General features: G+C 36.4%; 2 protein-coding genes and 1 long non-coding RNA gene across 9 annotated transcripts; all 3 read left to right on the forward strand.

Moving 5' to 3' along the window:
• The first annotated feature begins 14188 nt into the window (after window positions 1-14188).
• Window positions 14189-21210, forward strand: LOC112754713 (probable ADP-ribosylation factor GTPase-activating protein AGD14). Of its 7 annotated transcripts, none has more exons than XM_072220976.1 (14): window positions 14189-14670; window positions 15209-15270; window positions 15627-15714; window positions 15803-15864; window positions 15980-16076; window positions 16541-16814; window positions 16896-16990; window positions 17614-18285; window positions 18407-18535; window positions 18637-18753; window positions 18824-18919; window positions 19518-19647; window positions 19773-19821; window positions 20701-21210. In XM_072220976.1, the coding sequence occupies exons 1-14, from the start codon at window positions 14575-14577 to the stop codon at window positions 20753-20755; spliced, it is 2022 nt and encodes a 673-aa protein (XP_072077077.1). In that variant the 5' UTR covers window positions 14189-14574; the 3' UTR covers window positions 20756-21210. The 7 variants fall into 7 exon arrangements, with proteins under 7 accessions (XP_072077077.1, XP_072077078.1, XP_025658240.1 ...); XM_072220977.1 differs by having other exon boundaries at window positions 18416-18535; XM_025802455.3 differs by having other exon boundaries at window positions 16541-16990.
• Window positions 21211-31614: 10404 nt separating this feature from the next.
• Window positions 31615-36639, forward strand: LOC112754714 (GDSL esterase/lipase At3g26430). Its single transcript, XM_025802460.2, has 5 exons — window positions 31615-32133; window positions 33447-33659; window positions 34253-34422; window positions 35356-35626; window positions 36148-36639. The coding sequence occupies exons 1-5, from the start codon at window positions 31842-31844 to the stop codon at window positions 36408-36410; spliced, it is 1209 nt and encodes a 402-aa protein (XP_025658245.1). The 5' UTR covers window positions 31615-31841; the 3' UTR covers window positions 36411-36639.
• A 5640-nt stretch (window positions 36640-42279) lies between these two features.
• On the forward strand, window positions 42280-45566 carry LOC112754716 (uncharacterized). Its single transcript, XR_003178677.3, has 3 exons — window positions 42280-42997; window positions 43084-43250; window positions 45370-45566. It is a non-coding gene; the product is annotated as an uncharacterized lncRNA (long non-coding RNA).
• The last annotated feature ends 26523 nt before the right edge of the window (window positions 45567-72089 follow it).

The following is a 72089-nucleotide window of genomic DNA, read 5'->3' on the forward strand; positions in this document are numbered from 1 at the left end:
TAAATTCAACAATTCATCCATTCAATATAGCAGAAATGCAGAATTTAATATAACAAAATTGAACTTAAATAGCAAAATTCAATATACCAAAATTTAAGATTTAGAGTCTCAAAATTAAACTTATATCAAATTTATTCAGAATTAAGATATTAAAAAAAAATAAAAAGCAGAATAAGAACTCAGAAGAAGAAGAACTGAAGAACTCTGCATCTGAGTTCTGAACTCTGCATTTGCCCTAAATTCCTCAATGAATAAACTTATATCAAATTTATTCAGAATTAACAAATTAAAAAAATATATATAAAGCAGAACAAGAACTCAGAAGAAGAAGAACCGAAGAACTCTACATCTGAGTTCTGAACTCTGCATTTGCCATAAATTCTTCAATGAATAAACTTATATCAAATTTATTTAGAATTAACAAATTAAAAAAATAAAATAAAAAGCAGAACAAAAGAACTCAGAAGAAGAAGAATTGAAGAACTCTGCATCTGAGTTCCGAACTCTGTATTTACCCTAAATTCCTCAATGAATAAAAAATTAATTAAAAAAACAAAAAACACAATAACTCAAGAATCCAAGAACCAAATTCATACAGTTAATTCACCAAATAAACAAAATTAATTGACAAACAAAAAGGTTAAAGTACTCACTGCGGGAGAGCACAGACGTCGACCAGATGCCCAATGACGACGTTGACAGGAGCCGCGACCAGAACCACAAGCCGACGACCAGAACTAACCGCAGAAGAGCAGAGAAGGCCAGAGCCAGACGACCTCTCTTCGGTGACGGTGACGACAACAAGCCGACGACCCGTGACGGTGAGGCGACGACCCGCGACGGTGAGGCTTCGACCCGCGACAGTAACGCTTGGCTCCAGCGTCTGTTTCGTTTGACGGTGGCGGTTGTCCTTCGTAGGCAGAAGCACGAAGAGATTAGGGTTGGGAGTGGGAGGTGACCAGGTCCGGGAGTCTTTTTCGAAGAGATTAGGGTTGGAAAGTGGCTGCAATGCATTAAGACTTCACTTCACTTCAGCCTTTTTTTTAAGCCAAACGACTCCGTTTCGTTACCTGGGGGAGAACTGGTGCCTGCTGAAACCCAACCAGTTCGTCCGGTTTGCCGATTAACTACCGATTCAGCCGGTTTTTTCGTCAATTTTTTGCAGGACGGTTTTACAAGTAAATCGGACCGACTAGGTGACCGATTTTCAGTTAACTCAATTGAACTAGCCGGTCTAGTTCGATTTTCGGAACATTGCTCATGACGCGAGATTTATTGAGTATTCCTTTTGCCACTGTATGTTCAAAATCTACCTTTAGCATTTGTTCTTATGTTTTGAATAGATATAGCAACCGTTTGCTGCGAGAGAATGTTGAAGGTGTGATTTGTACTAGAAATTGGTTGTGTGGATTTGCTAATTAATTTGTTTAAGTTTTTCATATTATTTATTGTACTTCTAATACATAAGTTCACTTTACTTTATAGAGGAAGATCGATCAAGAAGACGTAGATAGGCTTGAGTTGATGAAGATGATAAATTGAATTTGAAATGTCGTTTTATTTTTTCAGCATTGACAATGCTTTTCCAGTTATAAACTTGGACAATATTTTAACATTGTTATTTTGCTATTGCTAAGAATGAAATTAGTGATATTTTCCATACTTGGCAATTGAGACATAATTCATTTACTTAGCTGATAATAATGTTTCTTTTATAGAAAAAGAAATTTGTCACAAATTAGTTGATAATAATGTAATTTTATAGAATTATAAAGACTTATAAAATTATATTTTTTTAATGATAATTAAGCTTAGGAATTAATTTTCCTTAAAAAAACGAATAAAAAACAGAGCACTAGGACAGGCCGAGTTTGTTAGCCCTATTAGGTAGGAGCAGGCTGATGTTCTTAGACTACTTAATTAGGCAGGCTCAGGGGTCGAGTAGGGTGGACTAGCCCGTTTTCTACTCTTAGCACTAATTGTAGTGATAGCCTTATAAATCTCGTTTATTCACTTGCTAATCATTCTTGTTCCTAGTCAAAAAATAGGGTAAAAAACCCTAATAAGCCAAGGCAAGAAGTGTGTAACGTAAATACGCCAAATTGAAAATCGTTTCAGCAATAAGCCAAACGCTATCTTTATGTAATTCAAACCAGGGTGGTTCGAACTACAAACTTTAGTAAATCGAACCAGGATGGTTCGAATTAGTTGGAGAGGAACTTTGAATGTAATTTGAACCAATGTGGTTTGAACTCCAACCCCAAGTAATTCGAACTAACCTAGTTCGAACTATAGGCAAGTGTGCAACGTATGTAATTCGAACCAAGCTGGTTCGAATTACCCTTGGCGTGCTCCTTCATAAATCGAACCAAGCTGGTTCGAATTAGGGGTGATTCGGCTATATAAGGAGTTCGAATCACCCTCATTCGAACTATTATTCCTTCCCCCTACCCCACCAAATCTCAGAGAAAACGACCCAGATTCTCTCCGAGGAAGACCTGAACGGAATACTCTGCTGATGGGGGACGATCCGGCACGGTTATATCGCTTGGACGGAGTCGCTCATATAGCCGGGGTCATCAACGACGAGGTTAGTACGGAAATATTTTTTATTCTAGCGGTATTTGTGACTTAGTGGTTTTGCATGTGGGTTAGATGGTGGTTTATGTTAGTGGTTTATGTAGGTGGCTTATGTGAGGGGATTTTGTTGGTGGTTTATGTTAGTGGTTTAAGTTAGCGGTTTAAGTTAGTGGTTTATGTTAGTGGTTTAGGTTGGTGGTTTAGGGTAGTGATTTATGTTAGTGGTTTAAGTTAGTGGTTTCTGTTAGTGGTTTATGTTGGTGGTTGATGTTACCGGTTTTTGTGAGTGGTTTATGCAAGCAGTTTATGTGAGTGGTTTAGGGTATGTGGTTTTCGTTAGTGGTTTTATGTTGGTGATTTGTTTGACTTGTTTGATGGTAGTTGTTTTACGCTAGCTGTTTTATGTAAACCGGTTTAGTTAAGCTGTTTCTTGTTAGTGGATCTCGTTAAGTTGGTTTATGTTAGCGGTTTAGTTGTGCGGTCTTTGGGTTTGTTTTCCAGTTACTTATCTTTCATGTAATGTTATGCGGTTTTATTTAGCAGAATGGTTTGTTGATAATTTATCGTGTTGCTTACGGTTGTGGTTGGTTTTTAAGCTGGTTCTAACTATCCGGTTCATTTCATGCGCAGCCCCAGCGATGCATTAGGAGCATGCGGCGACAGCAGGGCATGCGACTTGATGACAGATACGTTCCGTACTTGCAGATGGCAGGTCTATACCATCTTGCAAGGTTGAACGACCGATGGTTCCGGCTAGACGAGGCCCTTGTCAGTGCATTCGTGGAGCGATGGCATCCCGAGACGCACACGTTTCATATGCCGTTCGGAGAGTGCACGATCACACTCCAGGACGTGGCATACCAGCTGGGTTTGCCAGTGGACGGCCGTTACGTGAGCGGGTGCCTGTCAAAGTTCCATATATACATCGAGGGTAGCCGTCCAGCCTGGGTCTAGTTCCAGGAGTTGCTCGGAGTTATACTTCCTCCTAGTTAGGTTCAGAAGTATGCAGTGAACTGCAGCTGGTTTCAGGAGACTTTTGGTGAGTGCCCTGAGGATGCAGATGAGGACACTGTGCGCCGATATGCCCGTGCGTACATCATGATGTTGTTGGGCACGCAGCTGTTTGCGGACAAGTCCGGGAACCGGATTCACATCAGATGGCTTCCGTACATAGCGACGCTGGAGGAGCTGGGTACCTACAGCTGGGGTTCTGCAGCACTGGCTTGGTTGTACCGGTGCATGTGCCGAGTGGCGAACAGACATGTCGTCAAGTTAGCGGGCCCGCTTCAGCTACTTCAGTCTTGGATCTTTTGGCGCTTTCCTCGGTTTAGGCCTGCAGGATATGAGACGTTCAGCTGGCCGTTGGCCTCGAGGTACTAGAAGCGGCCTTCTCTATTTCAATTTTACATACATAACTGCATATTCATTAATAGTCTATTGCATACTCTAAACACATATTTCAGTAGATGTAACACATGTGTATGGTGCAGATGGTCAGGTTACAACCCTTCCGGGAGTGAGAAGGGTCCTAGAGTGGCGATGTGGAGGCTCAGGATAGACCAGTTACAGGACAGGGAGGTGAGTATGCTAGTTAACAAGTGTCCTTTTATAATCAAACTTTTCGAGTTGGGTCCAATAGTTGCCCTGACAAGGGTGAGTTCCTTGTGTTGTGCAGTTTATATGGATGCCGTACAGTAGCCCCGACGTACTTCAGGTTGTGCATCCAAAGGTTTTGGAGCCTCGGCATATGGCATTGTGGCGCTCTGTGACCGTGCTGATCTACTTTGTTGTCATAGAGTGGCATCAGATAGATCGTATTCTTCCGCAGTTTGGAGGGGTACAGCCCCCTCCGCTTCCCGCCCTGAACATCGACTTTCTGATGTCCAAGGACGGGAGAGGCGGCGATCGATGGTTCCCGTCTTATTTGCAGAAGTGGCATCTCTACTAGGACTCTCGTCAGGAGAGTGTGTTGAGGTTCGATGTTGTTGCCGACCCTAGACCGTCGCATGAGTTCCTTAAGTGGTGGAGTCAGCATAGGAAGAGGTTCTTGTCTCCGGACACGCAGCTGGGGGATCCGAGAGCAGTTCCGGTTCCAGTTGAGGCCTCACAGCGGGGTCCGGGGCGAGTTCCTGACATGGATCGTCCTGAGGACGTGCCAGACAGGCATAGGGTTGAGAGGAGGATGGGTGTGGGGACACGGCGGAGCCAGCGTGAGTGGAGGTGGCCTGATCATGCTATGGACGATGATTACGACGCCGGTCCCGTTAGAGGCGGACGACGAGTCCAGGGAGGTAGGGCGAGGGGGCGTGCTGACCGTGGGGACGACGACGAGGATCAGCATGGGCACGTTGGCAGGGGTGGTTCAGGGGCTGTTGCAGCTGCGGGTACTAGTACACACGATGGCGGTCATGAGGGTGAGTGATATGGTACAGGGATGGGTGACGGGACTGACACGGGTGACGCTGGACTTGGATCGGGCCCTCTTGGACATTACTTCGTTGGTGTGCCAGCCGATGACCATCCTGAGTAGGGGGGTACACCTTGGGTTATCTCGGGATCACAGTGGTCAGACTTTATTGGGTCAGACACGCTTGTTGGAGACTTCGGGAGTCCACGCTTCCTAGAGGAGATCACCGCCATCATGCAGGGGGACGTCACTCCCCGCAGTGGTGGTCAGACCTCAGGCACACAGGCCCCGTTAGATGTTGATCTGAACGAGCCTCCATCCTCATCCGCTGGTCACCAGTTCTGTCTCGGAGGTACCCCTCCATCCGCCTTCACCGCTGCATCAGAGTCTGTCGCAGGGCCGTCTGCGGCACCCCTGCATGTTGCGCCACCTACACAGCCTGCCCCGCAGGAGGATGGGGATGACATCGAGGATAAGGAGCCGTTTATTCGCCGAGGTCAGAGGGCACGGGTAGCCCGTCGCTATGGTACTGGATCGCATCTGTTTAGATGATTCACGTTTCATGTATTTTGTTCCCTAAGGTTCAATCATGTATGATAGTGATATGTACTTTTCTTGTTATGTTATAGTCTGTTTACCTATGTTATTTGTTATTTGTGTTGTGGGACATTGACTATTTATAATCATTGAATCATGAAACAGTTTAGTGTTTACTTTTCCTTATTAAATTTTGCATCTACGGAACTTGTAACAGTACTCATACTGAAAGACAACATATTCATTACTACTCGCAACAATCAAAGTACAATGTATAAAGATCAACCAGTTACATACGTGCTCAAACATTGCATCTAACAGGAAAACTTAAATGTAAATAATACTAACACTAACAACATGCCCACTAATGGCGCCCTGTCTGAGACGATCCTCCAACCTGTGGGCAACAACGTCGTATGTGTCCGGGTTGGCGACATAGGCCGCACCTCTTTGGCCGATTCGGATCTGCCTCGTCCATATTCGTCCGTATCCTTGTGGATCTAGGACGACCCTCTCTCGCACGCCTCTTGTCAGGGTCCGGAATCACCGTGGACCCGTCGTAAGGTGGCCAGAAGCCCTCCGAGATCGGAGGTGTGAATCCCATCCGATACACACTGAACACCGAGCTAATCTGATAGACGTTGTGAACGTAAGAGGTCCAGGTGACCCGTGAGTAGGCACAGCATGCAAGTGCGTGCTGACACGGGAAATGAAGCGCCTAGAAGTACCCGCAGTCACATGTCCGAGAGGCAAGTGATACTCTGTAAGTACCCAAGGAGAAAGAACCAGTCGGAGTGGTCTCTGCTACGGTGAAATTAGAGTTATCCCGGTCATACAACATCACCGTGAAGCACCTGGCCGTCTTCAAGTTGGCCTCAATACACTTCACCAAATGCTGACTGAATTGTTGTCCGGTTCCCATCTGGGCCTCAGCCTCTCTCCCCTTGCGAACAAAGAGTTCCGCAAGCCTACCATATGTTGCCTTCACCAGGGATGCTACAGGGAGATTTCTGACCCCCTTGAGGATTGAGTTCACACACTCGGAGATGTTCATCGTCATGTGACCGAATCTCTGCCCCTCATCACGATGTTGAGTCCACAAGGAGTAATCAATCCGGTTCGCCCACTCACACATCGCCAGGTCTTCAGACCGCAGAATATCAAACCAGTAATCAAATTCAACCTCGATCTTCGCATACGCCGCATTCACTAGAAGCCTCCTAGCGTCTTTGCCCTTGAAGGTAAGGGCAAAATTAGCCGCTACGTGTCGTATGCAGAATGCACGGTACGCAGATGGCGGTAACCAACCTCCGTCAGGGGCCTCAAGCGCAGCCTTGATGCCGTTGTGCCTGTCCGATATAACCAGCAGACCGGGCTGCGGGGTCACATGCTGTCGAAGGTGCGAGAGAAAGAATGTCCAGGACTCTGCATTCTCAGCCTCTACTAGTGCGAATGCGACAGGTAGAATGTTGGAGTTCCCGTCCTGTGCAATCGCGATGAGCAACGTTTCCCCATACTTCCCATACAGATGTGTGCCGTCAATGCTGACTAGCGGCTTGCAATGACGGAATGCCTCGATGCACGGAGGGAAAGTCCAGAAAAGTCTATGGAAATACGCTTGAGACTCGTCCACCTGTCCTCCAACTCGAACCGGGCTCGTCCTGAGGACCGCAATACTTCCAGGCATCGTCAGCTGGACACCCAACACCCGCCTAGGTATGTCATTGTATGACTCATCCCAGTCACCGTAGATGAGGGCAATAGCCTTCTGCTTTGCCATCCATACCCTCCTGTAAGTCGGCCTAAAACCAAAGTGCGCTGCCGTGGCGTTTAGAAGCACCTTTATGCTCACGGATGCGTCAGCCCTAACCATTGGCATAATGAACGCCGAAATCACATGATAATCCAAACTCCTATGGTCACTCGAGATGGATGTGGATAGGCAAGTGTGAGGTCCATTGTACCGTTTGACCTCCCAAATGCCCTTGCGCTTCCGGAGACTCAGTCGAATCAACCATGTGCACCCATTCCCAAACTCGGAACACTTGCCCACATACCGGCGGTGATCGGACTCCACCATCTTGTACTGTACCCCTCGCCGGATGCTGTAAGTCTTCACACTTAACAGGGCCTCGTCTTTATCCTAGAATTGCTGACCAACCTGGAACTCTGTCAGACCAGCAGTCCCTTCCGCATCTCTAGCTCCGAATCCAACAGCGTGCCCTAAAACCCCCTCATGCCTCATGGCGTCCAGGTCCAACGAGGAAAAATGTGGTGGATACTGCTGTGTGCCAGAGCTAGAACCACCGCCCGCCAATGCAGGACCAGTCGCTCCAACCTCGTCGCCGCTGTCATCCTCAATCGTATCCGGCTCGACGTCGTCCTCATCTGCATCACCCAAGACTCCGTCTCCGACGCCAACCGGTGGAACGCCCTGTAAAGCGTTCGGCAGAATATCAAAGGATCCTACCTCGTCGCCTACGCCGTCATTCAGATCAACAGCAAAAGACGGGGAGGCGACAAGTTGGACCGTTGGCTCGTACACTGGGATGGAGGAAGAAGCCACGGCAGCCCTGGAACTGGAACCAGCTGCCGTGGCTACATTGGTGGTATTCCGGTTCGAACCCCCTGAGCTGGATACCACATCAATCAGCTTTGCCAGCAAGTCCGGTGTCCTCACCTCCGGAAACTGCCTCCGACAAAGAAACACGACTTGTAGGTCCTCATCACTACCAATCGTGAGACAATCATACTTCACCGTATCGTGCAGGATCGTGACTGGAATGCGATAGAAAAACTTCTTAACCCGCTTCGCACCTTCCAGGCCAAGTTTCATCAGCACAGATCTAACAAGGTCATCATAGCTTGTCGTTGGATTCACGACAATACAGAGAGGATCCTTATCTGTGAACTTCACTCCGGAACGAGTTTTCCTCTTAATGGATCCTCTGTGGTGAACCAGAACAACAAAACTCTCCTCACTAGCCATCTTACTCCATCTAATGAGACCAACTCACGCTTAGAACGGTTATATAGAGGTCTCTCTCCCACTAATTCGAACCGGCCTGGTTCGAATTATGGTTTGTGTAATTCGAACCAGCCCGGTTCGAATTACTAAGGCCGGACTCTCTCTATAATTCGAACCTCCCTGGTTCGAACTATGTGCACTCAAGGTTCGAACCTACCTGGTTCGATTTATGAAGAAAATTCAGGTTGTAGTTCGAACTGCCCCGGTTCGAATTACTCTCATATGCAGTTCGAACCATATCGGTTCGAATTATATATATACAAGATCCTGCGCATTACTGAAACGATTTTTAGTTTGGCTTATATACGTCAATTTGAGATGGCATTGGCTTATAATGGTTTTTTACCCCAAAAAATAATATACACATTAACCCCAAAATTTTAAAAGATCATAACCGATTTTTTTATAAAAAAAAATTGCTCATTCATCTCAATTTTGTAAGTGCTCAATTCTTTTTTAAGATGTATTAATTTTTTAGAAGCATTGCCCTTATTTTTTTATTTCTTGTTCTTTCAAGTTTCATCCATTTTATTATTTTCTTCATGTTATGAAATTTGAATTAGATCTAAACAAGGAGTAGGGGTGAACGCGGATCGGATCGGATCGATTCGATCCGCACTAAAATTATCGGATCGGATCGGATTCAATATCCGCAATTTTTAAGGTCGAATCGAATATCGAATATCAGATATATTCGCAAAATACAAAAATATTTTAAAAGCTTATTTTTATTAAAAATATATCAATAAAATTCATTTTTTCTATTCTTTTAAATATATTTACTCTTTAAAAATAATATTAAACATATTTTTTTAAATAATAAATTAAAATAATACAACATATATGATAATTATTAGTTGAAATAAAACATAAAAAGAATATTTACTTATTTATTTCTTTATTTTTGCAGATACGCAGATATGCGGATACCAACACAAAATCCACAATCCGATCCGATCCGAAAGCCTTGCGGATCGGATCCATATCCACAATTTTCGGATCGAATTTGGATAAACACTGCGGATATGCAGATCGGATCCGATCCATGAACACCCCTAACAAGGAGCATCAGTAAGAAAGAGTCGAAAATTTTGAATAATTTTTGGACTTATCTAATGAGTATATTATCAGTCATTCAATTTTTGAAAATATGAAAATTCATATATACTAACAATGAGATATAATTTCAAATTAATTTAATATTTTTATTTTTTTATTTTTTATTTTATAACAATCTATATAAAAATTGAGTTCATAACTAATAATATATAAAAAAAGTGAACTCTAGTTTGATGATAAAAAATAGTCAAAAAATAAATTATATCATCATACCAAACATCCTCACAAAAATATTAAATAAAATAAAATGAAATATGATAAACATTAGCAAACATAAGAATGTATTTATAATTATTAGATTAATTTAAATGATTAAAATTAAATATACTTAATAAATTTGTATACAAACAAAGAAGTAATACATATAATATAGTCATTGAATTCTTGAAAGAATACATTTATTGTTATTATATTTATAGTCATTGTCTTAATTTTTTTAAAATATACTTAATAAATAAATTTTAATAATTAGATTTTACACAACTAAGATAAATAGCATAATTAAAAAGGTCATATATGATTGGTTGCTTGCTATAATGGTGGATCGGATGGACGTCGGGTCTTGAGCACCAAGTTGAGTGTGGTTGATATCTGGGCCTGGGCGCGAGCTTTATGGGGAGGTATTGTTTCGAACGTCGGTGGGTCGGCAGGTGGGGCCACCTGCATGGACACTCCAATGCTAAAGTAAGCGCCCATACAATGTAGCGACTAATTAGGAAAATTGTGACGTACCTCTGGGGCGTGACGTACCTCTGGCTAAGAAAGGTCATTACATGAAAAAAATTAAATTTAGGACCAGGATGCCATCAACCTCAAATGGGAGCGCCTGCAGCTTAGTCTTCCCACCACGATGACTCTCAAATTTTTCCAGCCAATGGTGATAGTGTTCTCGCAACTTCACGCCCGTTCTGTCCACCCCGCAGTGAACCAAGGCCTGATCCACAGACGTGCACAAAAAATGCCCAGAACTCGGAGCTAGGCCACAAAAACTTGGACGCTAATGCAAATGAGACAGATTCTCTTGATCAACACGTTAATGACTTCTTTGTTGCTTCTGGAGCTCAAAGATGCAAAGAACGCAAGACTACATAATTTTGGAATGTTAAGATCATTGGTAACATATAAATAATTTTTCTTGTTCAACATGATTTAGACTTTATGTTATATATTAATTTTTTTGCATGTTGTCCACAACGGATACATATATAAGGTTATTTTATTCTTTATAGATTCCAATGTCATAATCAAGCAGACAAAATTAAGTGTAAGGGAGGTTATGGAACGGCCTAACGGTAGAAGGATTATACTCAAGTTCAATAGCGAATTGCAACCAATTGGAGACAAAGCTGGACTGTTGAGTGACATTCTTAGTCTACTAGGAATTGACTATGAAAAATTTCATATCTGTGAGGAAAGTTGGCATAAGATTACCACTAAAGATAAGATTTATAAAGAATGTATAAAGGTAAAATTTTATAGCGTTGTTGAATTAAATCTGCTTCGTTTGAGAATTATTAACAAATTGAACTTATCTTTGCCGTAAATTTTGCACTTTGATGAGGATAGTGAATGAACTATCAAGAAAAATATTTTGAAAAGTGTGGGAAAGTCCTGAAAGGATACAAGGCTGAGGTTGTATGATGCTTATTATGACTCAACATTAACGACTGAACAAAATATTGAGAACCACCCACCAAAAATTGATAGAGAGCATTGAAAATGGTTCCTTGGATATCGCAGTAAACCTAAGACACAGGTAATGTAGTATATCATTTGTAACACAAATTATATTTATCATTGAGTCTTTTTAAATCAGTTTCTAATCGCCATTTATCTCTAATAGACCAACAGAAAAAGTGCAGGAAAAATGCGATGAATCAATGGAAACAAAAATATACCTACACTGGCGGTTCAAAAAGTTTGACAAGGCGGAGGGAAGAAGAGGTAAGTTACGTTTGAATTCACTCATTGAACTATCTCTATGTCTACATTTTCTCTAAATGTGTGGAATATGGTAATGGCATAAACTATGTTGTTACAGTCGGGACAACAAAGGAGGAGAGTTATGGACTATAGTGCACAAAAGAAAATATGGCTCCTATATTAATAATGAAGCAAGAGTAATTGGTGTAAGTACTATTTTTTGAGATTTTGTGTTGTATCTCGTTAGTTTCAAATATAAATCTGGGTTGAAAGTGTATTACCGTATTGGTATGCTCTAGCTCACCTGTTCATATGTTTGCTGATTTATGTTTCTTGAAAGTGATAAATTATTTAAATAGAACACATAGAAAAAAAGAGATTTCTAAATTTATAGATGACAAATAAACCCACTTTCTTCGAAGATATACAAGCAGTTTTGCAAACACTTATTATAATTGTTCTCTTTTTATCTTTTTCTCCAAATAAAAAAGTTTGCCTTGATTATATATATATTAAAACTGCTAATTTTTTACGAACACTTATTATAATTGAATGATAAAAGTATGATCTCATATAGGTTAATTGTTTAATTTATCTTGTTTTATCCATTTTTTTAAATAGATGCCTTTATTAGTATGAGATATAAGTTGTTGACTTAATAATATACTTATAGAGTTGTATTGGTTGAATGTTATTTTATTGTGAAGAAAGTCATGCAATTAATCATTTTATTTGGCATGTTCTTGACATGAGATAGACCAATCAATAAATTAATTCTATTTGTTGATTTATGTCTGTAGGAAAGGATTCACGAGATTGAGCAACATGATGAGTCTTCTAGAGTGTTGTCTCAAAATGATTCGCTTGCTCAAACTCTCGAAAAAGAAAACCAGGTGGAGTGCGTGGCGTGGATTTCGGACCGACTCCTAGTCAACTCTTCAGTCCAAATTCGCATCCGCCGGGCAACGGAGTCCAAGTAGAGGAGACCCAGAGAAAGCTGCTTGAACTACAGGCAGAGCTGGAAGCCGAGAAGTTAAAAAAGAAGGCGATGGAGGATGAAGTAACAACAGAAAAGAAAAAGAGGCAGGCAATGAAGAGTGCTCTGAGATATTTATTTCAATGGCAGAGTGAGGAGCTGCCACCAGATATCGCTGCGGGGATGAGTTCCGTGGAAGGATAGAGTGAAAAATTGAATATTAGGATTGGAATGATTTTGGTTTGAATTTGACTATGCAATTCTTTGCAAAAGATTTACTTTATTGATATTTTTATAAATATATTATTTTATTTTGTAGATAATTTTTTTATTTTTACCACAAGTTTGGATTGAATAGATGAAAAATATTAAGATTTAAAAAATCTAAAAAGCGCCAAAAGATATCTATAGTATTTAAAAAAATATCTGCGATTTTTAAAGGAAAACCCAATTTTTTAAAAATTTTGTATTGAATTCAACGACAGTTTTAAACCGCTAAAAAGATTCTTAAATTTGAAAAAATTATCTTAGATTGCAGCTGTTTATAACTACTGGTAAACATGTTTCAAACCCTGCCACTTTTATATTGCGGCAGTTTTTAAATTGTCGAAAACAATCGTAAATTTGAAAAAATCGTGCTAAATAACAGCGGTTTATAATCGCTGATAAACATGCATAAAATCCTGACATTTGTATATTGGGACGATTTTTACATTAAATGTTGCAAAATACAGATTCAACAACAATTATACTAGCGGTTTTAACATTAGATGTCGCAAAAAAAAATGATCCAATATTTAAAAATTTTCAACATACATTCGTATACTTTTGAAGGCTAAACCAAATTTACGCTATTTGGTATTCTGAATGTGGGAGCCCCTTTGCCTCCTAACTCGTCAGCAGCATTTGAATTTAAAATTGTTATATTACTCCTCCTCCAACTCTAAACAAATGTTGTCCTCGTATTTTAAATTTTATTTAGTTAACAAATATTTATGAAGAACCTGTTACCTATATATATATATAAGTTTATATAATACATGTTTTTAAATCTTTAGCTAACTTTTATTCTAATAAAACGAGGCGCTGCTTATTTTAAAATAATTGTTATATAAGTTATTTTAGACATTTTGCTTGGTATTTCTTCAAATAATTAAAACATCACCACATATTTACAAATTTAAGTAAAAAACAAAATAATTTACTGATACTTTTTGCAGAAACACGTAAGTCTTTAAATAAATTAAATATTTATATTTTTTAGTTATTAAAAAACAAAATACATAATATTTAATTTTGTTTATAAACTTACGAGTAAATGCAAAAAAATGATTAAACAGTATTTTGTCTTTTATTTAAAATTTCGGTATTTTACCTTTTTCGAAATTATTAAAACTTTCTTTTTGCCGGTTAGATGTGCCAACGCTTAATAATTATTATCACAATAATAATGATAAAAAAAACACAAACAAAAAAGGTTGCAATTATTATTATTTAAAAAAAAAAGAAAAGAAAAAAAAGAAGTGGACATAAACGTTGGCACTTCCCGTTACACTCAAAAGTGGTCCCACCAAACACCAGTGGCTCTATTTTCGGGAGCACACAGTAGAAACTAGTCAACATGGTGACCATAAGAGTTAAATAATTTTATTTATTTATTTTTTAAATCGGTAAAACGAAAATGCATTTTCTTTTTCTTTTATTGGCCACTATTATTCAGTTGTTCTTGTCCAAAATCACAAAGCGTTTCTTCTCTTAAATTTCACAATAACTACACACTAACTTCATCTTCTTCCGGAAACTCTACAGTTTCAGATCGAACACTCAAATCTTCGACGCAACGTCGTCGTTTTCACTTCGCCGATTTCTCTTAACTTCAGAGAACACTGTACCTGAAAAAGGCTGCATCTTTTTTTATATATTTCCGGAGTGCAAAATAAAATTTCTTCGGTTGCAGTTACTTCTAGGGTTTCTCGCGTTCTTTAGCTGTGATTTTTTCGTGAAATGGCGACAAGAAAGGAAGAAGAGAGGAACGAGAAAATCATCAGAGGTCTCATGAAGCTTCCGCCCAATCGAAAATGCATCAACTGTAACAGTCTGGTGATTATTATTATTATTATTATTATTATTATTATTATTATTATTATTATTATTATTATTATTTGGCTATGTTTGGAATTAGCAAAGTGTCGCTTAATTATTATTTTTATTTTTATTTTTTTTGTTGCGTGTTTTCCTGTTCTATGCTGTGTGATTAATTCGAAGTTTTGAAACTTTTAGAAGCGTGATTGGTTGGAATTGAAGTGCTGGGAAGTTTAATTGAACCTTGAAGTTTTGCAGTTTTCTTAGATTTCCTTTATATTTAGATGAAATTAGCATCACAACTACTAATTTTGCTGAAGATGTGATTTGCTGAAGTCAGTGAAGTTGATTGATTTTTTCCTTCCCCTGAATTTGAGCCTGTAATTTCCCCCTTTCTTTGCATCCCATGAAGGGTTAAGTAATTTTATTTCCCAATTTCTGTGGATTCTAGACGATCTATGAACAGAAGTGCTCATGAAAGCTTTATCTTTCATATTACAAGATTAATTTCGACTTTAAATTCACCTTACTTGTACTTTAACAACCATTTGTGCAGGGCCCGCAATATGTTTGTACCAACTTTTGGACCTTCGTTTGCATGACTTGCAGTGGAATCCAGTGAGTTCCTTTTCATTGTTGTGAATATATTATGCTTTGTTTTCTCTTGGTGCAAGTTAAACATTTAGTCAAATCCAGAATCTTGAATTGTGCATAGCATTTCAGTAGGAGATAAGAGATTCCAAGTAATATTAATTACTTTCTTTTGGGTGGGTGCTTGGGTGGTGGGCTGCTGCTTTTTATTGAACAATTATACCCACCAATAACCTATAGCTTAATGGTAATAAATTATGTATATTCATTCAATCATACTTGGTATGGATTCTTTTTAATCATGAAATTCTCTTGGAGCTGAATTGGTGGTTATAATTGGTTATGGTGCATGGTTCTTAACTGTTTGTCTTTGTGCCATGCAGTCGTGAGTTTACCCATCGTGTGAAGTCTGTATCTATGGCAAAGTTCACATCACAGGAAGTTGATTCTCTTCAGAATGCGGGTAACCAGGTATAGTGTGCATTATCTTCTTTTGACATTTGGAGCTACATTTATTGTCTTCTCAAAGTGAGATTTATTCATGGCTATATCATTTCAGCGTGCACGGGAAATATATTTGAAAAATTGGGACTTCCAGAGGCAACGGCTGCCAGATAGCAGGTTTAATATGTTTTTGCTTTTTACTAAGGCTGCCAAATTAAAATGATATATTTACATATATGATTCTGAATATGGGAAGCTCATTATGTGACATAGTCATGTTTTTCTTTTGAAGCAATGTCGATAAAATAAGGGAGTTTATCAGGCACGTATACGTCGATCGAAGATATGCTGCAACCAAATCTTCTGACAAGCCTCCAAGAGATATGCAGGCAATCTATTCTTGCATATTTATTTGTCTATGCACAGCCATTTTCTTTAAGCTTATTTTTGCTTGAGTCTTATTTTAACTATAGTTTCTTTGTTTTTCCCCCCTCGAAACAAAGTTGCCAAGTTTTTGATGATATTTAATGGTGTAGAATATGTTTGATTGGTATGTTAACTACAAGGCATTCTTTTTTCCTGATAAATATTGAAGGGTGCTTTTATTTTATCTTATATTTAATTCAATTCTTAACATTGCATGAGAAGAAAAATATAAAAAGAAATTAATAATGGAGCCATATGGTTTTACTTTGTGTGTTTTGCTTATAAAACAAAAAGGACAGCCCGGTGCATAAGCATCTTGTGTTAATGCAGGGTCCAGTCTAGTTACTTGCCCTCATGCCCTGATAACATGAATTTGTTTCTTAATGTCAGTTTACGCAAAACATGTTATATTTGTCACTGAATGTAGAACCCTAGAATCAATGAAGATGATACACGGCGTGCTAGTTCTTATCACTCCTATTCACAAAGCCCTCCATATGATTACCAATACGAAGATCGACGGTATGGGAAACAAGCAGCTGCATTGACCAGGAAGCCTGGTTCAGATAAAGTTCGCTATGAAGGAAAGATGAGTAGTATTATCTATAGTCCTGGACGCTTCAGTGATCATGCCTATGAGGATAGATTTGCCAATGAGGGATCTGGTCCGAGAATTTCTGACTTTTCTGTGTCTAGTGGGGGTGAGCAATTCAAATCTGAGGTTCAGTCTCCCAACTTTCATAAGGATATTGGATTTCATAGTCCACCCTATCGGCATTCAGGTCACCATTCAAGTGAAGATGTCTGGGCTTTTGCAAGGAATACATCTCTGGAAACTAATGCTAAGAGAGATATGGAAGGAATTCGGCTTCCACAGGTTTGTTTCTCTTATTTTTACTTCTATGATGGATGCATTCAAAGATGTGTGTGCACTTTCAATATCCTAGTTTAAGCCCCAGTAGTTTATTTCGTATTCTATTCACCTTTTCACTTCTTTTGGTACCTTGTAAATGAAAAAGGTGCTAGATGTCTAATGTACTTCATAGTAGAAAATATTGATTCAGATAAATAGATTATTATCAGCTAGATTTCATCTTTCTTCGTTCATTTCCGTTCACTAATCAATTAACGAACCACAAATCTCAATTTACCCATAACACCGGTGGCTGGATATTTGGGATTAAGCTTAGCTGACTTGGTATTTTATTCTGCTCTAGGCACGTCAGACAATGTGTCTGCTTATTTCCCTCTGTGGTGTCTTCTTGATTTCTTGTTGATTAGACCTGTCTTGTTAATCTGAATATCATAAATAAGGATATATTGAAAAGTAGGTGCATTTTATTTTTAAGTTGGTGATGGACAAGTGAGTTTGTGTAATGTATTAATGTTTGTGTGAGCCTTTTTTATCTAAGTTCATGGTCCATGTGATCCTTTTTCAGCAGCATGCTGATTATATCTTTCTCTTAACACTGACGACATTAGTTTGTGCCTTTCCCTCAGAGGACTGCTTCACTGGGATCAATGGACAGCAACCTGTCATCTTTCAGATCTCACAATTCTGGTGGTTTAGTTGATTTTTTCTCTGAACCTGTCCAAGCTTTTGAACCGCTACAGACTAAAGTTTCTTGTGTTCCCCAACCACCTGGTCCAGCAGGTTCTACTAGCTCTGATATTTCCAACGCACCTGTTGCAGCAGAACCATCCATTGATCTTTTTCAGTTGCCAGGAGCACCCTCTCAGTCTACATCAGTGGATCTGTTTCAAGCATCTGTTTTGTCTGCAGTTCCATATTCCAATGAGAGTCAACCAACACAAACTTCCCAACCTTCATCAGTTGACTTTTTTGCAGACCTTTCTCAGCAGCCATCAACTGCAACCTCAGATGAAAAGTCATTGGAGTTATCTGCCCCTAAAAATGAAGGTTGGGCAACATTTGATATGCCTCAGTACACAGCATCTACTGCAAAAGTTGAAACTCCAGCAGTACTGCCATCAACTGCTGACACATTGCAGGACAGATTTGATCCATTCTTGAACTTGAATGGAGATATGCAATGGCCTTCATTTGAAACTTCTGGTGTTAGTGTTCCTTCTTCAGTTACATCTAATGTATGGCATGATGGTGCATGGAATGGAGAAGAACAAGTTTCTGTGACAGCAACAAGCACTCAAGTAAGTACTAGGAAGTTTGGTGCATAGCTGATTTTATATCATTGTGCTATACTCCTTGATAAATTACAAAATTGCTGACACTGCAATAAACCAAAACTTAAATAAGATTTCACATGTTGAGTCTGAACAGCCTTGGAGTGCATTTGAAGATTCTGTTACCCCGGCTTCTGCGGATGGCCTTAATCAGGGATTACAACTGCAAAATCTTCCATCAACTGATGATCAATATTTGGATTTAAGAGCTTCTGAGGTTGGTCTCCATATGGTGTTTACCATAATATTAGAGTTACTGTGTTAAAAATTAAAGAAATTCTGTATGTCTTTTCTCCTTAAAATTATATGTATAACCAGGGGTGCAATGAAGGTGGGATGCAAGGCATTGCCCCTATTGGCGGGTTTGATGATCATGAAATCTCATCAAATTTTAGTGGTGGCTCAGCATATCCTCCCTCTGCAATTCCTCCTATGGTTTGTGGGATTACTTCATATTTCGTCTATTTCAGTTTGCTTTAGCTTATCATTTTGTTATTCCTTTCAGGGAGAGAGTCAACCTAATGGAAACAGTCATAAATCAACTAATCCATTTGATTTTCTTGATGATGCTGATGTATCAGATGTAGAGCACGGTAATATGGTATGTCATGTAATGTGAATAGGGTATGGCTGATGATGTGTATATCACACTCAATAAACCAGTTTTAGTAACACTTGGTATTTCTGCATTTATTTGGGACACTCTTTTCATTTGGTATCACACTTTGGCACTAGTTTCTTAGTTTGATTAAGCATTTCTCTTCTGCTTTGTAAATATAATTAATTTCACCTCAATCTCAGGTTGCTGGTATTGAGTTTCTTCTGTATTTACATCTGTTGTTTTAGTCTGCCTATAGAAGTTGGTCAGCTGATTCGAATTCTGGATTTTTGTGCAAATGTGTGAATCATATATAATTTTTGTGTGTTATGACCATTCTTCTTTTACCTCTTTCCAGTGGGATAAGAACATGTATGATCAATGTTTAATGCTTTTATTTTGCTTTTTCACTTGATTGCATGATATATAATTCAGTACATTCATTTATTAGTTATGTCAATTTAGAACTGAGTAGTAACACTTCGTTGCTGCATAATTAAAAGATACAAATTTGACAATGTTATTTAAGGGATAGGAGACAGAAATTGTAAACTTGTTTCCAGTTTGCTGTAACCTATAATGTTTGCCATGTCACTTGCAGTTTCTTGATCTTAGCTCATTGCAAGCTGCTCTGCCCGATGCGCAGTTTCAACCCACTTTCCATAGTGGTATTGCCGAACCATGGCTTCCTCAAAATTCAGTTAACTCCTACATCTCCTCTGCTGGACAAGGTAGTCTTCCAAGACTAGTCATGCTGAGGTTTTAACACATTTTAAATGTGTATCATGAATTATAATTTACTTTATTTTTTCCCATCATTGTATTTTGAATTACTGATTTTGGTCCAATTACGCAGGTGGTGGTTTGACATTCTTGGCTGCTCAACCGCCAAGTTCTCAAATATCGTAAGTTGGCAAATATTCCCGGCTTCCTTTTTCCTGCCTTGAATATTTTGCTTGAGATTCTTTGTGATAGATGAATGTGTATATGCCTCATGCTTTATTCTTTGTGCTAAGATGTAAAATCTATTGGCATCTTGAACTTTAGTTATTGTCACCGTTGGAAGAGTATTTATGAATTTCTGATAGCACCTTCCATACCAAATCAGTCAAATACTGAGTCTGAGATACTGAAATTGAGGCTAGTAAATGCTATTGTCTTTGGTCCATGTCATGCAGATTCGACTAAGATTTTATGTTGATTGTCGAGGGCCTAGTGCAACCCTCCTCCTTTATGAGCTTGGGACCGGCTATATAACATGAGCTATGTAACATAGGCTAGTAAATTGTATCCAGAGGAAAACCTTCATTTAGTGGTCTTTTCTTAAATGGTTCATCCTTTATGGATATCCTTGAATATTTAAAAAATAATAATAATAATTACAGGGTATTGGCCACAAGATAGATTCCTCACTAACCCCGAAAGGGAAAGAAAACAAGGTCCACTAGTGGTTGTGAAGAGGCATTATTTGTTGCATGGCACTAAAGAAAAGATTGGGTGTGGTCCATTAGGATCCAGCTTTAGTAGATAAATGTGCATGTGATATAAAGTTGGAAGACTAGGCTATTGCAATGCTGTAAATCAAGTAATCTGCCCCGAGTGATTTTTGCTAAACAATTTTTTTTTTTAACCAAAACTAATTGATAATACAAAAAGCTACCATATTACATGGGAGGTAGGTTGCAGCATGAAGGTAGATTGGGAGAGGAAATTAATCTACATGTGTATTTTCGTAGGATTGAGTAATCACATTTTTGTTCATTGACTGAACTGCAAATTTGCAGGAATATCCAGACGCAGGAACCGGTTGCATCTTTTGGGGGAAATCCTTTTGCATAAGATTTGGCTGTAGAATGTAGCGTCAATCTTATAGAATTTGATGAATAGAGAAGCATAGTTAATTGTGAGAGATTTTAAATGCTTCTTATTTTCAGATTCGAATGATTGTTCAATTGTTTGATTACTTCCCACGGAAAGGAAGGCCTTGCAATATTCATAGTCCCAGCTATACACGGGCAATGCATCTGTATTTTTTGTAATTGATGGCATTGTAATTATAGTTCTTGATGTTTAATGTTCTGGCAGGTATTGAACGTGACATCAAAGTGGGTTTAGTACTTTAGTTCGAGACTTTTGAGGGTGTTTGACTTTGTAATTTTAGATGTAATTGTAATTGTAATTGTAATTTTGTGTTTTAAGAGCATCATTCCGTTGTGATGCTCATACCCATTCTATGTAGAATTGTAAGCTTGGTTAGGATAATCGGATTGAATTTATGTTGTTACATCTTCAAAGTACTCCTCTGGTTCTAAATAACCGTCTTGGAAGAAATCATATTTAAAAAAAATCAATTTGTTTGATTACGTGTTCAACTACATTGGTTTTTCTAATGTATTAATTTTTCCAACTGGATAGTTCTTTATTTATTTTAGTCGTTTGTGGTTGAACAATTAAATTTTCTTATGGATGATAGTTAAGACAATTATTATTATTTATTTAGTAATGATAACCTGTTTGTACCACGAGTGCCTTTGAAAATGTCTCATTATGGCCTGTTTGTAACATTCATGATGACGTTCAATCAACTATTTAAAGAAAGTTTGAATTAGTCATTATCATTATACGCATAAATTACATATGTATGGTCCATTAAGATACACGAGATTGCAAAATTATTATTAAGTAGTATAATTTGCGAAATAATTGATATGCATTTAAAAATACACAAACCACATATTGCAGACGTCAGCTAACTGCAAAGATGAGTATGCTGCTTATCCATCATGATTTAATTGGAACTTTGTGACTTATGTGTTATGTCAAAGCGTTTACGAAAGTTAGAACATCGAATTCATAATGAAAGAAAATAAAGTAGAATAAATAATTAGATACATTTCATCCTAATATATTCCTTAAATTATAAGATTCTATTGTAAAATAAATAAAAGATATACTAAATATAAAATAAAGATGTATAAATAGAAGACTCTAGTATTAATGTAATTAGCTCAATAGAAATTATTCATATATTTATAAGTAGTAACAAAAGAAAGAGAGAGAGAAACTATTCGTAGAAAATAAAGAGAGAGACGATTTTATTGATTGTGTGTATCCCCTCTTTGCCTCAGTACATGTATTTATAGGCACACAAAGTTTACATTTCAAACTTCATTTATTTCTTTCAACATAGGGAAAATGTGCCCTCATAAATGGGCATCCATCATCCTTATCCATCCTCGTCACAACACTCCCCTTTGGATGACCATTTAGGATTATTGCCTCGTTAAAACCTTACAAAAAAAAAAATCCAGTGGGAAAAAACCTTAGTGAAGGAAAAAGAGTACAATATCCTTTAGTGATGGGGACTGCCTCATTAAAAACCTTGTCAAGAAAAACCCAATGGGAAAAAAACCTGATCAAGGAAAAAAGAGTACAGTCTCCCCCTCTTGTTGACATCAGTTGATGTCTCGAAATCAGCGCATCCCAATCTCATGTACCAATCTTTCAAAGGAGGATTTTGGGAGTGACTTTGTAAATAAATATGCCAGATTGTCACTTGAGCGGATCTGTTGGACATCAATTGTCCCTTGATTTTGAAGATCATGAGTGAAGAAGAATTTGGGAGAAATATGCTTTCTTCTATCACCTTTGATATATCCGCCTTTAAGTTGAGCAATACATGTTGTATTATCTTCAAACAGGACAGTTGGAGCTATCTTCTGATTAATCAGTCCACATGATGACAGAATATATTGGATCACACTCCTGAGCCAAAAACACTCGCGACTTGCTTCATGTATCGCTAGTATTTCAGCATGATTAGAGGAGGTTGCTGCTATCGTCTGTTTCGTGGATCTCCATGATATAGCTGTACCACCATATGTGAATATGTATCCTGTTTGAGATCTCCCTTTATGTGGATCAGACAAATATCCAACATTTGCATAGCCAACTAATTGTGACTTGGATCCATAGGGATAAAACAATCCCATATCAACCGTTCCATGAAGATATCGAAAGATCTGTTTGATTCCACTCCAATGTCTTCTGGTTGGAGAGGAACTATATCTTACTAGTAAATTCACTGCGAATGATATGTCAGGTCGCGTATTATTGGCAAGATACATTAGCGCTCCAATGGCACTAAGATATGGTACTTCAGGACTAAGGATATCTTCATTTTCTTCTTTAGGACGGAATTGATCCTTTTTCACTTCCAAAGATCTTACGATCATTGGAGTACTTAATGGATGTGACTTATCCATATAAAATCTCTTCAAGATTTTCTCTATGTATGCCGCTTGATGAATAAAGATCCCAGTTTTTGTATGCTCGATCTGCAGGTCGAGACAAAATTTAGTCCTTCCAAGATCTTTCATCTCAAACTCTTTTTTCAGAGTTTTTATAATTGTTGGAATCTCTTCAGGAGTTCCAATGATATTTAAATCATCAACGTACACAGAAATTATAATGAACCCAGATGTAGATTTCTTTATGAAAACACATGGACAGATATCATCATTCTTGAATCCATTTTTGGTCAGATACTCAGTAAGACGATTATACCACATTTGTCCAGATTGCTTTAGACCGTATAATGATCTTTGCAATTTGACTGAGTATAACCCTTGCGAATATTCATTGGATGATTTAGATATTTTTAGTCCTTTAGGGACTTTCATATTGATATCCCGATCTAACGAGCCGTATAAGTAGGCTGTTACCACATCCATTAAATGCATATGCAGTTTATGATATGCAGATAAACTGACCAAATAACGTAATATTATCGTATCCACTACAGGGAAATACGTTTCTTCATAATCTATACTGGACCTTTGTGAAAAATCTTGTGCCACAAGTCGGGCTTTATAGCGCACAACTTCATTTTTCTCATTTCGTTTTCTCACAAATACCCATCGGTATCCAACAGGTTTTACATCTTCTGGTGTACGGACTATAGGTCCAAAGACTTCACGTTTTGTAACTGAGTCTAATTCAGCCTTCATGGCTTCTTCCAATTTTGGCCAATCATTTCTTTGTCGACATTCTTCGACTGATCTTGGCTCAAGATCCTTACTTTCATGCATGCTATTCAATGCCACATTATATGCAAATATTTCATTGACAATTGTCTTATTTCGGTCCCATTTCTCTCATGTAAAGACATAATTTATCGAGATCTCGTAATTTTCACAATTTTCAGGTACCTGAACGTCTTTTGGCATTATATCAGAATTTTGGACAACTGCAGGTGTCTTTACTATGTCTTTTTCAACAGGAATAATATTTACCTCTTTTCTCTTTCGAGAATTTTTATCTTTGGAACCGACAGGCCTGCCACGCTTCTGACATGTATTTGCTTTCAGTGGCTATTTGTCATACTAGGACATCAATTCGAATTGGGGCATTTTCTGCCCTACCACGCTTCTGGCGTGAATTTGCTTCAGTGGCTACTTGTCCTACTGGAACATCAATTCGAATTTGGGCATTTTTCGCTGGTATATAAGATTTGGTTATCCTCTTTGTATCGAAAAATGCATCAGGCAATTCATTTACTATTCTTTGCAAATGTATAATATTTTGAACTTCTAGTTCACATTGCCCTGATCGAGGATTTAAATGCATAAACGATGATGCATTCCAATTAAGTTCCTTTTTAGGAAGTTTATTCTCTCCTCCTAATGTTGAAAATTTTGATTCATCAAAATGATAATCCACAAACCGGGCTTTAAATACATCTCTGGTTTGTATCTCAAGATACCTCACTATAGAGGGAGAATCATATCCAACATATATCCCCAATTTTTTTTGGGGCCCCATTTTAGCGCGATTAGGTGGTGCAATGGGAACATATATCGCACACCCAAATATTCTTAAATGGGAGACATTTGGCTGCTGGCCAAAAGCTAATTGCATAGGAGAGAACTGATGGTAACTCGTTGGCCTCAAACGAATAAGTGTTGCGGCATGTAAAATAGCATGCCCCCAAACCAAAGTTGGGAGATTTGTTCTCATAAGCAAGGGTCTAGCAATCAATTGGAGGCGTTTAATAAGTGATTCTGCTAACCCATTTTGTGTGTGAACATAAGCTACTGGATGTTCAACACTTATTCCATTAGCCATACAATAAGCATCCAAAGCTTGGGAAGTAAATTCACCAGCATTATCAAGGAGAATTTCTTTGATTGGATTTTCTAGAAATTGTGCTTTTAATCGAATAATTTGAGCCAGTAATCTCGCAAACGTCAGGTTGCGAGAAGATAATAAGCACACATGTGACCATCTCGAAGATGCGTCTATCAAGACCATAAAATATCTAAAAGATCCACATGGTAGATGAATAGGTCCACATATATCACCTTGAATCCTTTCTAGGAATTCAGGGGACTCAAATCCAACCTTTACTGGTGATGCCCTTAAAATTAACTTTCCTTGAGAACATGCAGCACAACAAAATTCACTAGTTTTAAGAATCTTCTAGTTCTTTAGTGAATGTCCATGGGAGTTTTCAATAATTCTCCTCATCATGGTTGTTCTCAAATGACCCAATCTATCATGCCAAGTTATGAATTCATTTGGACTAGTAAACTTCTGGTTTACAATGGCATGTGATTCAATTGCACTAATCATGGTATAATATAACCCAGATGAAAGTGAGGGTAATTTTTCTAATATAACTTTCTTATTTGAATCATGAGTTGTGATACATAAGTACTCATGATTTTTCTCATTCATTGTCTCAACATGATATCCATTTCGGCGAATATCTTTGAAACTCAACAAGTTCCTCAGAGACTTGGTAGATAATAGTGCATTATTTATTACAAATTTTGTTCCTTCAGGTAACAAAATTATAGCTCTTCCAGAGCCTTCTATCACATTGTCCGAGCCAATAATAGTATTAACATATTGTTCTTTTGACATAAGATGGGTAAAATATATAGTGCTTTTAAGAATAGTGTGCGAACTTGCACTATCCGCAAGGCAAATATCTTCAGAATATGTCCTTGCCATTTTTCTTCAAAGACAAATGATAATAACAATAAAATGAGTAGAAGTACATGCACAGTAAAATTATTCACATGAATACTTAACAAACACATACACATATCAAACTATTCCATCATTGATCAAATAGCCAATATTTCCTTCAGAATCCTTAAAGAAATTAGATACATCATAATGAGTGGTGGAATTTTCATCATTTGAAACAAAATTTTCTTCCTTTCCTTTGTTATCCCTTTTCAAGGATGCTTGATAAAGATCAACTAGGTGCCTTGGGGTACGACAGGTACGTGACCAATGGCCCTTTCCACCACAACGGAAGCATTTATCCTCAATTGATTTACTTCTTTCTTTATCCCACTTCTGGTGAGATCCTTTCTTGTGAACATAATTCATTTTCCTTTCATAAATTTTCTTGCTATCAAAATCTTGCCATTTACTTCAGGAAATGGGGCGGCGCCAACTGGGCGCGCTTCATGATTCCTTAAAAGTAATTCATTGTTGCGTTCAGCAACAAGAAAGCAAGAAATTAACTCGGAATATTTTTAAATTTTTTTTCGATACTGCTGCTGCAGGAGCACATTCGAGACATGGAAGATCGAGAAAGTTTTTATCTAACATATCGGGTTTGAGAAAGTGTCACATGATTGTACCTTTCTTCAAGGCCTTTCCACATATCTGCATGATCTTTTAATGTGGGATATTCATTTTTCAATCATACGTCAAGATGACGACGAAGAAAAATCATGACTTTGACTTTATCCTTCTGGGATGTACTATTTTCAGCCTCAATGGTATCTCCAAGATCCATTGAATCCAGATGGATTTTAACATCAAGTATCTATGATAAATAATTGTTTTCAGATATATCAAAAGCATTATACTGGAGTCTTCCTAAAATTTGATCAGAGTCTCGTGCTGATAACGTATTGTAAAATAAATAAAAGATATACTAAATATAAAATAAAGACGTATAAATAGAAGACTCTATATTAATGTAATTAGCTCAATAGAAATTATTCATATATTTATAAGTAGTAACAAAAGAAAGAGAGAGAGAGAGAAACTATTCGTAGAGAATAAAGAGAGAGAAGATTTTATTGATTGTGTGTATCCCCTCTTTGTCTCAGTACATGTATTTATAGGCACACAAAGTTTACATTTCAAACTTCATTTATTTCTTTTAACATAGAAAAAATGTGCCCTCATAAATGAGCATCCATCATCTTTATCCATCCTCGTCACAACAGATTCCAATTATTTAAGGGTTTTTTTAATGAGGAATGCTAGGTGGCCAGCAACTTTTGTGATTTGTAGCCATCAAATAGCTATCAATAATAGTTTTAATGATGTGAAATTGGTGTGAGATTTCATCCAATAGCTCATTTTTTTTTTTGCTAGTTACATACTGGCCAAAATTTAACAAAGTTGCTGGCTCCCTAAACTTTTCCTTTTTTAATTCATATCAGCTGTTTCCTAAAATTTTTCCCCTATAAACGCCTCCAGTTTCGATCTTATCAGGTAGAATATTAATTCCATAAGTATGATATTTTCCCCTATAATTATGATGTTATCTATAATATATATACGTCTCTTGAGATGTACACAAGTTTCTGAATCATCATGTGCTGCTTATATTCATGACTTAGTAGCTAAAGAAAAAACATGATTAATAAAACGACAAGATTAAAACATCATGATCATAAATTCATAATCAAAGAAATGAACAAATTAACCAAAAGTGAGTAAATAGTAGTTAGACATATTCCATCTTCGTAATTTTCTTAGATGAGATCTCATTTCCATCTTCATATATTGTTTTTATAAGATTTTAGGAAAATTTTAATTCAATATTTATGTTTATTCTTATACTTCTAATATGGTATTTATTAAACAATTTTCACTTTACATACCTTCCATCAAATATTATAAATAATTAAATATTTACATTATAAATAAAATATTAAATAAACTTATCTTAGTAATTAAATTAACTCCGTCTATGCTACACCTATAGTATATAGCCGGTCCCAAACCCGGATAAAGGAGAAGGGTTGTGTTAGGCATTCGACAGCCAACATAAAAACTTAGTCGAATTTTCATGACATGGATCAAAGACGTTATTGCACTAAAGCTAGGTCGTTGCCCGGAAGCAACGCGTTGTATGGCTCGTGTACAATGTCAAATGAGCAAGAGCTGCTGCATCGGTGCCCAGGTGTAGTGTTAAATGAGTAAGGGTTCCCGCATTTTCGTGAATGGACGAGGGTAAATAAGTTAGTTCACAAAGAAAAATGTATAGGTAAAGGTCGGAGCGACAGAAAGTTGAAATTTAGGACATGGAACATAGACACTCTAACAGGAAAATCCATGGAGGTGGTGGATACCATGACAAGGAGGAAGATTAATATCATGTTCCTACAAGAAACAAAATGAGTTGGTGCGAAGGCTAAGGAGTTGGATACTTTCAGCTTCAAACTTTGGTATACAGAAAAGGTGAAGAATAAGAATGGGGTAGGTATTATTGTGGATAAGCAGTAGAAGAAGGACATAGTGGATGTCAAGAGGGTGGGAGATTGGACCATCTTTATTAAACTTGTGGTGGAAGGAGGTACTTTTCATGTGATTAGCTCCTATCCACAGCAAGTGAGTTCGGACGAGCAACACAAGATAAGGTTTTAGGAGGATCTAGAGAGTTTGGTCCAAGACATTCGGGAGATAATATTTTCTTAGAAGGAGATTTAAATAGCCATGTTGGAAGAAAAGTTATTGGATATGAAAGTTTTCACGGGAGCTATGGTTTTGCGGAGGTCAATACCGAAGATAAAATTATTTTGGACTTTTCCTTAACTTTTGATCTTCTCATCGCAAATATATGTTTTAAAAAGAGAGATGAACTTCTTATAATCTATAGGAGTGGAATGACAAGCTCTCAAATTGACTTCTTCTTGTTGAGGAGAGTCGACCGAAAATTTTGTATTAATTGTAAAATTATTCCAAAAGAGAGTTTAACAACACAACATAGAATGCTCTTAATGAATTTTCACGTTGAGTAAAAGTTGAGAAAAAGACATCATATGAAGAACCCAAGGACGAGATGATGGAGGATGAAAGGTAAAGAACAAATAAACTTCCTAAGATGGGTAGAAAAAGAGTCAAAGTGGGATGGAGATGGAAGCGCGGAGGAAATGTGGAGGGAGATAGTAGAAGTTATTAGAAGAACAACAAAAGAAAGTTTTGGTGAATCTAGAGGGATATGACCAAGAGACAAGAAGTCCTGGTGGTAGAATACGAGTGTACAAGAAAAGATAAAGGCAAAAAGGGAGTGCTTTATTGAGTAGTCTTTGTATCGCAATGCAGATAATTAGGAAAAATATAAGGTGGCTAAGAAAGAGACAAAAGTGGCTGTAAGTGAAGCAAGAAAAGAGCATATGAGGATCTCTATCAATCTTTTGGCATGAAGGAAAGAGAAAAAAGTATATATAAAATCATAAAGAGCCGTGAAAGAAGAACGAGAGATTTGGATCAGGTTAAGTGCATAAAAGATAAAGACGGAGAGGTTTTGGCTCAAGAGAAGAAGATCAATAAAAAGTAGAAGATCTAATTCTACGAGTTATTTAATGAAAGACAGAAGACTCTTCCGAGTCTTGGTCTGTTATGCACGAGGGAAGAAGATCAAAACTTCGACTACTATCGAAGAATTCGAGACTTTGAGGTAAAAGAGGCTTTAAAGCGGATGAAAAATGGCAGGGCAGTAGGATCTCGATAATATTCCGATTGAAGTTTGGAAGGACCTTGGAGAGAAAGGCATCAGTTGGTTAACCAAGTTTTTTAATGAGATTTTAAGGTCAAAGAAAATGCCATATGAGTGGAGAAAGAGTACCTTGGTACCTATCTGCAAGAATAAAGGGGATATACAAAGTTGTGAAAACTATAAAGGGATCAAACTCATGAGCCATACCATGAAGTTATGGGAAATGGTGATAGAACGGAGGCTAAGACAAAAGACACAAGTAACAGAGAATCAATTTAGTTTTATGCCAGGCAGATCCACCACTGAAACGATATACCTATTAAGAAGGATGACGCAGATGTATCGTAGTAATAAAAAGGATCTACATGTAGTATTTATTAATTTGGAAAAAGTGTATGATAGGGTGCAAAGGGAGGTCTTATGGAAGATTTTGGAAAGGAAGAGAGTAAGGATAACATATATTCGTGCAATTAAGGACATGTATGATGGAGTTAAAACTAGTGTGAAGACTCATCAAGGTGGTGTGACAGTGAAATTTTCTATTGGTATAAGATTACACTAGGGATCATTCTTAAGTCTATACTTTTTCACATTAGTCTTAGAAGTACTTACAGAGCATATCCAAGAGCTTGTGTCATGGTGCATGCTTTTTGCCGATGATATCGTCCTTATGGGAGAGTTAAGGGAAGACCTAAATAAGAAGTTGGATTTATGGAGAGAAGCTCTAGAAGTGTATGATCTGCGCATAAGCCGTAGCAAGACGGAACATATGGAATGTAAATTCGGCCGCCGAAGGAAAAACCCTAATACAGAGGTAAAAATTGGAAAAAACATCCTACGAAAAGTTAAAAATTTTAAGTATCTTGGGTACATCGTGCCGAATAATGAAAAGATGGAACATGATGTAAATCATAGGAACCAAGCAAGTTGGTCAAAATGGCAGAGTGCATCTGGTTTTATATGTGACAAAAATATACTTTTAAAACTTAAAGGTAAATTCTATCGCACTGTTATCAGACGACTATACTTTATGGTATAGAGTTTTAGGCGGCCAAAGAGGAGCACGAACATAAGTTAAGTGTGGCAGAGATGAAGATGTTGAGATGAATGAGTGGTCATACGCAATTGGATAGAGCACCCAGTTAGGAAGGTGGATGAGATGGAAGATGAACAAAGGGTGAAAGGCAGAGAAAGACCTAAGAAGACTTTTTTTTTTGTTGCCCACGGTATCTCCAACCTGACAAAAGTCAAGGACTAATTCGTCGCAGATCTAAGTTCCATTTAAGGGTCTGTCGCTGGCTAATAAGTTGTTACATACACAAGGCGGGATTCGAATCTCCGACACTTACTTAAGCGGACGAGTGAGCTGACCACTCGACCAACCTAATTGATTAGTGGGACAAGACTTTATTATTGTTGTTGTATCTTAGTAATTAAATTCCTAATAAATTTTTTATTTCAGAGTTTTCAATTAGAATATAATTAAAGAGTAAATAACTAAAGCAATAAATAAAAAAATGTTAGAAAAAGACCAGCATAATTTATTATTTTTGTTTAATAATTAGTTAATAATATTTAAAAGAATAAGTTAAAAATATATTATTAAATTATTAGACTGAAGAAATTAAACTGATAACTAAATATACTTGCAAAAAATAATAAATTTTATTAATTTTTAAATATTTTTTAACAAAATATTATAAATTAGCAAGTAATAATATAATATTATTACTATTTATTAATATAATTTGGCTAACGCCTATCCTGTTGTTAAAATGATTAGTAGTAAAATTTTTTAGTTTTTTGACTTTAATAAATATATAATAAATATACTGAAAACTAAATTTTATATATTTTTTATAAAAAATTTCAATTGATAATCTTAGCGTGTTTTTAAAATATACGTTAACTAAATTATAATTGATATACAATCTATTATTGCTATTTTACTTTATGGGGTCCCATTCCTATTCCCAATTTCCCATTTTTAATCCATGAGCCATGCGTGGTACCCTTTTCTGCATAGATTCCAACACATAATGTTAACAGCACTCCACATATATATACATATCAATCATGTCTCTCTTGGTCCCTCCATCTCCTCTCTCTCTCACTACTTAGTACAGTTCCTCCTTATTCCTTCTTCTCTTAGAATTATTTGAGTATATGATGAACATAATAAAGGCAATGAGCAAGTTGATACAAACTCCTTTTATTACGCTTTGTCTTTTTTTTGTGTGTCTGTCACAATGTTCCATTGCATATTCATTAAGTTCTACTAATTCAAAATCATTGCATCATTGCAATTTCCCGGCGATATTCAACTTCGGCGACTCAAACTCCGACACCGGAGGCCTTTCAGCTGCATTTGGACAAGCTGGGCCTCCCAGTGGCATGACCTACTTCCATCACCCGGCCGGTCGCTATTCCGACGGCCGGCTCATCGTGGATTTCATAGGTAATCACTCTATCTTCTAACCATTTTTATGAGTCCATGGACTTAATAAAGGAAAATAGTACAACTATCATTTTTAAATTTATTTTTTAAATGCATGTAGTTTTTTGTATTCCTTGACTATTTGCATTATCTATTGTATATTCACTTTATATATGATCTTTTTATACATATATTCACCATGATTAGATACTATCTAGTATATACAACTAGAACTCATCTAATATATTTGTTGAGTTTTTGGGAGGATGTAAAGAGTTGCAGATCTTACTAAATAATGTTGTATTTTTTTTTTTAAAATATAATTTTGGGGTCAAGAAGATTGAAAGGACATGGACTAAACTAGACCCATATGCTTAGACAAGCTAAGCTACTTTTTTCCGGATTTTTTTATATTTTTAATGTGCTTTTAACGATCATTGATTTTTTCTAAATTAAGTTTTGATTCATGATCAATGGATGAGTGATTTGTGAACGATTAATTGCGTTATCTTTTTTATTTCTTCACCCCTCAAATTAGAGGATTTTTCTTTTATATTTGTATTGTATACAAGGTAATTTTAGGGCTAATAATAACATCTTTAATACATGGATGATTTTAATTTTTAAATGACCACCGACAGAGTCAGTTGTCGCTGTCGACATTTTTTGTAAGAAACATATTTGTTGGGGGTAGGCTTTGGGATACGCATCCTCACTCCCAATTCACTATGATGGACGACATCACGAGATTATATTATACTTACAATAATCGTTTCTTTTGTGTAATGTTTGATGATTATTAAAAAAAAAATCTTATTTTGAATACACATTAAAAAAAGTTCTTAATTTATAGTGATGAGTTTTGAATACTAGGAAATTAATTATAAATTTTAAAAAATTATAAAAATTAACAGTATAATTTAATCTTTGGAAAATTCATCTATGACAATCTACCAACTGATCAATTAATTATTTTATTGGATTTTTTTCTTCATCCAGGTTGGAATATATAAGACAACGACCTTTAGCTTATGGATATTTTTTTTACAATTATATTATGATATACATAAAAAATTAATTATCAAATTAGTTATAATATAAAATAAATATTAAAATATAAATAAAAAGTAAATTAAATATTATATGTATTATACAAAAATATATAATAATTGATTTAGTAATAAATTTTTAATGTACACATGTATTTTTGTTTTTTAAAGTTAGCTTTGTGTTCACTTAGCTTAATGAAGGAGTCTTGAAGAAAAGCTATTCTTATTTCAATAATAATAAAAAAAAAGTTATTGATATTGTTATGGATTTGTTTGAATTAAAAGCAAAGAAGGTAGGGGTGGAGTATTTGAGTGCATACCTAGATTCAGTTGGGTCAAATTTCAGCCGTGGAGCAAACTTTGCAACAGCAGGATCCACAATTAGACCTCAGAACACAACTCTTCGTCAGGCTGGTGGTTTCAGCCCTTTCTCCTTGGATGTTCAGTTCACTCAGTTCAATGATTTTCATCGCAGGTCACAACTCTTTCGCAATAAAGGTAATGCCATTCCCAATTCAGTTTAGGTTAAATTATCTACTAATATTTATAATTTTATCGAATTTCTATTTAACTTTTTATAATTTAAAATTTTTATTTAATTTTTTATATTATTTTAAATTTTATAATTAAATTTTTGGTTTGCTAAAAACGTTAAATTTTTTTTTTTAATTTTAAGATATCTACACTTAAAAACTAAATTTCTAAACTTAAATGTCTTTTTATTTTTAGAATATTCTATTAACTCAAATTTTTTTTGTATGATATGGATCTAATTATAAAATTTAAAATAGTACCGAAATTTAATTAAAAATTTTTAAATTATTGAAATTTAATATAAAATTGAGAAAACGGTAGAGACTAATAAAATAATTGAATAATGTTACATATTCAAACTTTTTTATGAATAAAGTGTAACCAAGTTAAATAATAAGATTTGAAATAATATTGGTCATAACTAATTTTTGTTATGTCTTGATCAGATTTAGTTAACAAAAAATTTAGATGTGTAGTATTATTCAACATAATTTAACTTTATTTTAATTTAAAAATAATAATAAACTAAGTGTGTTTACTGTTTTGCCCCTAGCTAGGCGGAGTATACGAAACAATGTTACCAAGAGCAGAGTATTTTTCTCGGGCACTATACACATTTGATATTGGTCAGAATGACTTGGCTGCTGGTTACTTCCACAACATGACCATTGATCAAGTTAGAGCATATGTTCCTGATGTCTTGGCTCAATTCAAGACCATTGTCAAGGTGATTATTGGAATAATAACTACTCTCTCTGTTCAAAGTTCAAACTAAAATGTTTCTTTGGTAAGGATAAAAATGCAATTTATCCATGTAAACTTCGTTGTTGTTGTTGTTTTTTTTTTTTTTTTTTTTTACTTTCTATACTTTTAAAAGAGTAAAGCGTTCATTCAAAAGATTTATAAGTCAACAAAAATCCTCTTAAAAAGATTAAAACAATAAAACGATTCAAATAATTTCAAAAATATGACAAAACATAATTAAATATTAAATATATAATTTTATTATTGTCAAATTAAAAAGAATTTTATAAGTTGGATTTTAATACAGTTTTTTACAAAGAAAATAAGAAAAATACCTTTTTGTCTTTAGATTTTAATACAGTATTTTACAAACACATTATATGTTCAAAATTATTTTCACATGATGTATTTTAACTCCACAATTATTCCTTAATAAAAGAATATTTTTGAAAGAAAAATTAAGATAAAGTGTATATTCTTTTTACATCATTTAATAACATCAAGTAGCACATGTTTTTAAAATTTAAGAAATAAATTTCACACAAGTCAAACTTAACATCAATTGTATCTTTAACTATATTATATGTACACAAAAAATCACTCATCAAATTAGCCATCTATATAGCATATATATTAAAATATAAAATACACATTAAAATTGAGGTAAAAAATACATATATTTATATACACAAATACATAGTAGCTAATTTGATGATTGATTTTAATGTGTACATATCATTTTTGTTTTACCCTATCAATTTTAATGTATTTAGACGTAAATTTATTCGTTGATATTTTGAATGTATCAATTTGTCTAGAAGTTATATTTATTTAAAAAACGAGGTAGAAATATGGTTAGCAAATTAAATGAAGTACATAGCATGCATGATGAATGATTTGTTTGCAATGTTGATAGTATGTATATGCTCAAGGAGGAAGATCATTCTGGATTCACAACACAGGTCCCGTTGGTTGTTTGCCATACATTATGGATCTTCCTCATGCAAGAGATGCTCCATTGGACAAAGCAGGTTGCAAAATCCCTTACAATGAAGTGGCTAAGTTCTTCAACCGTGGCTTAAAAGAAACTGTGTTTCAACTCAGAAAAGAACTTCACTCTGCTGCCATAACCTATGTTGATGTTTACTCAGTCAAATACCACCTCATTAGTCAAGCAACCAAACATGGTATAAAAGCTCTTCGTCTCGGTTCTTGTTAATTTGGTTTTTGAGAATTTATTATTTGATATCTACTCCTACAAATTGTGTATATTATTGTTAGAAATATAATTATTCATGTGTCTTTTTTTATCAGTTTAATCTTTTAGAAGAAGAAATTTTATGGTATTAGAGTTTTTATGACTTAAAGGTCTGGAATTTAATTCTTATTGACTCCAAAAGAAATAATTTAGTATAAAACAAATAAAAAGAGAAAGAAGACCTCTGTAAAATTCATGTAAATCCAAAAGAGACTATTGTATAAAGAGACATGTTGAAGATATAATCATTTATATGCATCTTTCTACGGGTTTAAGTTTTTGAGAGAATTAATTTTATGATAATTACAAGATAAATCTTAGGATAATAAAAAAAAAAAACTTATCTAGTTTCTGTCTCACGTCTTTGTATTTTTTGTCTTAGAACGCGTACTATGCAGTCGAAATGATTTATCTTTATAAGTGCAATTTCACTAAGTTTTGTAAATGTAGGTTTTGAGGAGCCACTGAGAGCCTGCTGTGGGCATGGTGGGAAATACAACTACAATTTGCATGTTGGATGTGGAGGGAAGGTGAAGATCAAGGGCAAAGAGGTCATGATTGCGAAACCATGCAAGAATCCAGCGGTTAGGATTAGTTGGGATGGTGTTCACTACACTGAGGCTGCTAACAAGTGGATCTTTGATAAGATTGTAGATGGTTCCTTTTCTGATCCACCTATTCCTTTGAACATGGCTTGTCACAAGAACTTGTAACTACTAAATAATAATTACTAATCACACTTCTTTTCTCTTAGTTTATGGGATTTGATTAGAGGAATAATATTATTGAGGACATGGAATGATTTGAGTCTTCAATGATGTGAGTCCAATTGTAATCTTCGTTTGATTTCAGAATGTTAAGTCTTTAGTTGTGATACAAGATGTTTGAGTTGTGAGCGTAAGCTCCTCTCTCTCAATAATCTTATGCTTGAGATGTTAGTAAGTTCCTATCTTCATTAGTGTTTAGCATTTTGTACATTTCTTTGGAAATAGGATAAGTGACCTCTGATTCAGCCTGTCGAGTTGGGATTAGGCTGCGGCTCTTTTATTTTTTTAGTTATGATTTTTTTTTTGTTTCAGTGAAGTTAGAAATAACGAGTTTATGAATATGAATGAAATATGAGGTAAAATTGGGTGTGCAAAAAAAAAAAATTACAAACATAATGGATTACTTTTAAGGGGGGCTTGACCGATTAGATTTGATCCAATGGATCCAAGTATTTCTCAAACATCAAAACAAGAACAACGGGGGAATGAAGTGCAAATCCTCCAAGGAGATATTCTTCCTTGATTACGAATCCAAATTCACCAAAAGAAAGAGAGACCCACTACTTGGAATTGAGAGAATCAAACTTGGAAACATCCAATGTTGCAGAAAATTGAGAGAAATTGTAGAAAATTCAACTTCTCTAAAAAATCCTAAGCAAAACCTAAAGCTAACTAATGAATGATATTCTCCTAGTCCCCTTGCATCCTTGCCCTTTTTCCATTCAGCTGCAGCCCATTGTGGCCTCCAAGAGCCTAAGTAAGAATGCAAGCTCATGTGCCTAATCAATAAGACACGCGAGACGCGTACACAGAATGTGGGCGTATGTGGCCGAAACTCGCGCACACAGGACAATCCATGCTGTCCAACTTTGCTTTTGTGATGTCTTTCCTCCTTGATGCCATCCTTTTTGCTTTCTCTTGTGCCCTGAATTTCAACATGAAACACTAACACACATCAAAGCACCAATTGTAACTCTCTCTTCCAATTGCATTGCATCGTCTCTTCTTCTTTTTCTTTTTTAAGGCGAGTTGGTTTACTTTTAAAACTCGCACAGGCACCGATTCGTGGCTTCACTGGCCACCGTTGCTGCCATGCACCCTAACTGACAGTCACTGGCATGTTAAACATCATATACCTAACTCTGCTAACAATTCCTTGGCAAGTTCAAGCATAAGTGAGACTGGCATTATGCAAAATGCTAAAATTATATAAATAAATTAATGACAAATGTAAATGACCACGAGCTCTAATATTAGCTCTAATGAATCATAACCAAGCATCAAGTTTGAATTTGCCAAACAGGTTCCACAAAGCACTATACAATGTAAGAACAATCAGGGTTTGGTTTATGTAAGTTAACCACATTCTATACAATCTTCATTTATTTCCATCAGCCAATTACTGCCTGTTCTATTGTCCAAGATCCAATGTTTGCACTCTCCAAGATATTTCTTTACATTTAAATAATCTGGCAATACAAAGAAAGCAGTCATTACTACTGGACTGGTAATCCCTTTGTATGGAAATATGAGTCAGTTTCACTTTTTTGATACATTGAAAATCAAATTATCTCCATACAATTGGATTATATAGATAAATTGATTTTTCAATATACAAAAAAAGTTAAAACAATAGTTATTTTTAAATGTGAGTAGTACATAACATTCACCAAGTTCTTCCAAAATTGTTAAAACAAAAAAAAAAAAAAATCAATGGAATCAACAATCACATGATAAATTATTAAATTATCAAGTCAAAAGCATCCTGGTTGCTTAGGATTAGGAACATAACAAGAACACATGTATTATCACTGCTCCACCTTACTAGTTTGATACATTTTAAACCAGAAAAAAAAAATTAAAAACAAATCATTGAATTTCTTAATCACCATGGCACTAGAGACAAATCTGTGATTCGTTTAGAAAACTAGGTAACAAGACAAAGAACTTACATCATCCTTAAAACTAAAACCTTTAACACCTAATGGAATTATACTAGGAAGCAGGATGCACTTTTGATTGAAATACTCCTTCCTTCAATGAAAAATAATTTATAAATTAAGCATCAGTGAGTGATTCTAAATGAAAAGAGATATGCATGCGGAAGTTTTGTTTGCGTTGATAGTCTCAAGCTTGCACTATGTTCCCAAACTTAAGGCCACATCCAATACTCCTGCTACAACCTTTTCTGCTCCATATTCTCATCTAACTGGGATACTGCCCGAGTGTTGTTGAGACAGGGAGATAAATTTCTTCAACCGGTTTGCCTCGCTGTCGAGTAATATCTCTTTTGACGGGGGTGTTTGTGAGTTGAGTTTTTGCAGCAAAAGGAAGTGAATGGAAAGGTTTGACGATCAAATAGACTCTCAATTACTCTTCAAACCCTTCTCATCCCTTCCTTTCCCTTCTAAAATCTCACCTCGGATTCACACCCTTTGCGAATAACACAGCTTACAGAAAACAGTGAATATATATTAATCCCATGTTCTAGAAACCCAACAAATTTGGATATCTATATATCACCAACACAACACTATCATAGAGGGGCATGCTTCCAAGCTCTTTGATCACTTGCAAACTCGAGGGTTAACCCAAAATCATGAATTCTAAAGCTAAACCCGAAACCCTAAACTTGTAATATAAAAGAGAAGATAAATTACCTATGTGGAAGTAGAAGTTGAATTTTGGGGATTATTAAGGGAGCTGTAAATTTTGGAGAGGCGACCAGTTGGAGGCTTGGATCTAACAGTTTTCTTCTTAAGGCCGAAGATTTCTTGCACCAGTGGCACATGAACCAGCACTAGTTTCCATGCCACAAACCACCCTGTTATTGATTATAATACGCAAATCAGAATCCTTTTTCGTTTTCAATGGAAAGGGTGCGAGTGTTTTAAAGACTTACCGAGTGCGATTATGGAGACAACGAAGGCTATGGCTAGCACGGGTCGAACAAGGAGGACGATGATCGAGTCCCAGACAGACAGCGATGGCGAAGATGACAAAGATTCCATGGAAACCGATGCTGAAACTTCAACTCAACTCAACCAAACTCCTCCACCTGTGTTTTGTCTTTTTAAGTGAATACTGAATACTCAACCCGGTCCAGTTACTTCAAAGCTCGGAATAAAAAAAAAAAAAGTTTTTGGTCTTTCGATATTTAATTTTATGAAATTTATTAGTTTTTTTTTTGTCAATATTTTGCTGTTTGAAAAGCTTTGAAAGTAGTTTTTTTGAGTTTTTGATTTATGAAAAATAATAGTATTAATGTTTGGTGCAATTTTTGTAATTAAATTATAATTTTTTAAGAAATTATTTAGGAGCTTATAGAGAAATTAAAAAAATAACTTCTCTCATAATACTATTACTTTTTATCACATTTCTTTTAAAATAAGCACTTTTAAAACTAAAAATTCAAATACAAAATAAGTTATTTATAAATTATTTTTAATATAATTATTTATTATTTAAACTATTTTTTCAAAAAAAAAAACTTAATTAAACTGTTTATCCAATTCCAAACTGGACTTTATACGATATGTTAATTATTAATATATCTTTCATTTAATTTTTATAAGTAAAAATAATTTAAAAATTATTAATATTTTTTAGTTTTATACAATAAATTTAATTAATGTATTTAAAAAATAATAAAAAATAAAAATAAAAACTAAACTGTCTTGACAATTATCATTAAAAGACAACGAGATTTCTAACAAAAAAGAATTTGTTAATCCTAGTTGGTTCTTAGGGTTGAAAAAAATAAAGAGAGGGTTGAAATTTATTAAAAGGGGTATTGAGATTAGGGTTAGAAAAATGATAATTTGGGGTTTTTAGGTATTGAGATTAGGGTTTTCAGGCAATGGAGGTATTTGAGATTTGGGAAAGAAGAAAGGAAGGGTTGAAGATAATGGTGGGGGTAATTCTGGAATTTTATTAAAAAGTCAACATAAATTTAGGATTTGGCTACTTTTGTCGTACGGAATCCATCTTTGATGGATACAACGTTAGTTTCCTTCTTTAATGGGTACTTTTGTCAGCGTTCGTAAAGTTCATGGGTACAAATGGTTATTTTTCCTTAGTTTCTTTTAAGATCATCTTATCCATTTACTCTTTTGCTTACTCTACAGTTTTTTTTTGTTTGATTCAGGTTTCGGACTTTACATTGGTTGAGCCACTTGTGAAAATCGATACTCTGTCTTTCTATTTCTACCGGTTCAGATTGCTAAAGTCCATTTTCATTTTATGGATAAAAGTAAGAGTAAACGATTGAATTCATCGTTGAAAGATCACTCGTCTTTTAAATTGCTCATCGAAAGATTTTTTTTAATTAAATTCGTCTTTTAAAAATTTTAAGTTGGTCACATTAGTCCTATTTATACTCTGGCTCACTAGAAGAATCAAGTCTAAAATGATTAAAAGTCCAATCAACGATCCACAGGGAAGGAATCCAGATCCTCACTGCGACCTACCTAACCTCACAAAGGTCGGCCATAGTGACATGGGTTTAGTCCGACTTATCTTAATAAATAACTAATTCCTACAATCTCTTGTAGTAATCTAAAAAAAAAATCACTACAACATTTTGGGTCTATGGTCACGGTTTTTCAGCGTGACAAAAAAAAAAAGCTATGGTCACGGTTTTTTTGGAAAGGGTGACCATAGAGTATCTATGGTCACGGTTTTTTAAAAAAGGGTGGCCTAAAAGGGTCTATGGTCACGGTTTTGAGGGGTGACCTAAAGGGGTCTATGGTCACGATTTTTTAAAAAAGGGTAACCTAAAAGGGTCTATGGTCACGGTTTTGGAGTGTGACCTAAAGGGGTCTATGGTCACGGTTTTGGGGGTGGCCTAAAAGGGTCTATGGTCACGGTTTTGGGGGTGACCTAAAAGGGTCTATGGTCACGATTTTTTACAGTGACCAAAAAAGGTCTATGGTCACGGTTTTTAAAAAAAGAGTGACCTAAAAGGGTCTATGGTCATGGTTTTGGGGGTGACCTAAAGGGGTCTATGGTCACGGTTTTGAGGGTGGCCTAAAAGGGTCTATGGTCACGGTTTTGGGGGTGACCTAAAGGTGTCTATGGTCACGGTTTTTTACAGTGACCTAAAAGGATCTATGATCACGGTTTTTCGGAAGGGTGACCTAAAAGGGTCTATGGTCATGGTTTTGGGGGGTGACCTAAAGGGGTCTATGGTCACAGTTTTGGGGGGTGACCTAAAAAAGTCTATAGTCACGGTTTTAGGAGGTGACCTAAAGGGGTCTATGGTACGATTTTTTATATATTTTTATAATTTTAAATATTTTATATATTTGAAATTTAAAAATTTTAATAATTAAAATTTAATAAAAATTTTATGTGATTTACCTTAAAATATTAAAATTTTAAATCTAATTTTATAAATAGAAAATTAAGTTAAATATTATTAATTTTAAATTAAAAAATATTTAAACTTAATAATTATTAAGTTTTGTACTTTTTAAAAAAAAAAAGAAAAAAAATCAAACATCAAAAACCCTAAAACTAAATTATTTATAATTTATTTTATTTATTTTATAATATATTTTCAGAGATTTTTATATTAATTGAATATCTTTTTATTAGTGATTTAAAATTTTAATAATTAAAAAATAATAAATATTTTATCTGTTTTAATTTAAATAATTAAATTTTAAAATTTTATTTTATAATTTAAAAAAAATTAATTTAATTATTTTTAATTATTGAATTAAAATATTTATTTAAAAATAAATTTATAAATTAATAATTAATATAATATTTTTATAAATATTAGTGTTGGACTAAAATTAATTTTTAATTTACCCTACTCCTCCTAAATTTTATTAAAATTACCTCAATACTCAATAGTGTCAATCCTAACCCTAATTTTAAAACACACATAAAATCCTAATCTCCACTGCCACTTACCACCGCCACATCGCTTCCCCTTTCTTCTAACATACCAACACACAGCAACAGAAATTAGAAGTAAGAAAGAAAAGGGAGAGATCGATCCTAGAGTGAGGCTGCGATGGGGAAGAGAGAAGAGAGGAGGGGGAACTGCTGCCGCACCGCCACCGCGTCTTGATGCCGTCGTCGTCTTCTCGGTGGAGCCGTGCGCGAGAGAGGAAGGTCGAAAGAGAGATAGTGATTCGAGAGAGAAGAGGAAGCAGCGCTGTCACCCAGCCGCCTTGCCTCCTTACTGCAGCCGAGTCACCCATTCCCGTCGCTGTTCCGGCGCCGTGTAGCCATCGCCGCCATCATCACGAGCTGCACATCATCGCCATTAGATCCACGTCGCGTCGCCGTGGCCGGAGCTTCTGCCGCCGCCGAGGAAGCTCGCGAAGGGAGAGAAGGAACTGCGAGCTAGAGGAGCCGTTGTCGTTGCCGTTGTTGCCCCGCCGCTGCCACCGTGACCGCGGGTGGAGTCCGCCGTCGAGCTGTGTGCCGCTGATGGTGGTGAACCAAACGTTGCCCTTGATGCTGGAGAAGAACACCGGAGTTGCTGTTCTTGTTCCGATTCTTCCATTTTTGAAACTGTAACCCTCTCATCCTTGTTCTGCTTCAAACTTGTTCCTCTGCCATGTTCTTGTTCTAATCATAGTCACATATATTCTTATTTTAGTTCCGCCACTTTGCTTCTAAATTTCTGTTACAACTAGTATTGGTGTCGATGCTGTTTTGGGACTGTTGTAGCTGTTGATAGTTCTGTGTGAGGTTACTGCTGCTGCGAGATAGGGAAAAAAGGAATTTGTCGCAGTTATAGATTTCTTCGAGTTTCGGTTAATTAAGGTAGGGGATTTATTTTAAAATTAACTGTTTAAATTCATGAATGCCCATGAAGTTTAGTGAGTAACTGCAAATAATTTGTGAATGTTTTGTGTGATTAATCGATAAAAATTAACTTGGTTTTGTTGTTATGAGTGATTAATTGGCGGAATTAAGCTTTGTTTGAGGTTGTAAAAAAATGTGATTGGTGTGGTATTGAGACTGATTTTGACTTGAGGTTGTGATTTGTGAATAATGATTTAATTGTTTGAAAGTGATTAATTACTCGAATTCTTGGTTATGCTGACTTCTTGATTTAGTTGTGGAATTGAGATTTATTTGGATATTGTTGAAAACTTGTTTGAGAATCATTGGTTACTGGATATGTTAATTTAATTTGACTGGATAATATTGTGTTGAGTGTTGAATTGATTTAGGCTTGTGCTGGGTCTGGAATTATTGTAATGATGGTTTGATTGTGACTGTTTTCTGAATAGAGAATGAGTGCTTGTTGTAAATTTTGGTTATATTATCAATAAATTTGGTCACTAAATTGAATGGGTTGAGAACCTTGCTGTTCTGATTGTTGTTGAGAAGAAGTTTAGTGAATTGTGGAGATTAAGGTTGATGAACCAAAAACAGATTAAGTCTGGATTTCTAAACTGATTTCTTAAAATTGATTTCTTAACTGAAACAATAATTTTGAGGGTTTATAAATAATTTAAAATTACTAAAATTATATGGCTATAACATATGTTGATTATTAAGAATTCTGTTGATTTGGTAAAACAATATTTTATTTTAATCGAATTGAAACTGTTAAAAATATTTTTGCTTATTCAAGTTTCTATTATCATGTGTGTGTGTTTGTTGTTAAAACTGTTAATCTTCTTCTCAATTCTCATCCACCACCACTGAAAGTTTAGATTTATCAGATTTACACTCACATTTGTCATACCCAGAAAGCATTCTCTGTTTTTGATATAAAAAGTGTACTTTTTTGAGAACTGGGTAGATTTGGGTTCTTTGTTTTGTGTGTTACCATAGTCAAAGATCTGAGCTTTTTGGGTTTGGTCTCTGTGTGTAAAAGGGGTGACTCATGTTAAGGGATTTCAGAGATCTGGGATTTGTGGTTTTGACCTTGTGAATCTGAGTCCGTACAAATAGGTAAGAGTTAGAAAGACTATGTTCGAGTGCTTGTATTACTTAGAATGCTTATGCTTATGTAATAATATCTACTAACACAAGTTGGTTTATGATGTAAGTGCTGAATATTCTGTTTCCTTTTTTCACCTAATTGTGTTGTTGTAAGGCATTATGATGCTTGCTCACATTGCTTTTTAGTTAAATGGTATCCTTCAATTAAGCTTCTAGGGTCTGATATTATGCATGATGTTACCTATTAATTAACGAAAAAATTGAATGTTGATGCGATTTGTTTAATGTTTCTTTCTTATCCAAATTTTGTTTGTTTGTTTTGTTACATATATTGTAGGCATCAAGGCTTTTTCTAAGAAATGGGTTCTGATCTGAAAGTTGAAATGTCCAAGGAAACTCCTATTTTTGTTGTTATTGGTTTAATTAGTTTTAATTTAGGTCTTTTGTGAAATTGTAGCAGTATAGCACTAATGCTGTCCGTTCCTTTCTTCTAATCAGTTTTTATGTATAACTGAAATTGCTCTAAGTTATTCTTAGTAATTTATGTGTGTCAAAATAGGTAAAAGTTAATGTTGCATTCTTTTAGAATTAAATTGAATAATTAATATATAGTTCAACACAAAGTTATCATCATCGAATTATTATATTTTATTGAAATCATATTAAACAACAAGGACTGCTATATAGAATTTGGTTGTGTTAGTGTTAATTATTTAAAGTACAACTAAGAGAAGAAAAATTAAAGTCTTCATGCAGACTTTCTTTTTCATTTTTCTGTTGGGATAATTTAATTACTTTCATACAATTGGGTTCTAAGTTCTTGTATCTTGATGGAGATAAACTATGTAGGGAATGCTTTTTTCTTTTATCTTTTTCTTTTCGTTTCTTTTAGGATTAGTATTTGTTAATTGATTATTTTGTTTTCCTACTCTCGAATGTTCTTTACCTTCTCTTGAAATTTGTTTTGGCTTTGTTTTGTGTACAGGATAATTTTTTCATACTGGTAAAGACAACAGGAGTTGACTAGTTTCTGCGGCACCGTTTATAACAACTTCGAATATTCTTTACTTTTTAATAAGAGACTTTATCCGATATTACATGTAATGGATAAATTGCACCTTATTTTGATTAGTGTTGTAATGGCTATTTATTTTTTAATAAAATTTTTATGATTTAGATTTATTGAATTTCTCATTCTTAGATTTATTTTGTGATTATCATCATTTTGGAATGTGATTATGTTTTAAAAAAAAATTAGATTTCATAAAACAGGCTATGGTCACCATTTAAAAATAGGGTGACCATAGATAAGCTATGGTCACGGCGAAAAACCGTGAGTGGGGTGACCATAGAAGCTATGGTCATGGCGAAAAACCGTGACCATAGATAAGGCTATGGTCACGGTTTAAGGAGGGGTGACCATAGGGGCAATGGTCACGGTGAAAACCGTGACCATAGCTAAGGCTATGGTCACGGTTTTAGATGGGGTGACCATAGAGGCTATGGTCACGGCCAAAACCGTGACCATAGATAAGGCTATGGTCACGGTTTTAGAGAGGGGTGACCATAGATAAGGCTATGGTCACGGTTTTAAGGAGGGGTGACTATAGAGGCTATGGTCACGGTCAAAACTGTGACCATAGATAAGGCTATGGTCACGGTTTTTACGGGTGACCATATATTAACCTATGGTCACGGTGAAAAAACGTGGCCTAAAGTATCAGATTTTGAAAATTGAAACCGTAACCATAGAAACCGTGACTATAGATAAAAAGACTGTGACCATAGACCTATGGCCACGAGAGAATAGGCCACGGTAAAAAACCGTGACCATAGCTAGTAAAAAGGATGACCATAGATCTATGGTCATCCTTTTTACTAGCTATGGTCACGGTTTTTTACCGTGACCATAGACCTTTTTTTTTGTAGTGAATCTCAACAAACTCTCCAACAAAAAGAAGTAACTACCTACCACTAAAGTGGAACTACTTCATAAGTGATTATATAATTTATTTTATTATATTATATAATTTATTTATAAAAAATTAATATATATCATTGATTGTTGAGAAAAACGGTTAAAGAAGTAATATAAAGACAAAAGCAATAAATTTAATAATTTTTAAAAGATTAATTTGATTGATAAAATATTTTAAAAACGAATTTAAAAAATAATTTATTTTTTAAGGACTAATTTGACTATTAATTCTATAGTTTATAAAAATTTATATTTTAAAAAATTTTAAATATACCAAAAAGACCAATTTTCTAATTATCGTTAATTTCAATTAGTATATATTATATATATTTTTTATAATTTAAATTAACAGTTAAAATAAATAATTGAAATACACTTAAAACCCTTCCAATACTTTATCCGCAAAGAAAACGGCACATCCAACTTTTTCATTGTTGAATAGTTGCTTATAATATTTTAAATTTGTATGTTAATATAATCACTTGCGTGAATGATATTGGCGTACTACGCCAATACTATGGGGGTACCACACAATAATAGAGCAAGGATGCATAAATTAATTAATTAAGGAGTAAATAGCCATTTCTGACCATGAAAGATTCGGTCGCTGACAAAACCGACCACAAAAAATTAAAACTAAAATTATACCCATCTAAGATATATTTTGTTCGACAAAAATTACCAATCTTTAAATTTTGGTTTATAATTTCGTAAATGCCCCTCACCTTTCATCTTCTTTCATCTTCCTACCCAATTCCTAACCCTAACAATACAAGCGCCGCTCCCTTCTTCTCCTCTGCCTCTATCTCTACCCTCCACCTGCCCCCCTTCTCTGCCGTCACAACCCCCTTCCACTACTACCATTCCCTCCCTTCCCCTCCATCCCTCATCACCAGCTCCTCATTTATTTGAACGCATCATCATCAAACAATAATGGCACAAAGAGTATAATATATAAAGAGTTATACAAGTACACAAATAATTGAAAGTCACGCACTTCCTGTATAGCCATATAGCTCAGTTTCCAGCTTCACCTAACCATTTTTCTATTAATGGAGTTCTTCACCAAGGCAAAAGCCGTTAAGCTCCGCAGCCACCACGAAAAGTACCTGGTGGCGGACCGGGACCTCGAGAAAGTCCACCAGAGCCGAAAAGGAGACACAAAGCCAAATGGATCGTTGAAGTCGTGAACGATGACGACATCAATGGCAGTGGCGGCAGCCACCGCATGAGGCTAAGGAGCTGCCATGGGAGGTATCTTGCTGCTACAAAAATTTCTTTTTCTCCTTGGGATGACCAAAAACAAGGTGGTCTAGTAAAGTTTGACAACAACCTTAGTTGGAAGTTCGAGTGGAAACCGGTTCGAGACAGTTTTCAGGTCAGGCTCCGGAGCTGGTGCGGGAAGTTGCTTAGAGGGAACGGTGCAACTCTTTCATGGAGGAACACCGTCACTGATTCTCCATCTTTAACTCATTCATGGTCATCTTTTTTTTTCCCGATATTGTCTTCGTGATCTTCTTGAGAATTATGAGGAGGGACTTAACTAGGTATAAAGAACTGGACAAAGAGGCTCAAGCTCAAATGAACGAGGAGTTGGTGATAGGGGATGAAGAAATAGGGAGGGTGAGGGGGAATGAAGGGGATGGTGGTGGTGGAAGGGGGTTGTGGTGGCGGAGAAGGGTGGAGGGTGGAGGGTAGAGGTTAAAGGAAAAGGAGGGAGCGGAGATTTTTTTGTTAGGGTTAGGAATTGGGTAGGAAGATGAAAGAAGATAAGGTGAGGGGTATTTACGGAATTATAAACAAAAATTTAAAGATTGGTCATTTTTGTCGAACAAAATATATCTTACATGGGTATAATTTTAGTTTTAATTTTGTATGGTCAGTTTTGTCAGCGTTCGAATCTTTCATGGTTAGAAATGGCTATTTACTCTTAATTAAGAATGTAATGAAACCAATCAATGAATTTTATAAAAGAAACATGCATGGCGTGAATTACATTAAAGGAGCCACTGACATCAAGATGTAAAAAAGATCCTTTTTTTAACGTTTTTTAATAATTAAAATTTAATATATATAATTAATTAAATTATACTATTTTTATTAAAATTAGATCGATTAAATTAATTTAACAAAAAAATTAATAAATTAAATTTTAAATCAGTCTAAATTAATATTTTTTTATAAAAAATAATTACAATATCCTTATTATAAAAAATAACGAAAATACTCTTATTATATATATATATATATATATATATATATATATATATATATATATATATATTTTGAAAATTTTAAATTACGACGATAGAAAAGTAAAGGACTAGAATTTAAAATTTTTAAAATTAATATATATATAGTAGGAATATTTTAGTTATTTTTATAATAAAGATATTCTAGTTATTTTTTATAAAAAAAATAATATTCATTTAGACCAGTTCAAGATTTAATTCACTATTTTTTCAGTCAAATTAATTTGTCTGGTCTAATTTTGATTAAAATAACACGGTTTAATCGATTATATATGTTAAATTTTAATTATTAAAAAACATCTTTAAAAAAAGACGTTTTAAACGTCTTTATCTGAGTGACTCCCATTAATGATGCATATAATGAAGCAAGGAAGCCAGCATGCAATGAAGCCAAATGGAGCTAGCTTAGTACGTTAGGACACTTCACGTAGAGCGTGAAGTTGAAGGAGAATGCCTTAGCATACAACATGTTCAATGTCACGTTGTACGTGAAAGAAAAATTGCTCCCTGAAACTGTATCCAGAATTACATGAAGTTCTGGCGCATAACGTGATATAATTCACGTTATGTGCGTGTAAAATTGACCCCTGGGAGTTAAGATGAACGTCACGTAGTACTTGGGGTGTGTGGCATAGTACGTGAAAGCATAAAAGTTCCCTGGGCGTAGCTTTTGCTCCCTGCGTTATACATGAGAAATCTCACGTAGTACGCGAACTGCTACTCGCGCGTACGTGTACGTTATGCATACGCACAACGCCAAAATTTTCACCAACATGTGTATGCATACAGGATGCGTACACATGACCCTTACTTGGTGTAGTACGTGAAAACTTTGACGTTGTACGCTGGACTAGAAATCCTTCCTAGGAGTGAATAATTCAACTACGTTGTACGTAGTGATGTCACGTACAACGTGAGGGCTTTAACCACACCAAACTTTAAATTGAATCATGTGTCCTCATTCAAATCTTTTTCATCAAACTCTTGTGATTGTTCATGCATAGTAGAAAATAAGATAATAACTAAGAATTAAGTAAAAGAAAAACAAAAATACGAACGAAAAGAAGATACCAAACGTTGGGTTGCCTCCCAACAAGCGCTTCTTTAATGTCACTAGTTTGACGGTTGTTCCCTGCTAAGGTTAAGGTTGATAATACTTCAACTCTTCCCCTTTCACCTTGAATTTCCTCCCCGTGTCTTCATATGTTAGCTCAAGTTGCTCAAAAGAAAGAACTCTACTCATTGTGTATGGTAACAGTAGATGGTGAGATAACACTACTTTGTCCCCCTGGTGAAAAATCTTCAGTAGAAATTTTCTTATTCCTCTAACCTCTAGGCAATTTCTTCTTTGGAGTCTCCTCCTTATTTAATGCACACCCAATACTAAACTTAGGGTTGATGTCAGGAGATTTTTTTTGTTACAAAGGGAGGCTTTAGTTGCAAAATCTTTGAGGCTTCAATTGAGTGCTCAGCTTGTTGCACCTTCTTTGTCTTTTCCTTTCTACTCAAGCATGAAAAAGAGACCTCTGGGATTGATTCATTAGGTTCTTCCTTCAGATTCGGGTCTTTGGCTTCAACCTTCTTGCGATTCTCTTGATCGCTTGAATGATGCATGGTCTTGAAAAAATGAAAGACTTGATGCTCATCATGTACCCTCAACATTAACTCACCCTTTTCAACATCAATAAAGGCTCTTCCAGTGGCTAGGAAAGGTCTTTCTAGAATGATAGAAGCATGTTCATCTTTCTCCATGTAAAAAATGACAAAATCTACTAAGAAAAAGAATTTTTTCACTTTGATCAGGATATTTTCAACCACTCTATGTAAAATCTTCATTGATTTGTCTGCAAGTTGTAGTGCTATTTTTGTAGGCTTCAACTCTTGAATTTGCAACCTCTTCATCATAGGCAAAGGTATTAGATTAATACTTTCCCCCTAAATCACATAAAACTCTGTCAAAGGTAGTATTGTCAATAGTGCAAGGAATTTAAAACCTCTTTGGATCTTTCTTCTTTGTTGGCAAATTTCTTTGAATAATTACACTACACTCCTTGGTCATCACCACTATTTGGCCTCCCTTCAAGGATTTCTTCTTGGACAACAAATTCTTTATAAATTTAGCATACAAGGACATTTGTTCAAGAGCTTTTATGAATGGAATGTTGATGTGCAAAGTCTTAAATATCTCTAAGAATTTAGAGTATTGCTTCTCCTTGTTTTCTTCTTAGAGCCTTTGAGGATATGGAATTTTTGGCTTATACTCAGGCACTGGAATTCTCTCTTTTAGTGGAGCATTTGTAACTGAAATTGATTGCTGGAGGGTGGGCTGCACGCGCTCCTCTTGATGAATGTTCTCTGTTGCCTCCTTTCTTGCCTTGATAGTGAACTCATTCTTCTTGGTTTCTTCTTTCTTTTCTTCTCCTACCACCTTTCTACTTCTCAAGTAAATAGCCTTGCACTCTTCCCTTGGGTTTGGAATTGTGTCATTGGGAAGTGTTTGAGTGGGTTTAGCTAGTTGTTGAGCAAGTTGGCTTATTTACACCTCCAAATTTTTTAATGATGCTCCTTGATTCTTGAAGTTAGTCTCTGTTTTCACTGTAAGTTCAAGATTGGTAAGTCTTTAAGAGTCTTGAGATGGTTGGGTGAAGGGTGGTGGTTGTTGTTGGTGAAAATTGTTCTGAGGGTGGTTGTTTTATTGATGGAGATGGAAGGTATTATGTTGGAAAGTAAAGTGATTTTGTTGATGGTAATGTTTGAAATTATTGGGCTTCTGAATATGTTTTTCCTACCAAAAATTTAGGTGATTTCTCCATCCAGGATTATAAATCTTGGAGAAAGGGTCATTGTGAGACTTATCTAGGTAATTGACTTGCTCCATGAACAAGTATCCATAATCCATGCCTTTACCTTGAGACAATCCAGTACTTGCACCATAGGAATTCTCTTGAGAGCTTACTGCCAAGACTTGCATTCTTCCTAAGTGTTGAGTAATTGAATTTATTTGTTGAGAGAGGACTTTATTTTGAGCAAGAATAGAGAGGAAGAAAGAGAAGCAGAGGAGGCCATGAAAACACTCACTCCATGCATGGCATGCCATACCATTCTCATGTGGCACACCAAACAAGAGATCAATCTCTAGGGACAAAGGCGTGCGACACCAAGTTTCTCATATGGCACATCGAGCCAGGTTCCAGGAGCCAATTTCGATGCCCAACCACTGGCGTGCCATGCCGGGCCAACAAGTAGGAAGTCCTCCAAGAAATCTGATAAATCCATATTTTACAATAATTTTTTATTTGAAAAAAGTGGAATTTAACAACTTATCTTGTACTTATATATTCATATAAAATGCATACTTTTGTGAATTTTCTCCTAATTATGCTTAATTGTTCGAAAGATGCTTTGTATGGTTTAAATTACCAAATTTAATTCACTTTTATTTCATTCGATGTCTTGATATTTTTTTTGAGTGATTTAAGGTTTAGTAGGCAAGGATGGCTTGGAAAGATAGAAAAAAAGCATGCAAAAGTGGAAGATTCATGAAGAAATAAAGTTTGGCAAAACTCCAAGTCTGTGTGTACACGGATACCATGCGTATGCATCATTTCAGATTCGTGCGTACGTGGCATGCGTGCGTACGCATGTGTTGCAGCACGTGACTCACTTAAAAGAACACGTGGCTCGCGATTTCAAGCCCATTTTGGACCCAATCCAACTCATTTATAAAGCATTTGAAGCATGGATCAAGGGGGATCAAACAAGTAGTGTTAGTTTAGGTTTTTATTATGATTTAGGCAAGGTTGCAAGAACTGAACTGTTCAAGTGACCGGTTCAATGGTTCAATGGTCCAACTGTAGTCCAACCGGTTTAGTTAAATATATAATAAAATTATTAAAAATTTAATATACAATTTCAAACATATAAATTCAATGATTTCTAAACTAATAAAATTCAAAATTTTTTAATTTCACATAGTAACTTGTCCATATTTTATCAATAAAAATTCACAAAATAAAAAATTTCCAAAAGGATTAAGATCTCTCCTTGCTGGGAATAATGCATAAGAAACCAGTTGCATCGATCTCTTCTTTGATTCACAATTAATGCGCCCGCATCTTTAGTAGTTTTTATTATATTTTTCTTAATTTTTCCTCTATTTTCTTAAGTTTGGTTGTATAATTTCTCTTAAATCTCATTAATTTAAAATGTCCTTTGCTACTAAATATTTTCAAAGTATATTTAAGAAAATACAGGATGTATAGAGATGAAAATCAAGTAGCAAAGATAAGATGATCAAAGAGCAACACAACAGAGCTTAATAAGAGAGCAGAATATTGTGCATATGCATGCACTGTGCATATGCACAAGTTTCAAAAATTGCCTTGTTGTGCGTACTACGCCTCGTGCGTACGCACAAGTCTATCACAACAAAGGGGACATGCCACACTGAGCATGTGCATGCCACGCCCTATAATTACCAAAGCTGAGGCATGCCATGATCTTCTTAAGGTGTGCCATAATAAAGAAAGGCATCCCACGCTAGAGCAATGCGTGCCATACCTTGAAGGAGTGATTCTCATGTTGTGTGTACGCATGCCTCATGCGTATGCACAAGTTGCTTCAAACACAGGAGTGTCCCATGCTGGAAGCAAGCATGCAATGCTTGGGAAGATTGATGTCCACTGGGACCAAGCCCATGCTCGGCGTCCCATATTATAAAAGGGCGTGCCACACCCTGATCAACAGTAAATGTGGCCTGCAACACCACTTCTTGGCGTTACACGACAATGCCCAAATTGCTAGCCAAGTACCACGCCAAGAGAAGCCCAGTTACACGCCAGTGACCTCAACAAAGCTCAACATCAAGGATTTGATTCTGAATTGAAGATTAGAGATGATTCTGTAATAAATTAGATTTGAATTTGATTTAATTCTATTTTGATTCTATTTTTATAATTTGAATTAGGAACTATCTTAATTATGCTAATTAAGATTAGATTTAGATTTTGAATTTGAACTGATAGAAAACCTAGGATTTAAATAAGTGACATTGTTCACAGAGAGGAGGCAAGCCGTGGGGAGAGGGTCTTCAAATCCAATTTCACACCCTGTTCCTTTGCGACACTTTCATCTTTATTTTCTGAATTCTCCATGAGTCACTAAACCTTTGTCTAAGAGTTAGAAGCTCTGTTTATGTCTCAATGGTTTATTAATCTATGTTTTCTTTGGTTTTAAATTTTGCATTGATCTGCTTCATGATTGAGTATTTCGTTCTTCATCATTAAAGGATTAGTAGCATCGACAAGTGTGCTAATCTCGTTTTGGATTTGTTTATTGATTTGACAGAACTGATTTTCAAATCGTGCTTGAAAATTCTTTCTCATGACTTTCTAAATCGACTAGACATAGTGGATTTTAAAGTGTGTGACACAATACATAATTTTCAATTACCCTAGTTTTGAATACACGACATATAATTCATATTAGGACAATTATTGAAAATTGTGTTTTCTCATTGAGAAACTGAATCAAATTTTTGAACTTAACTTCTTTGATTAGTCGATCGACCAAGACATTGGTGGTTGGTTAATTAAAGAGAAACTGAGGAGGCGAGACATCTAAAATTGGTTACTTTAAATTCATCGTAAATATGGATTTGTATGATTTAGAATGAGGTTAACAAAGTTTAATTCTCCTAAGAGCATGAACACCTCCGAAACCCTAGACATTCACCACCATTGACTCTTCCAAATTCAACAATAACTGCCTCCGAAGCACTCAATTCTCAACACTCCAGCATTCAAGCATTTTAGGGTTTTTCAACATTCCTCAATCCAGGTTCTATTGATCTAATTAGTGATTTAATTTGATATTTGCATGCTCAATCCTTTAGTCCTCGTGGGAATGATATTCACTGACTTTGGTAATACTTGAATGATTTAGTGCACTTGCCAGTATCTGTGAACTTCACTTTTCGCTCATCAAATTTTTGGCGTGGGGATAAACTGAGATTTACACCATACCTTGGGTTGAATTACTAAATTAGATCCTTTATTTTATTTTTTTTATTTTTTATTATTATCTTTCTCTTCGTTGAAAAAAAATTGATATATTTTCCTCCATGTTCTCCTCCTTTCTCTCTTCTTTGTTTTCCTTTTTTTTACACAGTGCTTTTAATCAAGTTTGGTGTTTGTGTACAAGGAAGTAATGGACCCCATAAACATAATCCTTGCTCTTAACAAGTGTATGTTTTAGTAAATTTCTTTTTTTACAACACAAATGAAGCAACTGCAAGCCTCACAAACCCCTAACTATAATATCTATGGAGAAGCATACACGGGGTACATTACAAGTTCAAGGAGCAATCAATATCTTCCTAGGCAGAGGCACTACTTTGATAATAATTAATTTGGCTATAGACAAGAGTATTTCAATTTCTCTTATCAACAGCAAGTGGAGTCTATGCAACCACAAACTTCTTTTGAGCTTGCTGTGGAAAGTTTATCTCAATCCACTCAGGAGTTTATTCACAAAACTCAAGACTTCATGCAAAAACAAAGAACAAACTTCAAAAATCAAGAAATATCCTTAAACAATTTGGAAAAACAATTGGAGTTAATTGCCAAGCAACTAGCAGAGGAACAAGCAAATTTTCTCCAAGAAAAACAGTGCAAATTCCTATAAAAGGATGTGCGATAACTACTAAATTTGTTCAAGAAACTCAAGATTTCTTGCAAGAAATAAGAACAAAATTCAAAAATCAAGAAGCATCCATAAAAAATTTAGAGAAACAAGTGGGACAAATTGCCAAATAATTGGGAGAGAAGCAAGCAATTTTCTCTCTAAGTGACACAATACCTAATCTTAGAGAAGAATGCAAGGCTATCAACATTAAGAGTTGATACCTCAATAAAGCAGAAGGTTGTATGAAAATTGATTTAATTAACCCATTAATCCCAGAAGCTCTTAAGGAAGAAGCCATTGAAAATTCTCCACAACACTTAATGTTTGAAAAAAAGGGAATGAAGCCCACGATGTGCATGCACAAAATATCATCGAAAGAAGATTCAACACTTGCAATGCAAGCACAGAGAAAGCTTAATCCAACAACAAACAAGGCTATTCACAAAGAAGTAGTAATATTGTGGGAGACAACCCAATCAGTGAGTACTTTCCTCTCTCGCTCCCCCATTAAGGTCCTTTCTTTTAACCAATTGGAAAAAGAGAAAAAAATATTTTAATGAATAAGTTAGATCTTAGTTAATTTTTGCTTTTTACTCAGTTTTTTTTATTGATTTTTATTTTCAAAACTAGTTTTTAAAAATTTCACCACCATCACTGTTTTCTTTTTCTTCCTCTTCATGCATATTCATCTCATCATTCATGTTTATTCTCTGCACCATCTTTTGTTTACTCTAAGTTTTATTTTATTTTAAGAAAAAAACTCATGCATGCATCATGTAACATAATTTATACTTAGTATTCTATATTCCTCCATACTCTTCACTACTTTGTCATATGACCAAATCCTAAGTTTGGTGTTTACTAATCTGTACTTGGCCAAAATCTATGTTTGGTGTTGCAACTAAGACCAAGAATGAGGATGAAGATAGCAACACGGATAGAGAATGAATCGGGTAACAATTGTATATGGTGGTTAGTATTTCTTTCCCTTAAGTTTCCATTTATTTTTCTCCTTCCTGTTCTTACATCATGCATGTTTCTTTTACTGCACTATCCAAACTTATTACTATGCTTCTCCTCTGAGTCTTCTAATCATATAAAAAGAGTTATTTTTAAGGGAGGAAGGTTGAATTAATAAAAAATGAAATCCTATTATGAAGTGGTGGTCTATGGGTTGTGATAGTATTCCAATGAAGGTATAAAATGATCTTGAATAAAAGAGGGAGAATGACTCTTCACTAACAATAGTTTAGAGAAGTATTATGAGATCTCTAAATAATTAATGATCTTTGAGTCACGTTGAAAAATAAAAAGAGAGAAAATATCAAGAAAGGAAAGAATAAAATAGAAAGGGATCAAAAGCGATTCGAAGCTTAATAAAGCTCTAAGCATCAATAGTTGAGGACCCAATTATGTGCCTGTGGTGTTTATTGACCAAGGAGAGGCTTGGGTGATTAGATCCAAGGGTTGCTTTATCATCCGATAACTTGGGCCAACTAGCTCGGGATTATCGATCAAAATCCCACCGTCAAGAGCCGCCTTGAAACAAAACACTAAGAAGTCCAAAGAGGCTCTGAGCATCGATGTTTGGGAATCAAATCTTCGGCTATATGCTTGTGGTGTAATCGTGTCAAGGAGAGACTTGGGTAATTAGATCCGAGAGGTGCGTTATCACCCAGTAACTTGGGTCAACTGGCTCGAGATTATCGATCGAAAGCCTACTATCAAGAGTTGCCTTGAAGCAGAGCACTAAGAGCTAACAATTGCAAAATCTCTCTTTGTCATAAAAAACAAATCAAAATGCTCAAGGATCAGCCAAGAACTAAAAATCAAGATCTCATAATATCATCCGAGCTTAAGTTTGTGAGAATTGTTTGATCTCAAGATTTCAAGAGTCATAAAGAGAGAAAAAGTCGGCTTATGATCACGAGGCTACTCAACCCTATTGTTAATATGGACATGAGCTTGATAAACCACTATTTTATGGTTTATATTGTGTTTAATTATGTGGTTTTATCATGATCTTTACCACTTATTTATTAAATAAGCATGCATTTATAATTCCTTCCTAAAGTTATTGCATGATTGAAAACTTGCTTCCTAGAGACTTTTAATTATGTATTTTATTTCTCCTTTATTCCATTCGATGCCGTGATCTGTGTGTTAAGTGTTTCAGGCTTTATAGGGCATGAATGAGTTGGAGATTGGAGAGGAAGCTTGCAAAAATGGAAGGAACAGAAGGAATTGAGGAGATGACCAGCGAGAAGTGACGCGGCCGCATGGATGACGCGACCGCGCGGCATGGAATAGCACGAGTGACGCGGCCGCATGGACGACGCGTCCGCGTGGCAAAGCGAAAAGCCGAATGACGCGGCCGCATGGATGACGCGACCGCGTGACATGCACGATCTGCATAATCTGCAGAATCGCTGGGAGCGATTTCGGGCCCTATTTTGACCCAATTTTCGGCCCAGAAAAGCAGACTAGAGCCAGAGAACATGTAGAAACCAACAGCAACATTCATTCCGCATAGTTTTAGTTTTTAGATCTAGTTTTCCTCTCCTCTAGGTTTTCTCTCTACGCATTCATAGTTTTTAGGATTCGTTATTTTTTATTGTTTTTGCATTGGGATATTGAGAAGAGTTATTGCCTCATCAAGACTTCGACATTCTAGCTCGTTCTCTTTACTTGTCTCTTACTCTTCCATGTTCCTTAATTTACTTAATTTTACCATTGGATTATTTTAGCATTTATCAATACAAGAATTACTTTTACTTTTAATTAATCTTTTGATCATTATTTATCATGTCTTTCTTTAATTCCCTCTTTTATGTTATGGATTTTGCATTTACAATGAGCGAGTAGTTCCCTAACTTGATGGGGAGTTGATTGAAAGAAACCCTTGAGTTGGGATGCTCAAGAGAAAGATTGTAATTGGGTTTATTGTTGGATTGCTCTCTAGTCACTAACACCAATCCTCCCAAGAGCGGATTGGAACTTGTGGATAGAACAGCATTCCAACTTGTTTAACTTTCCCTTACTTAGTAAGGGACAACTAAACAGAATAACCCCCAATTATCAATTAATCTTGAGAGTACTGCAACAAGAATAGGACTTCCAGCTAATCAACTCCCAGTCAAGGCTTTTATTTAAATTTATATAAATTCTCTAATTTAATTTTCTGCCATTCAACTCAAACCTTTTTGAAAAACATCTGATTAATAAAATAGCACACTTTTCTGCAACTCGTTGGGAGACGACCTGGGATTCATACTTCCAGTATTTTCATTTTAATTTCTGTGACACCCTTCTAAATTGATAAGCAGATTTCTGGTTGGTTGAGACTATACTTGCAACGCATATTTTATAATCATTCTTAACTCGCCAATTTCCGCTCGCATCAATTTTTGGCGCCGTTGCCGGGGAGTTGCAATAGAGTGCTAAAGTTATTAATTAGAATTTCTTTATTTACATTTTATTTTATTTTGCTACTATGAGCTGCTTGTTTCTTTCGTTAGATGACACGTTCGCTTCCTGACCCAAGTTTGCTAATATTCGATCTTGAGATTGAAAGAACTATTTCACGAATAAGGCAAGCTCGGCGTCAGTTAGTCCTTCTTGAGGGCGGATCTGAAACGTCACTTGAGAAAGAAACCAGCCCCTGTTCTACTGATTTGGTTGTTTTACGTGCAGGTAACATGGCAGCAGCCAGGAGAGTTACTATCCAGGAGGCTGGAGCCCCTGATTTTACAATGCAACCATTTCAAGCGCATCACCCAACGGTAGCTACAGACTTTGAAATAAAGACCGCACTGCTCAATTTGATGCCCAAGTTTCATGGCTTACCTGCTCAAGAGCCTATCAAGCACCTGAGAGATTTTCAGGTAGCCTGTTCTACTGTCAAGCGTGATGGTGCAGATGAAACTTCAATTTTGCTAAAAGCTTTCCCATTTTCTCTTGAGGGGAAGGCAAGAGAGTGGTACTACACTCAACCAGCAGCAATTGTATCCATTTGAGATATACTGAGAAGAGAATTCTTGGAAAAATTCTTTCCAGCTGAAGTTACTGATAAACTGAGAAAAGATATTTCCATGATTGTTCAGGATGAATCCGAGACGCTTTATGAATACTGGGAGCGCTTCAATAATCTTCTAGAAGCTTGCCCCCACCATATGATTGACAAGATAGTGTTACTCGGTTATGTCACACAGGGAATGAGGCCCCAAGATAAGACCACATTGGAAAGTGCTAGCAATGGGTCTATGAAAAAGTACAAGACCACTGATGAGGCATGGCAATTGATCAGTGACTTAGCTGAATCTACTAGGAATCACAGGCAGAAACAAGGCCGTTCAAAAGCTATTGCAGAAGTATCCTCTAGCAGAGAGACTACTGCTCTAATTCAGAGTATCTGTGAAATGACCAACTTGTTGAAGCAGATGCAATTGAACCAACAACAAGTTCAGCAAGCTCAACCCTCTCCAGCACAGCAAAACCAACAGTTAGTCCCACAGAGAGTTTGCAGAATTTGCACTGATTATAGCCACTATTCTGATGAATGTCCGCAGCTCCAGCAGGAAGACAACACCGTGGCAGCCACACATAACTTCTATGACCGCCCCAACCAAGGGTACAATCAAGGTGGCAATTACAACCACGGATGGCAAGACAATTCTAACCAGAATTGGAGGGACAACAACAACAACAGAGGAGGCAGAGATAATCAGGGAAATCAGAGGTGGAATAACAACAACAACAGGCAGCCGAATCAGAATCAGCCTTACAGAGCACCTCACCTAAGGCAATCCCAAGGACCACAGAATACCCAACAGCAGACCTCTCAAATTACCTATCCTTCTTCATCTGTCAATGATGACTTACTACAATCTATTGATCGGAGACAGCAGACCATGGAAAACAACATTAATGCCACTCTGAATGGTCTGAACGCTACTTTGCAAGCTCTTGTCTCACAAATTGGTTCAATGAATAACTCCAATAATCAACCTTTGAGCTCCAGTGGGATTCCTTCTCAACCATTACCTAATCCCAAGGGTGGTATTAATTCCATCACCCTGAGGTCCGGAACCACACTGCAGGAGAGGAACCAGGAGGAGCCAAACCCACCAGAACATGCCTCAGCTGAAGAGGTAGTGGAAATAGAAGATGTTGAAGAGGAAGAAGACATACAGGACATGGCTGAAGAAGAAGAAGTCCAACCACAGGAAGAAGCACTAAAAGGCGTAGACACTACAGAAGACACCACTCCTATTCCGTTTTCACAACTTGCAAGGAAGCCCAGGAAGCAGCTGAAACCTGATCCAAAAATGGTAGAGATATTCAAAAAGGTCGAGGTAACTGTTCTCCTTTTTGATGTTATTCAACAAGTACCTAAATATGCAAAGTTTCTAAAAGATTTATGTATACATAAAGACAAAATTAATGAATTAGAAACTATTCCCTTAGGAAGTTCCATATCTGCTTTAATGGGAGGTTTACCTGAAAAGTGTAGTGACCCAGGTCCTTGTATAGTTAATTGTACTATTGGTGGTGTGATAATTTCTGATTGCATGTGTGATTTAGGAGCATGTGTGAGTATAATGCCTTTGTCTATATATGATATTTTGAGGCTCTCTCCCTTAAAAAGGTCGGCAGCTCGTTTTGTGTTAGTAGATAAAAGCATTATTACAGTGGTTGAAATTGCTGTAGATGTACTAGTAGGCATTAAGGGACTCACGTTCTCCACTGATTTTTATATCCTGGAAATGCCCCAAAATGACTCAGACAAGCCATCATCAATCCTACTCGGAAGGCCATTCCTGAAGACCTCAAAGTTTAAATTAGATGCTTTTTCAGGAACATACTCTTTTGAAATAGATGGCAGAGTAGTAATCTTCAATCTGAATGGAGTTATGAAGCATCCTCCGGAGGATCACTCTATCCTCAAGTGTGACATTATAGATGAAACCGTGGCTGAAGTCCATCAGGAGGTATTTGAAGAGAAGCACACAGGACAAGGCCCAAGTGTGGGGATATTCTCAGAGGACAATGACAGTGCCTTACCACTGTTACCAACTCCAGACAATCCAGAGCCTGAACATGATCAGAGGTTAGAATTAAAACCCCATTCCTCCACACCTCAAATATGCTTACCTTGAAGACGGGCATAAGTTTCCGGTTATCATTGCAAGGGAACTCACTTCTCAACAGGAAGAGCAGTTACTTGGTGTGCTAAGGAGGTACAAGAAGGTAATTGGTTGGAGTTTGGTAGACATAGTAGGCATCAGCTCTCAAGTTTGTGAGCATAGAATATTTTTAGAAGAGGGAGCAAGACCTGTCCGTCAACCCCAGAGGAGACTGAACCCCACTATCCTAGAGGTTGTCAAAAAGAAAGTGACCAGACTACTAGAGGCAGATATCATCTATCCCATCTCAGACAGTAAATGGGTAAGCCCAGTACAAATGGTGCCAAAGAAGTTTGGAGTCACTACAGTGAAGAATGAGCATGGAGAGCTCCTGACAACCAGAGTTCAGAACGCCTAGAGGGTCTGCATTGACTACAGACGCCTCAACCAAGCAACCCGTAAGGATCACTATCCTCTTCCATTCATTGATCAAATGCTGGATCGCCTGTCAGGTAAATCGCATTATTATTTTTTAGATGGTTACACAGGTTATTTCCAGATTCATATAGCTCCTGAGGATCAGGAAAAGACCACTTTTACATGTCCTTTTGGGACTTATGCTTACAAGAGAATGTCCTTTGGCTTGTGCAATGCACCAGCTACTTTCCAGAGGTGCATGATGAGTCTTTTCTCTGATCTTATTGAGGACTGTATGGAGGTTTTTATGGATAATTTTAGTGTTTATGGCGATTCCTTTAGCCTTTGCTTGATGGATTATCTAGAGTATTAGATAGGTGTGTCAGTACAAACCTGGTATTAAATTTTGAAAAATGCCACTTTATGGTTAAACAAGGGATTATACTAGGACATGTTGTGTCTAATACTGGAATTTCTGTAGATCCAGCAAAGGTAGATGTTATTTCTAGTTTACCTTACCCCTCTTCTGTGAGGGAGGTCCGTTCTTTCCTTGGCCATGCAGGTTTTTACAAGAGGTTCATTAAGGACTTCAGTAAGGTAGCACTTCCCTTATCCAGGCTACTACAGAAAGATATTGAGTTCGAGTTCAGCAAAAATTGCAAACAAGCGTTTGATAAGCTGAAGACCGCACTGACTCAAGCTCCAATTGTAAGAGGATCAGACTGGAGCCAACTATTTGAAATAATGTGCGATGCTTTCAACCGTGCAGTAGGAGCAGCACTGGCTCAGCGTGAAGGTAAGGATCCTTTTGTTATTGCTTACGCGTCTAAGACTTTAGATGCCGCCCAGTCGAATTACACTACTACTGAGAAAGAGCTTCTTGCTATTGTTTTTGCTCTGGATAAATTCTGAGCCTATTTATTTGGTACTAAAGTAGTAGTGTATTCAGACCACGTAGCTCTAAAGTATTTATTATCTAAAAAGGAGTCCAAACCAAGGCTTATACGTTGGATACTTTTATTACAAGAATTTGATTTGGAAATTAAGGACAGGAGTGGTAACCAGAATTTAGTGGCAAACCACTTGAGTCGCCTTGAACATATTACAGATGACCCCACTCCTATAGCTGATAATTTCCCATTTGATAACCTGCAAGCAGTATCTGAGATAGTCCCTTGGTATGCACCTGTAGCTAATTATTTAGTTAGCCGCACTTTTCTTCCAAACTTTTCTAAGTATCAAAGAGACAAGCTGAAAAGCGAGTCTAAATATTATATATGGGATGACCCATATTTATGGAGATGTGGCACTGACCAGATAATTAGACGGTGTGTGCCTCAATCAGAATTCCAGTCCATCTTAGAGGCCTGTCACTCATCTGAGAGTGGAGGACATTTTGGCCCTCAAAGAACTGCTCGAAAAATCTTAGACTGTGGATTCTGGTGGCCTACTCTTTTTAGAGACGCTGCTGAATTTTGTAGATCTTGTTTCCCATGCCAGAAATTTGGTAATATATCCAGGAGGGATGAGATGCCTCAACAGATTATGCTTTTCTGTGAAATTTTTGATGTTTGGAGCATTGACTTCATGGGTCCATTTCCAAATTCTAATGGTTATTTTTATATTTTGTTAGCTGTGAATTATGTTTCCAAATGGGTAGAAGCAATTCCTACCCGCACTGATGATGCTAACACTGTTGCTTCCTTTGTGAGAAACCATATTATTTGTCACTTTGGATCACCACAAGCAATCGTGAGCGATCAAGGCACCCATTTTTGTAACAGGAGACTAACAGGATTAATGAAGAAGCATGGGATAATTCATAAAGTTGCAACAGCCTACCATCCTCAGACTAATGTGCAAACCGAGGTGTCAAATAGAGAGATAAAGCGTATCTTGCAGAAGATAGTCAAACCTCATAGAAGAGACTGGAGCACCAGGCTACAAGATGCACTCTGGGCATACAGAACAGCATACAAAACACCCATTGGGATAAGTCCTTTCCGCTTAGTTTATGGAAAAGCTTGTCATCTCCTTATTGAAATAGAGCATAAAGCCTTTTGGACAGTAAAGGAATGCAACATGGGAATTGAGAGAGCCGGAGCTGAAAGGAAGTTGCAATTGCAGGAACTGGAAAGCCTTCGCCTAGAAGCTTATGAGAACTCAAGACTATACAAGGAGAAGATGAAGGCTGTACATGATCAGCACATCAAGAGGAAAGAGTTCCAACCTGGGGACTTAGTCCTCCTTTATAAGTCTCGACTGAGGCTCATGCCAGGCAAGTTGAGATCAAGATGGGAAGGTCCATACAGAGTAGAGAAGGCCGAACCATACGGAGTCTATCACCTAATTCATCCTTCAAGCTCTGAACCTATCAAAGTTAGTGGACATCGTTTAAAGCTGTACCATGGTGAGAAGTTGAAGAAAAACAAGGAGCTCGAGATCTTCCTCTTGGAAGATCCCCACATAGCCGAAGACTGAGCTAGTGGAGCATCCAACTTACGGACGTTAAAGCAAAGTGCTAGGTGGGAGACAACCCACCATGGTATGATCGTTCTTCTCTTTACTTTTAGTTTTCTTATTCAATAACTCTTCTCTTCATCAGTACATTTCGTGCATCTACATTTACATACCTTTATTTAAAAAAAAAAAAATCACGCGATGCGACCACCTCATTGATGCGTCCGCGTCGCAGGGAGCTGGGAGACAATAATAATATGAACAGAGAGTTACGTAGGAGCAGGGATGGAAGTGTGCCAATGGCACAAATCGTCCCACGCAACCGCATCATATGGGAATAATGGCCTCCCACGCGACCGCGTGCCCCACGCGGCCGCGTTACCAAGATTTCGACGTCAAAGTGGTGCACACCCGAAAGTTGTGCTAGAGTGGTGCTGGACTGGCACTGGACGCGCAGTCCCTCTCACGCGATCGCGTGCCCCATGCGACCGCGTCGTATCCCAATAATTGACCACTCACGCGATCGCATGCTCCATGCGATCGCGTCACCCAAAATTTGGCACTAATATGATTTTGAACAGAGAGTTGTGCGAGTGCGAGGCTACCCTCGCACCAATGGCATAAAACGGGTCACGCGACCACGTGACCGACGCGACCGCGTCATTGAGTTTAAGCGCAAGTCGCGCGACCGACGCGACCGCGTCGCTTGCGCCGCACAGTTTTCCTAATTTGCCAATTATCATATCTTTTTCTCCCCAAATCCTATTTTCTCTTTTCCCTCCTTATTTCTTCTCCCTCCCTTCTTCCCTTCTTCCTTCTTTCTCACTTTTTACTCTCTCTCACCCCCATTAACAAGGTTCTTCTTGTTCTCCTTCCCTCCTTACTTTTCTATTATTTTTATATGTTATCTTCTTTTCTTTTCTTTTTACCTTCATTATTCATATTTTCTTTTTCTTTCTTTTTCCTTTTTACTTGGTGTTATCAATTTATGTGAGTCATTATTTATTATTATATGCTTGTGAAGTGTTGTAAATTTGTTTGACAATTATATATTGCTTTTTAAGGGATTACTTGCATGTTCAAATTCTTATTTTCAAGAACTTCTTCTACATGCATGCTATGTGTTTGTGAAAAAGCCCATATGGCATTATGAACTTCTTTACATTTTTCTACTCTAATATTCAATGCTTGCTTTTCACAAATTTCCTTTACTATTTTATTCATTGAATTTAATTGTCAATACAAACGTGATAGTTAGTTACGAGTGATAATATATTTAAATTGGACATTGAATGCTTGATATATGCTACTCATGCCTTTGCCTGCATGCCAATAAACCCCTTGCATTTACTTGTCCTTACATGCACTTGCTATATTTCCATTAATGGACTTTTCACATGTAATCCGGACCATGTGTTAACGTCATTCTTCTTTATCGTGCATTGATTATCACTTACATCGCCCTCTTCCTTGCTCTACCCCTTTAAATTTAATTTACTTTCTCTTCCCTTTTTCAGGATGGCCACCAAGAAAGGAAAAGAGAAAGCTACTCCCAAACAACCAACAAGAAGAGGTACAAAGAGAGCATTAGTGGCAGAACCCTCTTCAACTGTGGTAAAGCCCTCAACAAAGAAAATTAAGAGGATTATAAAGGTTGATGATAAAGAAAGAGCCTTCCTAGCAAAGGACACTGCGTGATTCCCCAATCGCTACTGTGAGCAGATGTTCCCCATCCTGGCTGAAAGGAGTTACAACAACTAATACCTTCTTCTCCTCCCGCCCAATATTGCTACCTTTGTTGAGCCACAAATTGCCCGAAGACAATGAGATTTCCTACAGAGACAGCCAAGGCAGGTCAATCTTTCTTGGGTAGTCGAGTTCTACTCCAACTTCCACCTGCCGACCCTGCAGTCTGTCTATGTCCGTCAGAAGCAAGTCCCCATTACTGAAGAAGCCATTCAAAACGTTCTAAGTCTTCCCCCTATTCCATAAGGATTGGATGCCTTTCAAGAAGCCGCACTCAAGCGCCAGATGTACCAATTTGATTGGGACGCCGTTCTCAGAGTTATCGCACTACCTGGCAGCCGATGGATCTACGGATACCATCGTACCGCCCTAAGGGAATTTCAGCTTCAGCACTTACCTTGGAGGCTCACGTATGGGCACAGATTATGTCCCATTACGTCTTTCCGAGCACTCACGAGTCCTCCTTCACTGCGGACATGGCCGTTCTACTATGGTGCATCCTTACAGACCAACCTCTGAATCTACCAAGACATATCCGGAATGCCATGGGACATGTACAAATTGCGGGCAACTTACTTTTTCCCGCCCTGGTCTCAGATCTTGTCTCAGCAGCTGGAGTCTCCTACAGAGCTGGGGACACCAAAGCCATGCTTCCACGAGATGATCAGTATGTCCCCAATGGGAAGTACCTTAGACTTCCAGCAGCCACTACCAACCAGCCCATTGAACCAGTTGAAGATATTCCTTCTTCAACACCACAAGCACCTACAACAGCCCAACTGCTCCATCAGATACTTAAAAAGTTGGATCGGCATGAACAGAAAGCTAAGATGAGAGAACGCCGTAACAAGCGCCGATTCACATACCTCAAGGAGCTGCTCCTGGGAAAATTCAAGGACTCAGACACCCCGGACTCCACTTTCTTTACCAGCACAGGGAGCCATGATGGTCCCGACTGTGGAGATACTGCTACCAGCCCACCTTTGTTCTTGACAGATGGCACCGAGGACGGTGCAAAGCCTTAAGTGTGGGGAGGTCGGTCAGTACCTGACTTCCGGAGGTAATTTCTCTTCCCTAGCACCAATAAATTAGGATATTTAGTTAGATTTTTCTTTTGTAGAATAGAATAAATTGCATACTAATAGGTTAGTTGCATGCATGTTCTGCTTGATTAAAAAGATAATAAGTTTCTTCTAAGACCCTATCTTTGGAACAAAATTTCACTAATTTCAATTAAAACTTTTATGTTAAATTTGCTTGAAATTGTATTTGGAACATGAATTTTGAGCTAAAGAACACACAACCTGTGAGATTTGAGCCTTTATGAATGGTTACATTATTTAACCATAATTATTTTATTCTTGTGTGTTTACTTCTCTATGATTGTAATCTATATTTTGTTTCATCCTATATGTCCAATGTTTATTATATTTATATGTTTGCATATGATTGAGGCTATTATTTGTTCAGCTCACTTATCCAAATAAAGCTTACCCTTCCACTTATCTTTGTTAGCCACTTTGAGCCTTTAAATCCCATTTGTTCTATATTTTACCACATTACTAGCCTTAAGTGGAAAAATAATTATACATCCCAAATTGAATCTTTGGTTAGCTTAAGATAGAATTGTGTGTGTTATTTAAGTATGGGAAATTGTGGGAACAAAAGATAATAAGGGAATGAGTCATGATAATATTATGGGAATTTGGATACCTACTCATGTGAAACTATAAAACTCTATGTGCATTGATAAGCTATGTTATTTTTATGTTTCTATGTTTATGAAAAAAAAAATCCAAAAATATTCCACAAATAAATAAGGGGACAAAATTACCCCAATGCTAAGTCAAGCATTCAAAGATCAATGCATGTATGATAAAATCAAAATAAAAGGTTGATACTTGAGTATGGATGTGAAAGAGATTTCTGGGTAGCTAGGTATGAATTCTAAAGTTATATAGAATATATATAGGTTATGTTAAAGCTTGGGTTAATTAAAGATTCAATTTATAAGCTTACTTAGCCATATATATATCCTTACCCTCACCTTGGCCCCATTACAACCTTGAAAAGACCTCTTGATGTTTGCATTGGTATATTAAATATTGTTGATTGGTTAGGAGAAGAACAAAAATTAGAGAGTATGATTAGAGAAGGATAGAGTGATGACCCTATACACTAGAGAGACTAGAGTGTACATACATCATCAGTGAGGGTTCCATGCTTGAATTTCTATGTTCCCTGCTTTCATGAGCTATCTTCTTGCATTTTTATCTGTTCTTGCTTTATAAGAATTGGGTTAGTGGAATTTGATTTATAATTGTTTTGAAGAGCTTATTTACTTTAGATCAAGTGGACAAGAATCATATAGTTGCATTCATATATATAGGTTGCATTGTATTTCATAGGTTTTACATGTTCTTACTCATTCATTTTATCTCCTTCAACTAAGCATGAGGACATGCTAATGTTTAAGTGTGGGGAGGTTGATAAACCACTATTTTATGGTTTATATTGTGTTTAATTGTGTGGTTTTATCATGATCTTTACCCACTTATTCATTAAATAAGCATGCATTTATAATTCCTTTCTAAAGTTATTGCATGATTGAAAACTTGCTTCCTAGAGACTTTTAATTATGTATTTTATTTCTCCTTTATTCCATTCGATGCCGTGATCTGTGTGTTAAGTGTTTCAGGCTTTATAGGGCATGAATGAGTTGGAGATTGGAGAGGAAGCTTGCAAAAATGGAAGGAACACAAGGAATTGAGGAGATGACCAGCGAGAAGTGACGCGGCCGCATGGATGACGCGACCGCGCGAAAGAGAGGAAATCGCAGTGACGCGGACGCATGGATGACGCGACCGCACGGCATGGAATAGCACGAGTCACGCGGCCGCATGGACGACGCGTCTGCGTGGCAAAGCAAAAAGCTGAATGACGCGGCCGCATGGATGACGCGACCGCGTGACATGCGCGATCTGCATAATCTGCAGAATTGATGGGGGCGATTTCGGGCCCTATTTTGACCCAGTTTTCGGCCCAGAAAAGCATACTAGAGCTAGAGAACATGCAGAAACCAACAGCAACATTCATTCCACATAGTTTTAGTTTTTAGATCTAGTTTTCCTCTCCTCTAGGTTTTCTCTCTACACATTCATGGTTTTTAGGATTCGTTATTTTTCATTGTTTTTGCATCGGGATATTGAGAAGAGTTATTGCCTCATCAAGACTTCGACATTCTAGTTCATTCTCTTTACTTGTCTCTTACTCTTCCATGTTCCTTAATTTACTTAATTTTACCATTGGATTATTTTAGCATTTATCAATACAAGAATTATTTTTATTTTAGTTAATCTTTTGATCATTATTTATCATGTCTTTCTTTAATTCCCTCTTTTATGTTATGGATTTTGCATTTACAATGAGCGAGTAGTTCCCTAACTTGATGGGGAGTTGATTGAAAGAAACCCTTGAGTTGGGATGCTCAAGAGAAAGATTGTAATTGGGTTTATTGTTGGATTGCTCTCTAGTCACTAACACCAATCCTCCCAAGAGCGGATTGGAACTTGTGGATAGAACATCATTCCAACTTGTTTAACTTTTCCTTACTTAGTAAGGGACAACTAAACAGAATAACCCCCAATTATCAATTAATCTTGAGAGTACTGCAACAAGAATAGGGCTTCCAGCTAATCAACTCCCAGTCAAGGCTTTTATTTAAATTTATATAAATTCTCTAATTTAATTTTCTGCCATTCAACTCAAACCTTTTTGAAAAACATCTAATTAATAAAATAGCACACTTTTCTGCAACTCGTTGGGAGACGACCTGGGATTCATACTCCCAGTATTTTCATTTTAATTTCTGTGATACCCTTCTAAATTGATAAGCGGATTTCTGGTTGGTTGAGACTATACTTGCAACGCATATTTTATAATCATTCTTAACTAGCCAATTTCCGCTCGCATCAGAGCTTCAAAGAGATTCAATCCCCCTCCATTAAATATAATTCTTTTTCTTTTCTTTTGCTTTAGGACAAGCAAAGTTTAAGTTTGGTGTTGTGATGCGTCCGCATCTTTAGTAGTTTTTATTATGTTTTTCTTATGTTTTTCCTCTGTTTTTTTAGGTTTAGTTGCGTAATCTTCTTCTAAATCTCATTAATTTGAAATGTCCTTTGCTACTAAATATTTTCAAAGTGTTTTAAAGGAATACAGGATTTAAGAAATGAAAATCAAGTAGCAAAGAGAGGATGATCAAAGAGCAACACAACAAAGCTTTTCAAGAGAGCAAAATATTGTAAGTACCTACAAGTTTCAAATATTTCCTTGTTGTGCGTATGCACACCTCGTGTGTACGCACAGGTCTATCACAATAAAGGGGGCATGCCACGCTGAACATGTGCATGCCACGCACAATAATTACCAAAGTTGAGGTGTGCCGCGAGCTTCGTAAGGCATGCCACAATGAAGGAAGGCATCCCACGCTGGAGCAATGCGTGCCACACCCTGAAGGAATGATTCATGTGTGTATGCATGCCTCATCCGGACGCACAAGTTGCAAAATTTGCCGTCTGGTGTGCACGCATGACTTGTATGTATGCACGAGTTTTCTTCAAATACAGGAGCGTCCCACGCTGGGAGCAAGTGTGCCATGCCCTTAGGGATGCCAATGGGGCAGCACGGGGCAGGGGCGGGGGATGCCTCCCTGCTCCCCATCCCTACTCCCAGATTTTGTTTCAATCCCCTCCCCGATCCCCACCATGGGAGCATAATTGTCCCTATCTGCGTTCTCCGTGTTCCCCGCACCCCGATTCCCTATCACCATATATTGAACACTTATATGAAAATTATAGTGAAAAATTCTAATAAATAAAAAAAATTACAAAATATTATTACAACACAAAATATATTTTATTCAAGATTACAACTTACAAGTCCAGATATACAAAATAACAAATCATAGTCCATAAAATAAAAGCTTAAAATACAACTTTCATTCTAAAAAAAACATAAAATAAAGTCTTCAACATCAAATATATATTTTTTATTTTCAAAATATAACTTCCAACAAAAAACTCCATGTTCTCTATTAAAATACAACACAAACATGAATATGTTAACATACATCATAAACAAGAATACCGTATATTAAATAAAAATTTGACATAATAAAAAAATAATTACCTAAACTCCTAAATCCTCCATATCCATCTCATAGTCTCAAGAAATTGGAATTTTCAACCCGATTTACCTATATTGTATCAATCAGCAATTCACGAGAGTTAATTTTGACATGAAATTGAACTTTAATACCAAATAAAACTTAAGTTATTAGTACTTTCACCTGAAGAGTGTATCCAATGCTTAGTACAAATTAACGCTTCAACAAGTTCACATTGCAATTTATTATGATGTGGATGTATAACTCGACCACCGGTACTAAAAGTGGACTCCGAGGCAACAGTAGAAATGGGAATGACTAAAAAATCTCTTGCAATCTTTTGTAAGGTTGGATACTTCACTCCAATGTTTTTTTAGTAGCCCAAATTTTCAATTTTTTTTAAATTTGTTTTATCTACCATAACACTCTCTTCCAAATAAAATTCAACTTAGTTTTTGCAGTACAATCTTCAGATGTATCTTCCACAAATTGTAAGTAGATAGAGTTAAATTTTCTCTTTGAAGATCATTCATCATGTCCAACATTCAAAGTAGAAGTTGAACTATCATCATTTGGAGCTATTCTTTTAACCCTAGCCTTAAGTTGATATTCACATACTAATTCTTCCATCATTTTTTAGACCTTGCTCATATGATTCTCGCTTTGAGATCCATATATTTTAGGAAAAAAATTTCACCAACTTCATCTAATATCTAGGGTCTAAGATAGCTCCCACAGCCATGACTTTATTAATTTTATCCCAATACTTTTCAAACTTACTAATCATATATGTTGTCATTCTATGAATCATGTCATTGGGACTAAGCATCCACTTATTCAATGTCGATCTCATTTCCCACACCTTGAGAAAGTAAAAAT

The sequence above is a fragment of the Arachis hypogaea genome, chromosome 16 (assembly GCF_003086295.3).
Source record: "Arachis hypogaea cultivar Tifrunner chromosome 16, arahy.Tifrunner.gnm2.J5K5, whole genome shotgun sequence".
Classification (NCBI taxonomy): Eukaryota; Viridiplantae; Streptophyta; class Magnoliopsida; order Fabales; family Fabaceae; genus Arachis; species Arachis hypogaea.

Coding starts and splice junctions, on each gene's coding strand:
- LOC112754713 (XM_025802455.3), top strand. CDS start 14,575: ATGGCGACAAGAAAGGAAGAAGAGAGGAACGAGAAAATCATCAGAGGT. Junction 16,991..17,613: donor AAGGAATTCGGCTTCCACAG/GTTTGTTTCTCT, acceptor CCTTTCCCTCAG/AGGACTGCTTCACTGGGATC. Junction 18,920..19,517: donor ATGTAGAGCACGGTAATATG/GTATGTCATGTA, acceptor TGTCACTTGCAG/TTTCTTGATCTTAGCTCATT.
- LOC112754714 (XM_025802460.2), top strand. CDS start 31,842: ATGATGAACATAATAAAGGCAATGAGCAAGTTGATACAAACTCCTTTT. Junction 32,134..33,446: donor GCTCATCGTGGATTTCATAG/GTAATCACTCTA, acceptor TTGAATTAAAAG/CAAAGAAGGTAGGGGTGGAG. Junction 33,660..34,252: donor ACAACTCTTTCGCAATAAAG/GTAATGCCATTC, acceptor GCCCCTAGCTAG/GCGGAGTATACGAAACAATG.